This window comes from Danio aesculapii, chromosome 13 (genome assembly GCF_903798145.1).
Source record: "Danio aesculapii chromosome 13, fDanAes4.1, whole genome shotgun sequence".
NCBI classification, from domain to species: domain Eukaryota; kingdom Metazoa; phylum Chordata; class Actinopteri; order Cypriniformes; family Danionidae; genus Danio; species Danio aesculapii.
Window position 1 is genome coordinate 8,076,257 of NC_079447.1, and position 60,000 is coordinate 8,136,256.

The following is a 60,000-nucleotide window of genomic DNA, read 5'->3' on the forward strand; positions in this document are numbered from 1 at the left end:
TTGGCCCTGGCTTTTTTGGCCAGAGTGGCCCACTATACAATCAAAATGCTCCCCATCTGTGCATGCCCTTAAATATGTTTATAAACACTTATTCTAAAATAAAGAGAGTTGACAAATTAAAAACTTAAAAAATGTAATTTATTATTATAATAAAATTGTAATCCACACTGGAAGTCCATCTTGTGTGTGCCTGTGTGTTTTGAGGGAGCCTATATTAAATAATGAACATAAGAAAACTGCCTGCTGACGCACACTGTTAATGTTAATTAACAAAATAAAGTTAAATAATAAAAGCAATGAGTCCGAGACCCTTAAAAAATTAAAATGTTGAACTCAACAGTGAAACATCAAAACATAGCTTAAAGATTTTATATAGTCAATACAATGAATTTAAACGGTTAAAAAATGCAATAAATATTTATTTGAGTCCGAACTACAAAACCAAATAAAAAAGTATTAGTTTTGCTTAAGTTACACATTAGTTTTATCATGTATAAAAATCATTATAACTATAACATTGCTGACAATCAAACACAAAATTACATGTTATCACAGGCAATTGTCTTCTGACATAATGCACCTGAAAAGACATGAATGACACTCCTCATAGAGGTTGACAAGCAAACGGTTCTTTAGGATCTGTATAATTTGTAAAATAAAGAGTTGCAGGTTAAGGAAACAGCATAGGAGGAAGTTGCTGTGGGTTGTGGTGCAGATAAAAAGTAAAAAATAAAGTGTATTTATGTATTCAGTTGAAGTCAGAATTATTAGCCCCCCTGAATTATTAGCTCCCCTGTTTATTTTTTTCCAATTTCTTTTTAACAGAGAGAAGGATTTTTTCAACACATTTCTAAACATAATAGTTTTAATAACTCATTTCTAATAACTGATTTATTTTATCTTTGCCATGATGACAGTAAATAATATTTGACTAGATATTTTTCAAGACACTTCTATACAGCTTAAAGTGACATTTAAAGGCTAAACTAGGTTAATTAGGTTAACTAGGCAGGTTAGGGTTATTAGGCAAGTTATTGTATAACGATGGTTTGTTCTGTTGACTATCGAAAAAATATAGCTTAATGGGGCTAATAATTTTGACCTTAGAATGGCCTTAAAAAATTTAAAACTGCTTTTATTTCAGCTGAAATTAAACAAATAAAACTTTCTCCAGAAGAAAAAATATTATCAGAAATACTGTGAAAATTTCCAACATCATCTGGGAAATATTTAAAAAGAAAAAAAAATGCAAAGGGGGGCTAATAATTCTGACTTCAACTGTAGATAGATAGATAGATAGATAGATAGATAGATAGATAGATAGATAGATAGATAGATAGATAGATAGATAGATAGATAGATAGATAGATAGATAGATAGATAGATAGATAGATAGATAGATAGATAGATAGATAGATAGATAGATAGATAGATAGATAGATAGATAGATAGATAGATAGATAGATAGATAGATAGATAGATAGATAGATAGATAGATAGATAGACAGAGATAGATTGATCTGTGCAAAATCCGCCAATCTGCTGCGCTGCAGACACAGCCGGTGTGAAAGGCAAACACCTGCACACTACTTCTGCTCTATCTGCACTGCGTTACTCTTGACTAATTTGAGAAATACACACCAAGGTTGCGCGCTCACACAGAGCCCAAAATGGGAGTTTGTGATTGGGTCAGCACAATGTTAACAATGAACAGAACCAATGGGCTGCAAATGATGTCACATGGGCCGGTCTGTCCGAAAAAAAAACCCATCTTACTTTCAGAGCATCACAGATCACCGCATGGTCAATTAAATTGACAGAAAAAAACGATAGGCTGTTAAGCACTTTATGGGCTGATCAGATCATAAGAAGATGATCAGCCCGGCCCAAAAATATGTCAGCCCAGTGGGAAACCAGATGGCCAGATAGTCAATCTGTCCCTGCTTCTAACTGCAACCCAGTACTGGGAAACACCCATACACACTCATTCACACATATACACTACGGCCAATTTAGTTTATTCAATTCACCTATAACACATGTGTTTGGACTGTAGGGGAAACCGGAGCACCCGGAGGAAACCCACGCCAACACGGGGAGAACATGCAAACTCCACACAGAAATGCCAACTGACATAGCCGAGACTCAAACCAGCGGCCTTCTTTCTGTGAGGCAACAGTGCTAACCACTGAGCCACCGTGTCGCAATTACCCTAACAAAAGTTATCAAATGTCCTCATTTTTAAAGTGTTAATAGCCTATGTTATTTTTCTTTTGAATTGATTTCTGCACAACTCATTTCATTTATGCTGCTCTATTTTTGTTTAATGTTGATTTTTCACTCATAGCCCGTCATTCTGCCAGAACTATTGGTTCTACTATAGATGATTTTGAGAGATGTAAACATTGGCAATGGTCCTGACCTGACCTTTTTAATTTCTATAGCTTCAGAGAATCCAAAAAGGTCCAGATATTGATAAATATTGTTATGGCAGCTATTTTAACAAGTTTTGACATTTGATATGATTGTATTGCCTCTTGTTACATGGGCCAGTGACATCGCCACTTTGAAATGGTCTATAAATGTATCAATATAACTGATCAAATGGATTTATTTATGGATTATAACTTTGGATTATCGGAAATGGACAAAATTACTAACATCCTCATGTTATCTAAAAAGTACCACATTCACAAAATATATGCTGACTGTAGAAAACTGTAAAGATGTTTTGATGATTCCCTGACTTCAATACAGAGTAATCCTACAGCTCTTAAAACGTCAACAGCTGAAAAAATAGGATTAATATGCTTGAGTTAAATGTATTTAATTTTTGTATTAATTCCCTTGTATACTTGTTTCACTTGTCCCCTGTATATATCAATGATAATACTAATAAAAACAAAGATAGGTAATAAAGTATTTTGTACCACCCTCAGGAGCTATTGCGCACGCCCGGACCAGTAAACCCCACCCACTTGACTGACACCCGCACGGACCAATCATAGCGCGTTATTTACGGCCACGTCACTCGCAAACAACGAATCGCCATTTTCCGACGTCACGGAGACCCAAATCGACCTGCCTTTAGCTTAGCCTCACAAACTCTTCCTATATTCAGTCAGATTTCTCCAGGATCGTGTCTGATCTGCGTTGTAATCAATAGCCAGGCCGATTTGTACGCCGGACCCACCGTTGGAAAAGCTGACCGTTCATCCGACAGCTTTCTAGAGCTCAGTGTTCAGTCATAAGAAGTGTATATCATATGTTAGCTTGAGCTGTCTGGTCTGATCTTCAGCAGTCATGGGCTCCAGAGCTTCATCTTTACTCAGAGAAGAGGACATTGAAGAAATTAAGAAAGAAACTGGATGTGAGTATCACCTTTGTGTCGTTATATAGTGTGTTTGGTTTGTGTGGACGTCACAGAGGTTATAACGTGATGATGACACTTCATGTCGTGATGAAATACTAAGAGTAACCTAAGTAAAAAATATTGAGGTAAAGTTGGTTTTTATATTTCCACATTCCTTCATTTTTGAACACTGACAACTTTATATTGTTTGCCAAGCTACTTTGAATATGTCATAATGATGACACTTCATGCCGTTATGAATTATAAAGCTGTCTGTCTCAAACACATGAAGGACTCTGGAAAGTATTGCATGTCTTATGGCAGTGTTTCCCAACCCTGTTCCTGGAGGCACACCAACAGTACATATTTTGTATGTCTCCCTTATCTGACCCATTCGTGTCAGGTTTTGGGGTCTTTTCTAATGTTCTGCTGAGTTGATTCAGGTGTGTTTGATTAGGGAGAGGTTGAAAATGTGTACTGTTGGTGTGCCTTCAGGAACAGGGTTGAGAAACACTGGTGTTACATATTAGTATACTTCATTCAAAGCTTATTTTAAACCGTTTGTGGTTATTTTTAAGGGTGCTTTTAGTTTCTGTGGCCTCAGAAACAAGAAAATGTTCGGTTGTTTTCTCTTTTTATCACTTTTCTGCCTTCACTAGATTTAAAATGCAATTTCCGACTAGCTTAAGTACAAATATTGAGGTAAATTTGCTTTTATATTCGCAAATTCGTTCATTTCTCAGCACTGACAACTTCTTTATATTGTTTACCAAGCTACTTTGAATATTGGGTCTGAAATTACATACAAGTATGAATTGATACAAAATTAGCACCAGTTTTGGGGAAAGTTACTTTTGAAAGTAATCTATTACAATATTGAGTTACTACCCTAAAAAGCAACTAATTGTTTAACTTAGTTACTTTTTATAGAAAGTAATGCGTTACTTTACTTTTGAGTTACTTTTTTTGTTCCTGTCCGAGTCTTGATCTCTTTTAAAACTTGCAGGGTGTTTTTCCTTTTTTCTTAATAAAGGAGCGCTGCATTTAATGACACACTGTATAACCTCCTATTACCTTTAATAAAAAAAACGAATAAAAAAGAAACTATAATAATGTTTCCCTCTGAGAACTTCCTGACACTACACATGCCGTATATACAGATTAATGAAAGTTGAAAGCAATGTGTTTGCTACTTCTCTTAGTTTGTCTTGTTAGTTCAGTAAAACCACTGTCCATTGAGACTACAATCACCTTTTCTTCCATGTGTTTAAAATAATGACAATATTCTGTCTGTTCCCACGCGGAGCTCATTTTCTCGTTGAGTGTGATTCAACGTTATTACACTCATTTTAATTCAGCAAATTATTTTTAATAGCGAATTAATCTAAAAAGTAACTTGAGTTACATTTTTAAACAAGTAACTCAAATATTAATGTTACTTTACTCATTACTTGGATAAGTAATAATATTACATAATTCGCGTAATAGTAATGCGTTACCCCAACACTGATTAGCACAATTTAATTGACTGTGAACAATGTTGTATTTTGATAGTCGTTTGCTGCAAATATGATTTCCCTGTTTTTACATTTTGTATAGATTACTTTTCTGAAATTATATTATTAACGAAAAGTCTGAATGTGCGAATATAAAAATGACTTTACCTCAATAGTTAAAAATATTTTTGATTAAGATCAACCTTGCAGCCTTTAGTGCTTCAAAGGGTTTATTATTGACTGATTCAGCTCTAGGCTGTTAGTAGAGGTTTAATGCCAGGGTTTGATGACTACTGATCTAAACTGACTGAGTGACCACAGTTTTCTGTATGTGTTGTGATAAGAGTGTGTGTGTGTGTGTGTGTGTGTGTGTGTGTGTGTGTGTGTGTGTGTGTGTGTGTGTGTGTGTGTGTGTGTGTGTTAAATAGATAACACAAAAATTAGTTTCTTTCTTCAGTTGAACACTGATACTGACAGTATTTAAAGAAAGCTGAAGACATGCAACCATTGACTACCATAATATTAATTTTCCCTATTATGGAAGTCATTGGTTGCAGGTTTCAAACATTGTTCGAAATGTCTTAATTTGTGTTCAACGGAAGAGGGAAATTCAGAGAACTTTGAAACAAGTAAAGGGTGAGTAAATCATGACAAATAAATTTTTTGGGTGAACTATCCTTTTAAGGGGCAATAGATGGACATCTGTTGTTTTCAGAAGCTGCTAGTGTATTTGAGTCTTAAAATAGTTTTGTTTTTACAGCTAATTGTGAAAAGGAAGATAGAAAATAATATTGTCCTTGCATGACAGATATAAAAATTAATTCATTAATACTGTTGAATATATAAATCAAAGACGAGCTGTTTTGGGATGATTTAATTTGATAAAGTGAATTTACCTTCATATAAAGTATAATTAATGGCACTAAAATGTCTTAAATTATTTAAAATGTTATATGTGAAAAAAATTGTATGACTTAAATAATGCTTCGTCATTCAGAACAACATTAACACATGTCTATCTATCTATCCATCCATCTGTCCATCCATTTTACATTTTATAATATTTTAAAAGATGATCAACATTTTGCTGAAAAATGGGTAAAACGTTTTTGAAGAGAGTGTCAAAGTATAAACAATCAAAATGACAATTAATTAGGAATTAATTTTTGGTCTGCATAGCGACTGATATATGTCTGAAAAGATTTTTTGGTGTATAAACTGTTGTTGTTCTCAAAGTAAAAATATATTATCTTCAATTTTGGGTTGGAAAATATCGAATTACTCAAATCAAATCACATTTTTGGAAAAAAATATTAACTAATATGAAAAACCAATTATGAAAATGTATTAATTATTAGGGCTGGGAGAATAATTGAAAGTAATCGAAATTGACATTCAGAACCTATAATTGATCAAACTTTTCCTAGTTCTTTTTAATTGTTCTTTTTAGGCAATGTGTGTTTTAATTTCAGTTGTTAAACGTTGATGTTTAATAAATAATCATAGTCGATAGTGTGTTTCTTTTAATTAATTTAAAATCAAGTAATGCACCTTTCATTCACCTAATATTTGAGCATATTTACTGTACAAAACCTGTCACTAATAGAGCAAAAAAATAAATAAATCGTTTAATGAATCGAGATTTAGATTTTAGGCCAAATCGCCCAGCCCTTTAAAAAAACACAATATTATTATTTTATTATTATTATTATATATATATATTTTTGATGAAAATAAAATAAGTCTTTTATTACATATTTGTTTTGATGCTTAAAACCCATTTTCTGTGATGTACTTTTGAGGAGACGTGGTAACAGTTCATGCTTTTCTCTTTGCACAAACATATTGATGTCATGTTGATAAGTATTTTCTAACTCTATGTAAACCATGTATAATTATGCCTTGAGAGTGATTTTTGTTTATGCACAGCATTTCAGTTCTATTATTAAGTTATAATAATACATGTTTATTAAAAGACAGATTTATTTCCTCGTCCCAATATCCATCTCACATATTGACCCAAATGTTGTACAGCATCTCATATGGAAATCATGTTTGGCCTCTACAGTAAATTTTACTTTAAAAATTGCCAAACAAAATAATCATTCCAATTCATTTGAACACATGCAGTTAGAAATACGATAGTGCATACATGGTAGGTTGCAAAAACCTTTTTATTTCAAGGCCCCGTGACATTAAAATACTTTTTTTAGGTAGTATCAGTATGTTAGTTTTAGGGATATTTATAAGCTAGTATGCTTAAAAATGGTGAAAAAAAATCAACATTTAGAAAATATAATCATCAAAAACTTGCGGTTTATTACTTCCACCAATTTTTTTTACACTAACTCATACTTCAGTTTCTCGTCAACCTCTGACCAGCCAAATGCTCTCTAGTATCTGGCATGCCCCACCCCCTTTAAGACGCTATTCATTTGCTTTTCATTTGAAGCCCTTGAGCTCAACCACTCTTACTGCCAGAGCTGTGATAAAACAAAATGCCATTGGCTGTTTTCATAAATTGGGAGGGGCTACTATATGTCCCGCCCCCTCTCTTAATGTTTCAGTGTGATTACATCAAATTTTTTATAATAAATGCAGATTTCAAAGTGCTTAATGGGACCTTTAAATATTGTTAGACGTATGTAATAATATGTTTATGAAGTCAAGGTCAGTGTTTTGCTAGTCTGCATTGCACTGATCCGGATGATTAGATTTTAATAACACCGTTTACACCTGTGCAGCTGTAATTGGAGGTTTACAGACGTTATATAATTGTTGGTGCGAAGGCCAAGAAAAGCAGCATTTTGCAATCTCTCCCGTCTCTGTTGCCTTCGCTTTCAGGACAGATGAACCGCAGGGAGAAACGTCCACCCCCACAAGACCTAGAAATAGTCTGGGGATACGGTTTATTCGTTACTGAAGCTATATATGGGTTACATTTTAGTCTTTATTTTGCAGACCACACTAACCAAACTCAAAGTTCAGTCTTTTGAAATGGTTTTAAATCAACTGAATTTTAAATAGCTGCTAATATTTCCAGATTTCTATACCACAAGGGTTCTGTGCATGTGTTTTCATGACCCCATTTATTGTGTTTGTATCCCCAGATTTTACTACATTCCTTTAAAGCCACACACTTTCTGTCTTGTAAATGCCTGGTGTTGTGCTCTGGTCCAATACTGGATTTCACACTTGTTTCTTTTTCTTTGTGGTTTGTTTTAACTCTTGGTTGAACATCTCTACATGTGCTGCTGTATTATCCTGTGGGATTGCGTTTGTCAGGGCGGGGTGATTGCATTTTCATTTATTTACATCAAAGTTGGAGTTGTTGTGAAAGATGCTCCACTGGTGTGGTCAGTGATTGGCTTTACTGGGGTGAAATGAAAGAAAGCAGTTTGTTTTCGTAACATTTTTTTAAATAACCTTATTGACCTTATTCTTCAATGCGGAAGTGTGCGCGTTTTTGCGATTGTTTTAGAATGTCCGATTCAGTTGCCTATGGGAGATATGACTAGGAATAATAAACAGCAAAAAACGGTCAAACTACTTACTCTACAAACAAGTGTTTGCACGACAAACAGACAAAGTAGAATAATATAATAAGAAAATATTAGTTTGCAACACCAAGCAGCAAAACGAGCTGTTTTACACTTAAAAATGAACGGAAGTGAATGAGACCGGATGTTTTGAGCCAAAATGATTCAAATGGCTGCGCCCACTCGTACGCGGAGAATAAGGTGAATAGGTTTACTCTATTGAACAGATGTCCCAGTTTTCTTATCACACTTACATTTTCATTTAAAAACACATTTTTCTGTCCGCACTGAGACTGTTTTTAGAATATGAAAATGTATCTTTTTTTTAAAATGCTGTCCAAATTGTAGACATAAACCTTCATATAACCTTTAAGTAATGGAAAAATAATAAATAGAAATGAAGTATCCATATATATACAGTAGTCAACATTTGAAGGAGATCAAAAACGGGTATCAAAATTGTACAAGACAAGAGTAGTTGTTGTTCAATCCGCTTGCTAAGTCATGATGCATTAAATACTGTTTCCAGGTCTAAGCCACTACTCATTTGAATTGATAAATTCAAATTGAATTGATATTCGTTTATGAACACTCTTTAGTCATATCACAGATTAAAGTGAATTTTATATATATATTGCAATCGTGATTTTCGAAAGTATTACAGGACTTTGTAAACATTTATTATTACGATTTGTTGTGCCTCATTTTGAAAATTCATATTTTGATCCATTTCTCAGTGAATATAGGCAATATATTTTGGTGCATTTAAACAAAACAGATTTATTTAACAGAAATATTTATTAAAGGGCACATAATTTACCCCTTGTTTATGATTTAATATTAATATTATGGTTCTTCTGACCGTGCCAGTTTAGGTTCAGTTTAAAACACAATTCAGATTTTTTTTATTATAATGTGTTAAAAGTGTCATTTTGAGGACGTGTACACAGCATGCTGTTTTAGGGGTGTGTTGCTTCACGATTTCCCGCCCAACGTAACAAAGGGGCGGAGCCAAGAGCTCCCGCTCTGTGTTTGCAACAGACAGGCAGACAGAGAGAAGCAACATGAGTGAGAGGACAAGCGTTCAGCCGTGCATGTACGACTCGGACACAGACCAAGCAGAGTCCAAAATCATTTGTGTCTTTGTATTGACCTTATTCTTCAATGCGGAAGTGTGCGCGTTTTTGCGATTGTTTTAGAACTTCTGATTCAGTTGCCTATGGGAGAAATGACTAGGAATAATAAATGGCAAAAAACGGTCAAACTACTTACTCTACAAACAAGTGTTTGCATTACAATACAGACAAAGTAAAATAATATAATAAGAAAATATCAGTTTGCAACACCAAGCAGCAAAACGAGCTGTTTTTAACGTTTAAAAATGAATGGAAGTGAATGAGACCGGAAGTTTCGAGCCAAAATGATTCAAATGGCTGCGCTCGCTCGTACGCGGAGAATAAGGTGAATAGTTTTACAGCCAACTGTGTGCTAGTTTAAAGTGCCGAGCTTGTACACTGAGACTAATAACCACGCACACTGAATTAACTTTGACTTAGGCACCAGAGCCGCGACACGGCACTCAAACAGGCACATTCGGATGTTATTTCAAATGAAACTATTCAGATGATGCTCTGTGGCGCGGCAGAAATTCGGTGTCCCGAATCGTGGCTGGGCGCTGCGGACAGCCGCCAACTTAAAGCGCCGTTGTGTGTACCCTGATAGAAACCTATGTTTAGAATTCTAAAATGCACGGCGCTGCGCATCGCAGAGCGGGCACGTGAGGCAATGCGCTCACACTTTCCAGCTGCACCTAGTTAAGATCACAGAAATCTTCTGTGATTGCGAGAAATGCAAACAGCTTACGTTTACGGTAGACGCAATGAAAAGTACACATATTTGCAAACCTACCTAAAGGTACAAACAATAATTCCGATTAGAGCGATAATGTGGTGAATGTTGATCTTGTGTTGAGTCCAATGAGCCTTACGTCTAAAAATAGAGCTAGAATGTTCCTTTAGTGACATTGCTTTGACTCGCACGCTAAAAATGGCGGACGTGAAACAACAAAACTTAGGATATGATGACGCGCCTGTCAATCAATATTGGTGGACAGCGGGACCGCACTCCTACGTAAAGTTGCAGTCGCTCTGAAAACTGCTTCAATTGGTCCACCGGTTTTATATTGTTAAATTGAAAAAAAAGGACTGGGTGTGTTTATATCACCCCAATATGACGCTCTATACACTATACCTACACACATGTCTGTCCAAACAGCTTTAAAAGTAGATTTTTTTCTCCATATGTGCCCTTTAAAATAATATATTACTCCTCAAACATATTAAGGAATTGAAAGATAATGCGTTTTAAATTCAAGCTAAATATTGCAAAAATGTATTACAACCTACAAAATTTTTAATTTTGTATTTAATATTTTCTATAGCATATAACTTTGGGTGTACTAGTTTTTGTACCGTTATCGTAAGTCATTTTGTTAGATAAGCTTCAGATTTGGCTTCAGTACTGACTAATCTAATGTATATGCACAAATATAATATTGTATAGCTTCCTATTAAAAATATGAACTTAAAAGAGAGATTTGTGAGGGGCGTTTAAACTTTAAAATGAGCTGAAACAACACAATTCCTGACTCCTTTTTGGGGACAACTTAATTGTTTTATGTTCAATCCACTCGCATTTTTAAAACTAATGAGCTAATTAAATTCCTTCATATTGTCCCAACACAAATTGATATACCATAAAACTAATACCATATGTGTTACTTTCAATAAAATTCAATTCATGTTCATTTATAGAGCACTTTTTACAATGTAGATTGTGTCAAAGCAGCCTAACATAGTTCTAGTAAAATGTAAGAACTTAAACTTACTTGATGTCAGATGGTTTCCAAGAAAATATTTTATATATATATATATATATATATATATATATATATATATATATATATATATATATATATATATATATATATATATATATATATACACATACATATATACACATACATATACACACACACACACACACACACACACACATCTTTAATGGTATTTTTTGTTTAGTATTTTTTATATGTATAAAAAATATGTGAAAACAATTTAGCCTAATATCATGTGAAAGACTTAAACAAATTCACTAAATTACAAAGTATCAAGACCAGGTTTGTTTCAACATTTAAGCATCTAAAATTGTTTTGCAAATCCTCTCTACACCAACCTCAAATTGTTAAGAACTTTCTTATGTTATACAGTACACCTCTTATTATCTCTAGTTAGGCTTGAGAAATCACTGTGTGTTTGTTCTTTCAGAGAAACATTAAACCAGTTCTGTCAGTCTGATGACCCCATCCGTGACTTTAATGTTCACTGAATTGTGTGTGTGTGTGTGTGTGTGTTTCAGTCTCGCACAGTCAGATCACTCGTCTCTACAGCCGCTTTCACAGTCTGGACAAAGGAGAAAACGGAGGACTAAGGTACAAAAAACACACACGAGTTGAGTAATAATGTACTTTAACAGTGTGATGTTGCAACACCTTTGGCCGGTGAGGAATCAAGTATTACACAAGCAATTCAGTTAGGTCTGTATGTTGGATTTTAATTAAAATGCATCGTATGAATGGGGTTTTTTGTGCTCTGCTAAACATTCACACCAGCCTCAGGTTCTTGAAGTTAATATGTTAAGTAATAACTAGCACAATGTTTGAGTTTTTACTGTGAGGAAAGAGTTTTTTCCTGTTACACTGCTAAAAATAGGACTTTTATTGATAATATCCAGTGTTTAAGAGCTCAGGGACAGTTATAAAGCTTTGTCAGAGTGGTTTGCGTAATGTCCTCTGTGTCTCCTTGCTGCAGCACTGACCTCTGTACACGTCATGATTATTATCAATGAAAGGTTGTTATAAGGAAGATGAATAAAGTAATGAAAACCTGAGCGCAGAGATGGTGGTTAATGTTTACTGGTAAATGTGGCAGTAGTATTTCAATGTGCGCTGTTATATTGGTGGGCTTTGGATGGTAAGAAATATATAATTGATTTTAATTAAAGCGGAAAGATTATATATAAACTACACTCACTTTTTTTGTATTCAACCCAAGATTTTACTAAGAATTTTTTTCTGTCTTATGTTGCATGGGTATATTTTTAGCAATATCCCAAAATACATTATATAAACAAAAAAAAATCAACAATTTTGTCCCATATCAAAAATCATTCAATTGTTAAAGATCATTTTCTGTGAATATTTTTTGTACTGTAAATATATAAACGTAACTTTTAAATAGTAATATCATTGCTAAGAAATAACTTAATGGGATCCTTCACCCAAAAATGAAAATTGTTATTATTTACTCCCCCTTGTTTCAAACTTTTATGAGATTCTTTCTCGTGTTAAACACAAAAGAAGATATTTTGAAAAATGTTGGAAACCTGTAATGCACTGTAAAGACATCGCCATCGTACTTTTCATTTATGCATCATATTACACTTGAAGCATGTTAAATTAATGATTGGTTAATTGACCTATACATTTGCATATCGGAGTATCTTGCAAAACTATAAAAAAAATTATTAGGACTCTATTTATATCTAGGTGCAAAGTCTAAAGCGCATGTCGCAAAAGCATTAAGGGTGTGTCCGAATCCACTTTTTCTACTTTAAGGATGGAAAAATACAGTCTGCGCCCTGGCGCATGGTCTAACAAGGTTGTGCTTATCCTCTTAAAGAGTTCTGGCTGTGTTTTGAGCATAACCTGCATTAAACCAATCAGGGTATCATCTCCCATTCCCTTTAAGAGTCAGTTGTGTAGCACTATGGTGCAATTATATTTACATGGTGGACATAGTAAGTGGGGAAAACCGAACGCTAGCAAGAAAACAGTTAAACAGACCATCTGCAGCGCGAGGATAAAGAACCAGCCTCATCTATTCAGCCTCTTTACGTTCTCTTTAATTTACTCCATTACTTTCGTGGATGAGTAAATGGTGGAAACTCATTCGACTAAATACTGGTCTGAAAATAGCTACAAACCATGCCATTTACATCTTGCAAAAGGAGTGTATTACATGGAAGAATCATAAATTGTATGAAAAGCACTTTGGACTTTCAAACAGGTTTTCAATACCTTTTAAGACTAGATTTGATCCTGATTCTTGTCCTATGGTTTGTCGTATTGGACATACAAGACTGACTTGTGATTTTATTTTATTTTTTTGCTAAAGATAAAGCTCCCACTAAGTGATTTGTAATGCAAACATTTCTCTTACTTTAAACTATCTTTTCTTGGACTGTCACTCTTTAAATGACTTCAGAAGATTTTATTTATGAATCAAACTCGCTTAAAGAGAGATTCAGCAAAGTTTTACCATGAAAAGTTTTCTCATTTTTATTGGACCTAATTTATCTTGTGTTTGTTTGTTAGTGGCTATTATTGCATTTCTATTTAACGAGTTGCTTTTGCCATGAAAATAGCCTTTATTGCTGATATGGCTTTAAATAAAAAATATCTGCCAAAGTCTAGATTGGATACGTGGCCGGCCAGAAGTGCGATTATGTACATCAATTATAGTAGCATTTTTTTATGACACTATATAACAATAATTAATATTTTTACAGTACTGTGAAGGCTGGGGTGAGAGTAGGCGTTAAAAAAATACAATTTATTGAGTAATTTAATAGATAGCATAAATAATACTCTGTACAACTACTGTTTTTATGTTACTTTGACGGTTGGGTTTAGGTTTGGGGTGGGGGTAAAATACAATAAATGGGGAAATTTAATAAATAGTTTAAATTATTCTCGTTAACTTCCGGCCGCAACAATATCCAATCTAGCAACAACCCATATATCTGATATGATATTTAAAAACGTAGATGTTTAAGAAAATATTGGTAAAAAAAAAAAAAATCGTCATGTAATATTATTAGAAATTACTAAAATATCAACCCTATTTGTAAAATGAAATCTAAAAGTGTATTTAAAAATATCATTAACATATTTACCTTCACTGACCCCAAAAATGGGAACAGGTGTGTATTATACACTGTAAAAAAAGCTGAGATCCGCACAATTCCTTCATGTTGTCCCAACACAAATTGGTCAAGTTATCGTAATTATTTTTACAAATGTAAGTAGATTGGACATTAAAACAATTAGGTGTTCCCAAAAACCCTTAAGAATTGTGTTATTTCACCTTATTTTAAGTAAGTAGTTTGAACAAGCAACAATAGTCTTATTTTTGTGTGTAATAACTCAACTGCAACTTGAAAAGGGACACTTATGAAGTATTTCGTGTGATTCCTGTAACTTGTCTTGTAAAACTGAACTCGCTCTGTTTACCATAATACACTGAGTGCTGTCACAGGCTGTTCTTTCTTATTAAAGATTGTTTTTAATGACAACATCCTCTGTGGTGTAAAACCAGCTGACATGATGGTTAGTTCAACAAACATATTCAGCGATATGGTTAGTTGGGAGTTTTTTTTAATACTGTGATGGTGACCTGCTGCATTTGTTATTACCCCAAACATCCGTCAGACCGAGATTAGAGAGAGTTTCTCTTGTGTTTGGACAATAAATAGTGTCAGATATCTGTGTGTATATGTCTGTGTGTTGTGACTGTGAGTAGAGGTTATCAGAGACTACACAACTTTCTTTGTCCCCAAGAAGGTTACTCTCCAAATTAATCCTGCTTTTTCATTATTATAATGGGATTATGGGTCTAATTACACTGCCTCCGCAATAATCACTTTATTATTACTCATAACAGCATTTACTACATGAACAATAAAAGGTTCGACGTCAAGGTATCCTTTTAACAAGCACAAACAAACAGTTTTCTCAGTATCAGGGATGGGCTTCACTGAGAGGCACAGCTTTATTACATACTACTTTACTCAATGTCAATCCAAGAGCACACAGAGAGAGAGAGACTGAAGAATATTCTGCTCAATCTTGGTCTTAGGGGTCAAGAAAGTTACATAAATCATGCAACGAAAAAAATAAGTTATTTTAGGAAGCCTATGCATATTTTTTTATATCGAAGACTTTTATCTTAGAGAGGATCCATGGTAAAATAATAGAAATTATGTCCACTAACTGAATACCAAATGAAACTAAATACAAAACCCCACTGGACACAACATGCTCAAAGAAAGACGCCCTGAAAACAAGCAAAACAGGTCAAGTGTTTTAACAGATGATGTCTGTCTGGATGAAAAGCTTAAAAATGTCTGGATGTCTGCTTGAAAATGAACGGCACTTCTATTGCTCCAAAAATGAGTTCAGTTTTTGGTGAAATATATTGAAAAACTGTTGAAGTAAAGTTGGGTTTGAAAATAAATCATAAATTGGTCTCAATTTTAAGGTACAGTTTTTGCTATTAACAAACTTTTAACTATGAATTTTGCCTCAAACTTCTAATTTGCTGCTTATTAATAGTTATTAATGGTTCGGTGCGCACTTATGTCCGTTTCCACTGTCAAAAGGTACCTTAAAGCGAATCGTACCATACCACTTTTTGGCCCTTTTCCACTGAGTGGTACAGTTCAGTACGCTTTTATGGCCGTTTCAACTGTCAAAAGGTACTTACAAGCGAACCATACTGTACCACTTTTTGAGTACCCTTTTGACCCGTTTCCACTGAGTGGAATAGTTCAGTTCGGTACGCTTTTACGGCCATTTAAAAGTGAACTGTACCGTACCACTTTTTGGACACACTTTGCAAATGGTTCCTAGCATGACAAAAGGGTACCAAAAGGCGGAGCAAGACGCACAACTGAATGCTATCGGTTTACAGAGATACGTCACTAGCGCATACACAAGCAAGAGAATGAAAACAAAGGAACCACCATTTTAAAAAAACACAACCGAGACATTACACCATAATAATATATACATATAATAACAAGACATGGTTGACCCGAGCTGAAACGAACCTTGTCATCGTCTTGACGAACAGCCACAATGCCAAGAACAAAATCTGGTGTGTCCTGTTTTTGTTTTACAAGCCTGTCTGAAGCGCGAGCGGTTTCACTTTCTCCAGAGAGGTCGCAGCGCGTCTGAAATATCTGAAATAACAAACTTCGTGAGCAGATGATAATAACCTGCGCGTGATTATTGAAGTGCTTCTGACATCCGATCCTTTCAGAAACAGACAAACACAAAAGTGAAGCACGAAAAAACAAAGCAGCAAATGATTCCTTCAGCAACCTGAGCAAACTGCCATGTTTAACTATTATCATCACCTTTTGGTCTGTTATGAACTCAGAATGACGGAATTACTTTCTAAAAAACAGGTACATGTGCTGGTGAAGATTAAAGATACAAATGAGAGGTAGTAGTTGGGTTTGGCTATTGGGTACGATTAGATTTGTAGAATAAGATCATGAATATGTACTTTTATAAGTATTAATAAACAACGAGTATCTTAATAATAGGCTAATAATAAGCCACCAGTTAACAGTGAGAATTATTACATAAACTAAAGTGTTACTGATGTGCATTTACCTTAATTCATGTAGTGATGTTTTTGGGTAACACTATATAATAATGTTCCATTAATGTATTTACTATTATCAGCAATATATTCATTCATTCATTCATTTTCTTTTTCGGCTTAGTCCCTTTTATTAATCAGGGGTTGCCACAGTGGAATGACCCACTAATGAATCCAACATACACAGCCGATTCATTTCCAGCTGCAACCCATCATTGGGAAACACCCAAACACTTATTCACACTCATACACTATGGATAATTTAGCTTACCCAATTCATGCCAACTGACCCAGCCGAGGCTCGAACCAGTGACCTTCTTGCTGTAAGGCAACAGCTCTACCCACCGCGCCACCCCTAACAATACATTTATTATAGTATTCATTTATCTTTGTCAACATTAATGAAAATAAAGGTCATAATTCATAAGTTCTTGTTAACTCTGTGTGTTTACTAATTGTTTGTGCATTAACAAGCATAACTATGATATAATAAATGCAATGGACGTTTTGTTCACTCACAAAACTGTTTTAATTAAATACATTGACTAATGGAACATTATTGTGAAGTGTGACCCATTTTTATAAGAAAAACACTTGTTTTTGTTACTATTTTTAGAAATGTGTTCTTTCATACAGAAAATATTGATGAATGTTTTCTGGATGAGATGTTACATTAGACTTGATTTAATATTGAGATGTTTTGTACTCATTTTATGTAACTTATCTAAAACGTAGACAATAACCTCTCTCTCACTAATCGACCTTTATTTGGAGTGGCTTTATTGAAGTGGCAAATGTTTCACTGAAGCATTTAATACTGTGGAATATATGAAAACAAAATAGTAGTGAGTTAAAAAAAAATCATCAGAATCAGTTTTATTGCCAAGTGTGCTTCACACACACAAGGACTTTGTTTTGGCTACAGAAGCTTCCAGTGTACATAAAGTGACATGTGACAACACAAAATAAATCTGAAAAAAATAAAATAATAATAATAAAAAATGATGAACATTAAACGGATGCGGTTAGTGAAGAAACCTGGATGTTGAGTTGTATGTATCATAATCATTTTTTAAGTAATAATACAATAATAATAAACTCTATTTCTCTCTCTGTCTCTTTCTCTTAGCCGTGAAGACTTCCAGAGGATTCCTGAGTTGGCTATAAATCCTCTCGGCGATCGGATAATCAATGCCTTCTTCCCAGAGGGGTGAGAACATCTTAAAGCTAACAGATCTGTTGGTTTTTATTGCACCAGTGTACAGTATCCAGTGTGTATGCTGCGTTTATCTTGTACGTGAAGATTGGGTTCATTCTATTATTATTTTTTGTCTGCTTGTAGGGTTATTTTAATAATGGTGTAATCATCTTACAATACTTTACTAACTGAAGTATTGCGATACCAAACACTATGGCTTGCAGCTATGGAAAACATTAAGAGAGTTTTTTTGGATTCATGATTTACAGTTGTTTTTAAAAGGTTTCCTCTCGCAAATTACGGTTCATTCCTGCAAGTATAACAGTAGTTTTTTTAATATTATAAGCTTAACCTTGCTTTTATGTCATTAAATGGGTCCATGGCTTATAAAACCAGAGTTTTGAGTTTTTTAGTTTGTTTACTGTCTGTTTACCTTGTCACAGACATTTTGTTTTTGTTATTTATTATATTTATTATTTATGATATTTATTATTTATGATTTATGATTTCCAGTATACATACAGTATCCTTTAAATTTAAGTTACAGAACCCAATGTCTTGGTCTAGGAGTAATATATATATATATTACTCCTAGACCAAGACATTGGGTTCTGTAACTTAAAGGATATATATATATATATATAAATAAATAAATAAATAAGACTTATCTGTGGTATCATTTTTTACAGCAAATCAACATAAAAAGCCAGCGAATAGTGCCGGAAGTTTTAAGTATAGCCACAACAAAATTAGTCATTTTAGGCCGCAAAATTCAGAAGAAGTCCTGCGAAATCCGGGAGGGGCTGATTGATAATAGATTGTGTATGTTTCTTTCAATTACGTTAAAATCAAGTAATGCCCCCTTCGTTCAGAAATCTCTCACTTGTCTCTCACTTGGAATAACTCGCTTGTGAGCATATTTACTGTACAATAGCTGCCAGTGAACTCTACAGGGAAAAATATTAATAAAATAATCATTTATTAATCGAGTTATGGTACAATGCTTTGATTTTAGGCTAAATGCCCAGCCCTTATAGTTCCTATAATATTTCTTTTTCTTCAGGAAAGTCTTCTTTCATTTAGTTTGGCTTCATAGCCATACTAGAAATATTTGGCTCTAGAGCCATAAGAAATAGAGCAATAGAGTTTTTGTTATTATATTTTTTCCCCCTGGTCGGTGTGGCCTTCATATTATGATGTGTTGTGCTCCGTCTCTATTAATAATATTAGTAATAATAATATTGTTATATTATTCTGCAATGCAGAGATAATCTGATTTTTGTGATTGTTTTAGAAATTGTAATTCAATTGCCTGTGGGAGAAATAGATGGCACTAATAAAAGGCAGAAAATGATCAAACTACTTGCTTTACATGAAAGTGTGTTCATCAATATACATAAAAAATAAGAGTAATAATAAGAAAAAAAACAATCTGTTTGCAACATCAAGCAGCATAACAAGCTGTTTTTAGAGTGAATGAGACCAGAAGTCTCAAGACAAAAGATTACAAAGGTTGTGTCTGCTCGTATGTGACCAATAAGGTCAAGGGCCTATGTCCATTTTTTAAATTCATAAATACAGTAAAAAAGATGTGCTTACCTAAGATAATAAGAGCAATATTGGGTGAAATTTGTGACAAAGTAGCTAGTTACTGTAACTTTTTTGGCAGAAAAAGCAAAATGGGGGATGACTTTTAATTTTCAGATAATATAATGAGTTACTTATAATGTACTTGATTAAATATCATTCATAAAGTCAACAGTTTTGGATCAATCAATTAAGAAAAGCAGAGCAGTTGATCAAGTAGATTAAACAAGCTTGAGAAACAATGAACTGAGTCAGAAATGCATGTCAATATATGATATGCATGAAATATTGTGTCATTGCTTTGAAATGTTTTGTGTTTTAATATAGATAATGTTTATTATTCTTAGTGTTACATTTTATAATAAAGCTAAAAGGTCCTGTCTGGCTCAAGTTTAATTTCTATCGTCTATCCAGTATTGAGATTTATATGTAGTGCATTTAGGCGTTGAGTCGAGTGATTATGAGTTACTGAGTTACTTTTCCAACATAGTAATTAAAAATGCAATTTAAATACAAGTGAAATTATGTAATTAGTATTTAATTATTATTTTTTTAAGTAACATACCCAACACTGATCAAGAGCAACTGAGGATTTTAAAGTGGTCTCTTAATGTTCCCATAGCTCTCTCTATATGATGCATTTAAAATAGATACTTGTAATTAATATGTTGTCAATGTTTAAATTATTTAAAATAATTGTGTGACAGAAGGTGATTAAATATACTGTCACAATATGTCAATTTGTGGTTTTAGCATCTGAAATATTTTCTTCTTCTTGGTTTCTAAAGGAATTCTTGCATACTATTTGCCTGGATTTCTCAGATGGACACTTTCTGTATCAGTTTATTGACGTTTGTGTGACTTTTTGTATTTTTTTTCTGCGATTATGTCATTGTATTATACAACATGTTTTTAACTTCTGCAAACTATATCATCACTGACTGAAAACACACAGTCTGTGGGTGGTGTCACATGGCCTGCTGGTTTCCTCAGGATTTTTTTGGATCTTGTGTCACTTTCTTGTGGGAATGTCAGTAAAAAACACTGTAAAGCATTCTGTCTAGGACTCAAGCACTTGTCTGGAGCAGCACTGTAGAGAAGTCACAGGTCAATTTCTGGAGTATTACGCAATAATGGAAAAATCCATTCCAGATATTTGAAGTTAGAGACTTTTATACATGTTTTTTTTTTTATTTATTTATTTATTTTTTTTTAAGATTTATTTTTGGCCTTTTTGCCTTTTATTAGATAGGACAGTATTAAGACAGGAAACGGAGTGGGAGAGAGAGAGGTTGGTAGGATTGGGAAATGTCCTCGAGCTGGGATTCGAACTCGGGACGACCTGATGTGCTACTGCACCATATGTCGGCGCACTAACCACTAGGCTATTGCGCTGACGATTTCTTTACATGGTTGAAGGCAAAACTATTAGCCCTCTTGTAAAAATTGTATACTTTTTTTTTTTTTTTTTTTTTTTTTTTTTTTTTCTCTAAAAAATTTCTCAAGTGCTGTTTAATGGAGCTAGGAAATAACACAGTAGTTTCTAGGACATTAAGACTTTTAAGAGCCTATAATCGATCAAATTTTTCCAGGTCAATTTTGTTTTTCCAGGTCGATTTCTTTTCATACTGCGTCACGTGTTCCTGCTGTGTTACGCCTTGATTGATACTTCTGCAGCCACATCTGATCTCTGGTCAAGTAGGATGATGGACCCATTGTTGAGCCTTATTTCGCACCTCATTGACGATGATTGGAAGCTGTGCCTTGAGACGCCGTATTTCCCATTACGTTAAAATTATAAATTTTATATTAAAATATTAGTTTTCAGAAGATGCTAGAAATGCAATGTTTAAAATATTATGTAGAGGATATACAAGAGTTATTTTATTTAGAAGAGATACTGAAGATAATTATTTATATAATTATAATAATTTTGTTTCCAAAGGTGCATGTTACTTTCACTTTTTAAAAGTGACTGTTTGTATTAGGCAATGTGTGTTTTAATTTCTGTTGGTCAACGTTGATGTTTAATAAATAATTGCTGAATGTATCGCGAAATCAAGCAAACTCCACAAAATTTTGTGGATCTCACATTTTTTCTGAAATGCTGCAAAGTTTTTCTGCAAATTCGAGTTCTAGACTTTCTGAGGTCATCACGACACAATCACCCAAAACAAAGGCCATGTGGACGCAAACAACCCTCACTAATCCATGATTTTTCACGCGTTATGATTATAGGTGGCAGTATATACACCTTTACTCTGGTCTGTAACCCAGCATTAAACTATAAGAAGACGACAGCGCACGTTAAATACGAGTAAACATACAAATTCACATTTACCTGAAAATATTACTGCCAAAGAAAAGTGAAATCGGTTAAAGACTTGTTGCAGGCACAGCACAGGCATGGCCTCTTTCATGGCACATTGAATAGCAGAGCAGAAAGCAGCGTGTGCTTTACCTGATTCACGGCTCTTTCACAGATCCTTATTTTTTCAATTCAACCCCCCCCACCCCCAAAACATATCTAAACATGTAGTTCTAATAACTGATTTCTTTTATCTTTGCCATGATGACAGTACACCATATTTTACTTGATATTTTCAAGATACTAGTATTCAGCTTTAAGTGACATTTAAAGGCTTAACTAGGTTAATTAGGCAAGTTAGATGCACTAGGCAAGTCATTGTATAATGATGGTTTGTTATGTAGACAATCGAAAACATTTATTTTGCTTAAAGGGGTTATTAATATTGACTTTAAAATGTTTTTTATGTAAAACTGCTTTTATTCTAGACAAAATAAAAACAAATACATTTAATTAATTTTCTCCAGAAGAAAACATATTATAGGAAATACAAAGAAAAATTATTTGCTCAGTTAAACTAAAAAAAAAATCATTTTGACTTCAACTGTACAGTATGTAAAAACAGCATTTTTTTTTATTTATTACCGGGATGGCCTTCATGAGAGACCACCTGTGCATTGATTCATTGGATTTTGATCTTTGCGCTGTTGTGCACACACAATTTAAATATGAATACAAGATTTTTTTTAAACATACAGTATCCTTAAAATTTAAGTCACAGAATCCAGTGTCTGGGTCTAGAAGTTATAAAAAATATAAATAATAAAGACTTTTGTCTGTGGTATCATTTTTTACAGCAAATCAACATAAAGCCCGCAAATAGTGCTGCAAGTTTTAAATAAAGCCACAACAAAATCAGTAATTCTAGGCCGCAAAATTCTGAAAAAAAGTCCTGCGAAATCCTGGAGGGACTGATTGATGATAGATTGTGTGTGTTTCCTTTAATTACGTTAAAATCAAGTAATGCCCCCTTCATTTAGAAATCTCTACTTGTAATATGTGAGCATATTAACTGTACAAAACCTGTCCGTAAACAATAAGGGCAAAATATTCTAATAAATTAAATAATTATTCATCAATCATAATCGAGTTAAAATGTTCATTTAAACGAGGTTTTAATTTTAGGCTAAATCGCCTAGCCCTTGTATTTCCAGTAGTATTTTTTTTCTTCAAGTCTTTTAGTTTGTCTTCAGAGCCATACTCTGAAATGATAAATATTTAGCTATAGAGCCATTAGAAATAGAGCATTTTAAAAAGTATTTTAATGTAAATATTAGCCCCCTTAAGAACAAATTTTTTTCAATTGGCTACAGAACAAACCACAGTTATCCAATAACTTGCCTACTTAACCAAATCAACGTAATGAAGTCTCTTAATTGCGAATGTTTTATTATTTTTTTTTCTATTGTGGATCAGCCAACATTTTAATAAGCTGTGTGTTTGTGTCTCAGTGAGGATCAGGTGAACTTCAGGGGCTTCATGAGGACTCTGGCTCATTTCCGACCTGTGGAGGACAATGAGAAGAACAAAGACCTGACTTCAGGAGAGCCGCTCAACAGCAGAACCAACAAACTGCTCTGTGAGTTCAGCAAAAACAGCTCTTATATTGATACTGAGTGTTTGTTTAAGCAGTCAAACACACATCCTTTGATTAAAAGGCAATGGAGGTTCAACTTACTAAAATCATATACAGTTTATGTCCAAATTATTACCCCTCTTGTGAAATGTTAATCCTTCATATATTTCCCAAGTGCTGTTTAAAGTAGAAAAGACATTTTTAAACATAATCGTTTAAATAACTTATTTGTTTTGTCCTTGGATTGATGACGGTATATAATATTATGCTAGTTATTTTGCAAGATGCCAGTATTCTTTGTTTAAAGTGTAATTTACAGGGTTCATACGGTCATGAAAACCTGAAAAAGTCATGGAATTTTGACACGGCATTTTCCAGGCCTGGAAAAGTTTTGGAAAAACGGAAAACCCCACAAAGTTTTGGTAAAGTCAAGGAAATTAGTTTACTAAATATCTGTATAATTATTGCGGATGCACATTGCGATATCGATGCTGAAGTGATAGATTGTTCAGCCCTAACTTTAATATAGCTTAGTTGTCTTTACTACTTTTCTGTCCTTGGCCAAAAACTTGCTCTCACATTGTTAGTGCTGTTTAAGCATGATCAAAATCAGTTTTACATAGACAAAATACACAACAAATTTAAACAAAATAGATTGTTACATGATATGCTGTAATAAATTTCAACGTCATTGTTTTTCTTATTATTTACCATGTATATGTAGACACTACATGAAACATTACTCCATGAAAATGTACTTAAATTCTGGAAAAGTCTTGGAATTTTAGTAGTAAAAATGTGTATGAACCCTGCATTTAAAGGCTTCACTAAGTGAACTATTGACATTAAGTAATTATTTCAATAGTTTATATAATTTATAAAGTTATATAGCGCTTTTCTGGGCACTCAAAGCACTTTACACGTTGGGGAGGAATCTCCTCATCCACCACCAGTGTGCAGCATCCACTTGGATGATGCGACAGCAGCCATATTGCGCGAGACTGCACACCACACACCAGCTGATAGGTGGAGAGAAGTCGGAGTGATGAAGCCAGTTCTGATATGGGGAGAGTTTGGAGGCCATGATGGACAGAGGCCAGTGGGCAAATTTTGCCAGGATGCCGGGGTTAAACACCTACTCTTTTTGGTAGGGCATGCTGGGATTTTTCTCAACCTCGGTTTAAGGTCTCATCAGAGAGACTGCACTCACTGAGCAGTATAGAGTTCCCTTCAATATACTGGGGCATTAGAAACAACACAGACCGCAGGTTGAGCGCCCCCTGCTGGCCTCACTAACACCACTTCTGGCAGCAACCTAGCTTTCCTATGTGGTCTCCCATCTGACCAGGCGCAGCCCTGCTTGGCTTCACTGGGAAACCATGTGAGAGTTGTAGAGAGCTAGCTGCCAGCTAGTGTAGGTTAAATATGCAAGTCATTGGACAACAATGGTTTGTTCTGTAGTTAATTTAAGAAAGAAGGTATTTCCTAAGGGGGTTAATAAAGGCCCGTTTCCACTGAGTGGTACGGTTCGGGTTGGTTTGGTACGCTTTTATAGCCGTTTCCACGCTCGCGCGCCTCTAACATTATATCTGAAATAACTAACTTCTTGAGCTGATGATAATAACCTGCGCTTGATTATTGACGTGCTTTTGAAACCCGATCCTGTCAGACACTGACAAACGCGAGAGTGAAGCGTGAAGAAACAAAGGAGAAGCCGAAAAAAAGAGCACATTATTTGTCAGCAAACATGAACAAAATGCCATGTATAACTAACTTATTATCTTCACCTTTGGACTAATATGAACTCAGAATGATGGAATTACTCTCTAACAGAGGCTACATGTGCTGCTGAAGATTACAGACACAGATGAGAGGTTTTCACTGACTGTAGGCTATATTTTGTATTGTTTTGAACTTAAATACGGATGAAATGTCTGCTGTGTGTAGTTCCTCTGTAGTTGGTAACATATCGGAGACTGTAAGGGGCTGTATGTGTTTATATATGTTCACTTATTTATTTATTTAATATAATTACAGACGTTACAGTAGGCTGTTTCGCACTATCATTGATCTGCAGTTATAATCAACTCATGTTCATAGAAAAGTTAGTAATAAACATTTCTACACAAGTATTTATGTGTATGAAGCATCTGTTTTATGAGAAGTGCTTTTCATATGATATGTAAGTGACCCATACAGCTTTATTGTAGACATTTCCTCAAGCGAGAATGACGTCGGCTGAAACTTTCTGTAATACACCACGCCCACCAAAAGGGCACCCTTGTTAGTGGAAACGCAAGCCTGATAAAGGTGACCCGTACCGTACCAGTCAGTGGAAACAAGCCATAATATAGACTCTTAAATTAGTTTTAAAATGTGAAAACTGCTTTTTATCCAGCCAAACTAAAACAAATAAGAATTTCTTTAGAAGGAAAAAAATATTAGTTAAAGAAATGTTAATGTAAAAGAAAGCCTTGATATGATAAACATCACCTAGGAAAATAATATAAATAAATTATAATCAAATTAAAAGTGCACCTTTTTATTTATTATTGTTATTATTATTATTTTTAATACTCACTACCTGACCAGCTTCCAAGAACCAGAACTTTCCATTCCAGCATTTAAAAGTAGGAAGCATGTCATTTCCAGAAAGGAACCTTGAACTAATGCGTATCTTAAAATAATGTTTCTACTGCCCCATCTGTTTTAGTTCAGCCTCATTTAATCTCCACTCTGGAAACCTGTTTCCTGCTGCCAGGCCGTGCAGTTTGTTTGTTGAGTGTTTTGCTAGCATGAAGTTCTGTGATTTCAATCAAAGGTTTGTTTTTCTCCTGTTTCTTTATAGTTGCGTTCCGGTTATACGACCTCGACAGAGACGACAAGATCTCCAGAGATGAGCTGCTCCAGGTAAGAGAATCAGCCAAGCTCGGCTCTATCAGGAAAAACAAACAAGTGTTCTGTACCATCTGAACAATAAAGCTCTGACCTGAAACCAGACACTCCTGTTCACACGTCATTTCAGCCGGATTATATAGGATTGTTTTAAAATTCAGAGAACTTTAGGGAACATGCCTGCACTTCACCATGAAAAAATGTGTTTAAGAAACAGGCCTTATTTATAATCTGCATGTGTGTTTGGTCTGTTGTCACAATGTTTACAATTTGATCTGATTTGTTTTTATATTTATTTATTTAATCTTTTTAGATCAATTTAATGCATCTTTTCTCAATTAAAAACATTTGCTGACCCAAAACACAAGTATGCTTAGTTTATTTTTATTATTATTATTATTAACATTATTATTATTATTATTATTATTATTAGCATTATTCTTATTATTATTATTATTATTATTATTATTAACAATATTATTATTATTATTATTAACATTATTATTATTAACAGTATTATTATTATTATTATTATTATTAACATTATTATTATTATTATTAACATTATTATTATTATTATTATTAATAATATTATTAACATTATTATTGTTGTTATTAGCATTATTTTTATTATTATTTTTATTAACATTATTATTATTATTATTATTAACATTATTATTGTTGTTATTAGCATTATTTTTATTATTATTTTTATTATTATTAACATTATTATTATTATTATTAATATTATTAACATTATTATTATTGTTGTTATTAGCATTATTTTTATTATTATTATTAACATTATTATTATTATTAATATTATTAACATTATTATTATTATTAATATTATTAACATTATTATTATTATTATTATTAACATTATTATTATTATTATTATTATTATTATTATTAACATTATTATTATTATTGTTTACCTTGATATTATTATTATTATTGATATTATTATTGATTATTATCATTTACCTTATTATTATTATTATTATTATTAACATTATTAATATTATTAACATTATTATTATTGTTGTTATTAGCATTATTTTTATTATTATTTTTATTAACATTATTATTATTATTATTATTATTAACATTACTATTATTATTATTAACATTATTATTATTATTATTATTGTTTACCTTGATATTATTATTATTAATATTATTATTATTATTATCATTTACCTTATTATTATTATTATTATTTAACTTGATATTATTATTGTTATTATTATTATTATTATCATTAATATTATTATTATTTACCTTATTATTATTAACCTTATTATTATTATCATTATTATTATTATCATTATTATTATCATTTACCTTATTATTATTATTATTATTATTATTATTATTATTATTATCATTATTTAAAATAGTAATTTATAAAGGGTCTCCATGGAGTCTTAAAATGTATTAAAAGACCCAATCCCAATTCTATCCATTAGCCTTTTCCCTTACCCCACCCCTCGGTTTGTGCGTTTATTAAATTTTTACAACAAACAATCATATGTTTTACATATGAATACATTCATAACATAATATATTTATGCTTAAAAAAACGCTAAAATAAAAGCTGCTAAATTTCGTTATCTATAATGCCTAATAATATCTCCTGTACAGCAGTCCCACAACATACTGACACTCGATGACACTCGAATACCCTGTCAGAAAAGTCTAGTGGCTGGGAATGAGCTTTTTACAGTGTCTGCTATAATGTTAATGTTGTTTTCGTGTGTTTAGATGAATATGGCTACTGTGTAATTGTAGTTATCTTATTGCCAAATTATATCATTATGGTAACATGATGTATACCTTCAGTGATTACCTGAACATAAATACCAAAAAAATAACGCAACTGGAATAACTACAGCGGTCGCCATCGTCTGATCTCATATAAAGCAAGAGATCCCGATGACGTGTGCAGGTGTTGTGGTGCTGTCCCATTTCTTAGGGTTACATTTAGAAATTTTGAATGGGTACAAAACTAGAATTGGGATTGGGTCTAAGTTAGTTAGTTCATCAATTAATTAATTTAGAGAAATTTAAGACCCTTAAAAAGGTCTTAACTACTGTTTTACAAGGTATTAATTTTTGTATCAGTATGCTAAAGCTTACCTGAATATAATCTGCGAATATTGGGTGCTGTGTCGTTTATGAAATCAATTAAAATCTTGCAAGATTTGACATCATGTTGCTTTGTTTACTTCAGTTAGCAAGGAAACACCATCATTCCTCCTGTTGTTGGCGCCACCTGCAGGATATAGCACCTATAGCACCTAACAGTAGCATCTCAAGGCACTTTACAGCCATATAAAAAGTGCAGCAGTAAAAGATACAAATAAAGATGAATGCAAAAAAATTAATAATTAAAATAATTAAAAACACATAGAAATAATAATAGTAATATATATATAAATATTAAATAAAAGCTACCCCAAAAAAGTGAGTTTTCAAAAATTATTTATAAATACTCAGTGATTCTGCATTGTGAAGGGCAGAGGGTAAAGAGTTCCACAATTTAGGTGCCAATGAAGAGAATGGTCTCTCATAGATTTTAGCCACGTTGACTCAGCAGTTAAAGCACGTCTAGGAGTGTATTGGATTAAAAGCTTACATGAATATTGTGTGGATAGACCATTCAAGGCTGTTTATGCAAGTGTGAGGATTTTAAAAGCAATTCGAAAGCTTACAAGAAGCCAGTGCAATATAGGTATACAATGTACAATATACATTTTTGCATTGTTTTAATGACTTCAACTGTAACAGCATTTGAGTTGCACCTTCTTTTGTGTGTGTGTGTGATGCACAAGCAGACTAAATTGTGAGAGATGCTGTTAAAAAATGATTCAATGTGCACCATTTTCCCATAGCACGTATCGCAAACATAGACAGACATCAGCATGTAGGTCTCATGATAATATTGTAGTCATGGTTCTTTCTTTCAGGGGTTTTGGTGTGCATTTCTTAGGCTTCCAACACATTTTGACTTCTGCTGTATTTAAAAATGCAACTGCAATCTGCCATTTAGCCTGTAGAGGACACTAGAGAACGATGTAAAATGCACAAGATTCAAGCTTGTGTGTTTATTCAGGTGCTGAGGATGATGGTAGGAGTGAACATTTCAGATGAGCAGTTGGGAAGCATCGCAGACAGAACTATCCAGGAGGCGGACACTAATGGAGACATGTGCATCTCCTTCAACGAGTTCACCAAGGTAAATCCTGAAGGAATGAAGGCATTCGAGGTATTTGAGTTCATCTTAAAGGGACGGTTCACCTTGGAAGACGTCTTTTATGTTTTTTATTGTAATACTTTGGAAATTTTACATTTAATATGAAATGTATGCATTATTTATATAACAGAAATAGGAACACTGAATAAAACCAGCTTGAAATGTTTGATTTCTATTTATTAGAGTGAAAGGGTTTTACAGATTTTATTTGGATGTCTCTCTTTTTCTATTTTTAACTTCATAAATCAGAAAATACAAACATAATCCATAAATAAATCACAGTTTTGCAACAAGGTTAAACATGTTAGCAAACAAATAATATATTAATAAATAATATATTAATAAATAATATATTATTAATATTAAATAATATTAACAAATAAAATCAAGTGGAGTTTTTTGATTTATTTAACGTTTTACTAATTTTTCCGATACAGTTCTTATGTACGTGTGCACGTATTTTCCAACATTATGGAGCATAAAACACTGAAGGCTTTTTATACAAGTAAAATTATTATGATTTCCTTTAAGAGTTGTCCAGATTAATATTAAATTCTTGTTTAAAATGAATATATAGGATTTAAGCAGTGACTTATCCATTCAAAAGGGTTTAATATAGGTCGTTCTTATATTTTTGTTCTCTTGATAATATATGTATACTATATTAATATGTAGATAAAAAATAATAATGTTAAAAGTGCATTACAAAAAATGGTTGCCACAACCATTGGTTGCAGTTCCTACCCTAACTGCATGGATGGAAATTATAATGGAAATTTGTCAAGTCTAGCAAATTGCCTCATTTGTAAATCAGAAAATGGAACGAATGATTTCATTCTGGGAAAAATTGACCAATTATGCAGCATCCCATAGACCTGAACATTTCTGTTAACCTAAAAGCGGAAGGATCACTCCCTACATGTACATAGTTTTATTGCTGATGAGTATGTATATCTTATATTATGTGTTTATTTATTTATTTATTTATTTATTTATTTATTTATTTTTACTTATTTGTCTCCCTTCTCTTTTTTTTTTCTTTTTTTCTGCCTTTTCTTTTTATTTCATTTTATTTATTTACATTCTTTAAAAATGTATTCTTCTTTTTTTAATATGTAAAACATTAGTGAACATGCACACAAAAAGGACAGCATATTTTGCTGACAGAGGAAGTCGATGTACAGAATTTGTGCTTATTTGTGAGTGTATTCAGATGTGTGATCTCTAAAACCATTTGAGAAAATAAGACAATTAAAGAAAAAAAATGAATGTTTTATACTTCACACACTCAACGGCCGCTGCTTTGCTCATGTAGGGAAAGGGGCAGAGCTTTAGGGCACTGATGTTGGATTACTTTATTTTGGAATCATTGTGAAAGGAAAATTCTCCTACGAGAGTGATTATACCACCTTCCTATGGTGAATGCGGTTATACTCATGGCAGATATTATTTGGTCCTTTTGCTCATTTATTTGGCGACCGTCAAACGTCATCTGGGAAACGGTTGGAATTTCCGCTTGGTAAAGAAATTTTAGTGTTCCATTTGGGATGACACTACATGCGTATACCATGCTGTTGAGTGTGTAAGTACATAGTGTGCCATTTGGGATACAGCTAATGGTTACAGGTTTTTAGCTTTCATTAACATATCTTCCATTGGGTTCAACAAAACAAAGAAACTAGTCAAGTAAATGCGGAGTAAATTATGACAGTTTTATTTTTGCATTAACTATCCCTTTAAATGCACAAATAGTGTCTTCTTTAACCTGAAACAACACATTATGAACATCCAAATGGCACATAATCATGACCAGTGCATGCACAAACAATGTTTTGCCATAAAATCCACTATATATATTTTTTCTTGTCCTCAGGTATTGGAAAAAGTGGATGTCGAGCAAAAGATGAGCATTCGTTTCCTTCACTGAAAACCAAACACATTCTGAACTCTGATTGGAGCCCGTCTTTGACATCATAGATAAGACACGCCCCCTGGTTCTCCTCTGTGAGCTGACTCGCCTTCGATCAACATTTGCTCCAGTCATCTGTCACTCTTGAGTTGCTGGCGCACTAGACGGATGCCACGTCCAGGTGCCTTCACTACTCTCATAAATGACAATTCTCTATTTATTATTAACAGTTTCAATCTTTCCAAATGGGTGAATCTTGTCATTTAAATTGACACCGACAGACTAATGTTGTCATGATTTCATCACCATCCTAAAGGCCAAATGTTTCCTCTTCGCCCATGAAAATATTTAACTTTAAGCCACATTCACTCAAAAAATACCTCATCTTTCTTCTTTTGTTTCCTCATAAGGGAGGATCATTTTTCTGTCTCATAATAAATAATGATTTAGGAGGGAGTGAAATACAGATGAATTCACTCAAAAAAAAACTCACAGGGGTTTTCTTTTTAAACGTCTAATAAATGGAGAACGAGATGAGCTTCAGTGCTTCCCACAGGTTTTAAATATACTTGCGGTGGTAGCCGTCTTGAAATAAACCCACATTTTTTACCCACATCACATAAATAGTTAACTATATGCGACCAACAAAATATAATTAGATATTTAACAATATTTACATTTTATTAAGAAACTGTTATACAAGTTTTTTTTTTCAATGGGTTAACGTCACGAAAAAAAGTCAATCCACTATTTCTCTTACTTTATGCTATTCAGGAGCCATGTCCACTCACTGACAGGTAAAATCTGCTTCTCTCCAACGTTATCTCTCATTTAAGTGTTGGCATGACATTTTGTACAGTATTGCCAAAGCATTTTAGATGTATAACATATGCAATATATTGACATCATCAAATTATTCAAATATACAGCAAATGAGAAAAAAATGACAGAGGAAAAGGAATAAATACAGACTATATCTCTAAAAATTTATAATAATTACAAGAATAAAATGTGTAGATTATTTCAGAAGGCAAATGAGTTGATTAGCCGTTTCTATTGGTGTACAAATATTTTGCAGCCAATTTAGATCCAATTTCATCCTCCCCGACTGTTTAGTAAAGTTTTTCTAAGTCGTTTATAACAAAGAATTAATTTACATTAAGCATTACATATGTTTCTCTCACTCTCGCCGCTGTGCACATACATTTGATGACAGCTTTAGAAAGTGAAAGCAAAAACAAATCCCGCACATTTTAGGAGATTTAAAAACCCCGGCTAGATGCATTTATTTCCACTGAGTGGTAGAGTACGAGTCGGTACAGGTCACCTTTATCAGACTTGCATTTCCACTGCCAAAAGGGTACCCTTTTGGTGGGCATGGTGTACGACAAAGTTTCAGACAATGTCATTTTTACTCGAGGAAATGTCTACAGTAAAACTGTACTGGTAGTTACATATCATATGAGAAGCACTTCTCACAACACAGATGCTTTACACGCATAAATACTTGTGTATAAATGTTCATTACTAACCTTTCTATGAACATGATGTGATTATAACTGCAGATCAATGATATGTATCGAAATAGCCAACCGTAACGTCTGCAATTATGTAAAGTAAATCAATAAATGCGTCATATATGATTACATACAGACCCTTACAGTCTCCGATATGTCACCAATTACAAAAAAACTACACACAGCATACATTAAGTCCTTATTTGGGTTCAAAAACATGCAACATATAACCCAGAGTCAGTGCAAACCTCTCATCTGTGTCTTTAATCTAAGGCGATGATAATAGTTAAACATGGCAGTTTGTTTATGTTTTAGGTTACTGAAAGAATCATTTGCTGCTGTTTTTTTGGCTTCTCCTTTGTTTTTTTTGCGCTTCACTCTCGTGTTTGTCCATTTCTGAGCGGATCGGATGTCAGAAGCACTTCAATAATCACATGCATGTTATTATCATGAGCTCAAGAAGTTTGTTATTACAAATATAGACGGATACGCGAGCTCTCTGGAGAAAGTGAAAACCACTTGCGCTTTTAGATGGCAGGTTTTGTTGTTTTTGGCTTTGTGGCTGTTCATTAAGACAACGACAAGGTTAGTTTGAGCTCGGGTTGACCATGGCTTGTTATTATATGTATATATTATTACGGTGTAATGTCTCGGCTGTGTATTTAAAAATGGGGCTTCCTTCGTTTTCATTCACCGCCTTCTGCGAGGGACGTGTCTCTGTAAATCAATAGCGTTCAGCTGCGTGTCTAGCTCCGCCTTTTGGTACCCTTTTTTTGTGCTAGGTACGCTTTGCAAAGGGTACCCAAATAGTAGTACAGTTCACTTTTAGGTACCCTTTGACAGTGGAAACGACCATAAAAGCATACCGAACCATACCGTAACACTCAGTGGAAACGGGAAATGGGTCCTAAAAAGGCGTGTCTCTTTGTGTCCCTGCAGAGCATGTGAGACTGTCTGTTGGAGTGTTGATATGTCTCAGGCCAACAGTAGCTATGAATTGGAAGATTTTTCACTACTTAATTCATCATGGATGTTTATATTATGCGAATACAAAAGAACTGTAAAAGGATGATAATATTAATAAAAATGTACATTTAAAAGTGTGACTAAATATACTTGGGCGGCTGTTAATATACCTGGGCGGCCCGCCCAAGTAAAGTCTATGTGTGGGAAGCACTGAGCTTGGATAAATATTTATAATCATAAATTTTGATTTCCCAGATGTATTTTTAAAATGTCATGCCGTTATCATCAAATATTTAATTTAATTTTATAACACAAAGTATTAAAAGTGACAAACCACAGATTTTAAACCACCGAATTTGACGTCAGCGACTTTCAAAATGTTAAACCAAAGTATTACACAACATAGACACTAGTAGTTTGTTGAAAAAAAGACGTGACCCATCTAACAATTTAATGTCCATTACAAACTTACACTTTAAAGTTAAAAAGGGACCAGAATTTATTAGAAACATGGGCTGTGTTGTCTTTTTTATTATTTGGACCAGTAATTAAATCTCTAGAACGCAAGAACACAACAAAACACACCATCACAATCACCCACAATGCCTTAGCATCATGACGTCAAGCTTTTCAACACATTTTCTGAGGAAAAATGACGTTAACATAAAATAATAACATAATAATTAACAAAACGATAACATAACCAAATAATGTTTGGCAGTTCTTTTAGGCGGTGCAGAATTGACTCATTTTCACTTGACTCAATTTGTCAGCTTCATTCACTTGGGAACTGTCAGTTTCATGAGACTAAACAGTGATTTAATGTTGTCTTTATTTGTAATGTTCTCATCCAGACGGGTACTAGGAGCCAAAGCAACACTCCCATATTGCATCAATGTTGTTAGCTCTAGATTTAAATGAACTTAAACTTGTTAAGTTGATCAGTCTGTGGCATTTCCAAGCTTTCTGTCCTCGCTTTTGTATGTCAACAAAATCAAAGTTACGTGCCCGTGTGCTTGGTGGATGTAAACACTGATTACTGGATTATCGATTGAATCCACATATTCTTCACAGGTACTTGAATGTCTGCAAAGCTTCATGCAGATTCTTGCTTTATGTACAGATTTCTTTTGAGTTGTAGTGTGAAAGGTGTTTCGGAGCCTTTCCTGCGAACAAAAGTCAAATGATTTTATTTTAATGTGTGTGGTGGAGTAATCATGATGTGCACTTGAGAAGTGTACGCTGTGATTTTTAGTCATGTATGGTTTTGATTCTAATAAATAAAAGTGCCATGATTCCCTGCTGATTTTTGATGTAACTGTATTGTGTTGTACACACCAACATTTATAGTAAGGTTAAATTTTACTCTATCTGTCTGTCTTAAAATATCTATCTTAAGTTATCTTTCTGTCTTAAATCTGTCTTAAGATATCTATCTTAAATATCTCTTAGATAACCTAAGCATATCTTAGACATCTATATAAAATATATCTTAAAATATATATTTTAAACTTAATCTGTCTTAAGATATCTACCTTATCTATTTATTTTAAATTAATCTTAATATACCCATATATCTTATATCTATCTTAAGTTATCTATCTATCTATCTTAAGTTACCTATCTTTATTGTATCTTATCTGTCTATCTAAAATATATCTTAAAATATGTATCTATCTTAAGTAATCTTTCTGTCTTAAATCTATCATAAGCATATCTTAGATATCTTAAGATATGTTTAAGTTATCTTAAGATAGATTTAAGATCTAATTAAGATAGATATCTATCTTATATCTGTCTTAAGTTATCTGTCCAAATCTAAAGTTATATCTTAAATATCATATCTATCTTAAAGCTATCTTAAGATATCTATTTTAAATATATCTTAAGTTATGTATCTATCTTAAGTTTTCTATCTTAAATCTATCTAAAATTATCCATCTTAAATAGATCTTAAGATATCTATCTTAAATGTATCTTGATGTCTATCTTAAGTTGTCTATCTATTTTTATTTTATTTCTAAGATATCTATCTATCTTATATCTATCTTAAGTTATTTGTCTATCTTAAATATATCTTAAGATATCTATCTTAAGTTATATATCTATCATAAAATTATTCTAAAATATCTATCTTAAGTTTTCTAACTATCTTAGATATTTTAAGATATGTTTGTCTTAAATCTATCTTAAGTCTATCTTAAGTTATCTATCTTAAATCTATCTTAAGTTAACTATCCGTCTTAAATCTTAAATCATTTATTTGTAAATCTTATTCTTTTCTTAATTAAAAACATTTACTGTCCCAAAACGCAAGTATGGATTGTTTTTTATTATTTTTCCTTTAAAAAAACAAATGTATATAATAAATAATATTATAACAATTATTTATAAAAGTATTCCTAGTGTTTATTTAGTGAAAACTGAGAAATGTTTAACAATATTTTGTTACATTGTTATATTTTGTCATATGCTACATTTTTGCATTGTTTTAATGACTTTGCTCCACTGTAACAGCATTAGACATACATTTTTTATCTATCTAAACTTAACATTTTCCAACTACAATTGTATGTGATCATCAGCTTTATTAGTGAATGAGAAAACTGTAAAAGTGTTTTTTAGCCGAGTTAATATCACGTTGTTGCGGTCTTTACCCTCTTTATATTAACTAAAATTGCCGTTCTCAAATGCCCTATACAATATACAAGTATTTGTTTTAAAATGTGAAGGAAAGGTGATTTTATTATAAGCACATGATAATTGTAAAACTTTTATTTTATGAAATATTTGCCAAGACTTTATTCATTAGATGCACACAAAGGAAACTCTCACTGATCAACTCCCTTTCTCATGCACAAATACATCTATTGTCCTGTATAGAGATATGTCGTGAACTGCCCCATTTATGCTGCTTTGTCTTTGCCCCGTCTCTCATTCACACTCTCTCTTTTTGTGAAAAACAGCAATATACCCTAATCAATATTCTTTTGTCTTCAGTTTTCACATTTACATGTTAAAACCAATCCGCCCAGCAAAATCAGCCACTAGTTTGCACCTACAGTATGTGTTTGTTTGCATGTGTCTATATGTATATATTTATCTTAATTTATTTAAATAAAATTTCAGATAATAGTTATTCTTTTTATGTTTAGGTCGACAACTATATTGGTTTTAGATTAGCCTACCAGCTTTCCAAAATTAAAACTGATGACTCTTCCCAGATTTGTGCTCATTGAAAGGATGGTTCACACAAAAATAACATTTTACATGCCCTCAAGTGATTTGAAGACTTTATGGGTTGGTTTCTTCTGTTGAACACAAAAGTAACACAGTTGAATACAAACTATTGGCAGTGTGCGAATTATACATTGACTAATAGGGGCAAATAACTTCAGTAGTTTGCGTAAATCAATATGCATGCTTCAGGGAGCCAATTACTAGGGACAGACAGAATCTGCAGACATTTTTTGCTATTTATGCAGAGAATTAAAAAAAATAAATAAAAAAATCTGTGGATTTATGCAGAATTATTTTGGGAGTATCATAACTAAAAACTTAATATATGAAATAAAAACAATAGCGTTTTAACTTTTATTAAATGTATACAATGCAAATCCATCTAGATCCACTTCTTTGGTAAACAAAGCAAGTCTATCATATAATATATTATCTAAAAGACAGAAAGTATTACTTTACAAACTCTATTGTAAATAAATCAAATCAACACTTTCATATTAGTCAGTATTATTAATTAAATTAATTTAAAGACGAAATAAATCTAAATTTACACAAGTAAATAAATAGACTTGATGGACTGAAATCTGCGAATTTCATGTGCGCCTACCAATTACATCTCATTGGTTATCAAACTTGCTTTTTCTGTGTTTTGAAGGATAAAGAGCTGATTCTGACCTATACGATAACCTCTGATGGGTTATTTTACTTTTTCAAAGTCACACTTTTCAAGCACTTTGCATGTACATTTTAAAGTAAATATGAGTTTAGGATATATGTATATTAGCTTAAAGTCGAGTGCTATTTTGGGTTTTCCATCTGGATTTTGCCTACTGAAATAAAAAAGCGTCCCAAATCTACATACAGAGGTGTAAATGCTAAAGTTTGGTGTCATTTTAAAGAAAACCCTTTGAATTTTCATAAAAACACTTTTGGAAGTGATTAAAATAATTGTATATGTGGTCTGTCTTATAATAAACCCCTCCAAAAAAGCTTTTTTTTTTGTAAATTCAAATTTGAAAGTGTACCTTTTAGGCTCTATGTGGTCTAAGTTGCTGTAATTAATTTCGTTGGTTCCTGCCCATCTCAGTAATCATAGGAAAAAAGACAAATGTCTCCGTCATAATCTATGCAAAAGTTATTCTATTCAAACTGATGAGAGAATGAAACCACATATTGGGCCAGTGCGGACCTTTAAAATTAAAAAAATGGGGAAGTAAATGATGTCACGGACCCGGTATTTTAAACACTTAAGGCAGGGGTCCCTGCAGGATTTAGCTCCAACTTGCCTCAACAGACCTGCCTGATTGTTTCAAGTATACCTATTAAGACCTTGATTAGCTTGTTCAGGTGTGTTTGATTAGGGTTGGAGCTAAAATCTGCAGGACACCGGCCCTCCAGGAACAAGTTTGGTGATCCCTGACTTAAGGTATCTGTGGGGCTAGATCTGCTGGTGTTCAGATTCTGGATTGTAGAGTAAGTAAAGGTTTATTTATATAGCACCATTCACAGACATTAAGTCACAGAGTGCTTTACAATAACAGAAAACCAGAAAACAGGTAAAAGAACACAAATCAATAAAGGAAAACATTAAAACAAGCTAAAAATCCGAGTACAGAATACTGTTAATTAAAAGCTTGACCAAAAGGATGTGTCTTTAAATGCTTTTTAAAAAGCTCAACTGATACCAGAGTTCACAGTGCTATAGGGAGAGAGTGCTAGAGCCTTCCCTTCCCTTGTTGGAGCCATTGATGGCACTCATGTTCACATCACTACTCCGATTGTATATAAGGAGGCATATGTCAATAGAAAAGGATTTCACAGCATCAATGTTCAAGTTGAGTTTGATGCCAATTACAAGATCCTGGATCTTGTGTCAAAATGGCCAGGGTTAACACATGATGCTCGGGTTCTTTCAGAGAGTGGCCTCACTGGTTTATTTGAACAAAAGGATGTTCCCCTGGATGTCATCTAGAAGAACACTGTCCTCCTTAGATCAGTTTGGGTTTTTTTATCCATTTTTTAAAGGGTTTTAAACTTTGGTCTCTCTTTTATAAACAGCTAAGAGTGCGATTTACAATTATGTGATTGATCAGCTTAATGACTTAAGTAGCATCACATTTGTCCATGATATCAATTAATTTGTGCAAGATTGAGTAAAATGCCTGTACTTTGTATTTTTTTTCACATAATGCAAAACTACTCAATGATATTTTAAATTATTGAATCATTTTCTTGTATTGATTCATCAGTGAATGGTGCTGCTGTGACTTCATCCTTACAGGCTCCTGATAGGCTGATTTAGAAGTCAACGACAGCCATTTTGTGTTTCAATCACTGTAGTCCTTAATTTACAACACTTTAAAGCTGCGGTCAAACTAGAGTGTGTGTGTGCGAAATTCTGTCATACAGTGCTGCGAAAAGGGGCGGTATTAAACTAGATGATTAGACATCTAAAACGAGTGATTGGTCCATGTTTTAATTTCTGTCTAGAGAGGTCAAGTTTTGATCTTCGATTGGTCTCACGCAATCATGTGATGCGATTTCCCAGGTCAGAGTTCACCAAGCTTGAACTTTCCAATGCAGGGAACTGCGAAACTTGCCGTATGAGCTTGTGTTTCCAGTTTGATGCATTAGCGTGCGCATGAATGGAAGTCTATGGGGAGAAAAGTGCAGTGTGACCGCAGCTTAAGTCAGAACTTAAGAATCAGTCTCAAACTTTACTGAAAGTGGCTTTTAGATTCTTTATTAGTAGTGTTCTTTTTATAAGTAAGATAGTGGACTTCAGGAGAAACCCCCCTGCTCTCCCCCCACTGAGCATCATGGACAGCATTGTGGCAGCAAGAGTCATTCAGGTTCCTGGGCACCACCATCTCTCAGGACCTGAAGTGGGACACTCACATTGACTCCATTGTCAAAAAAGCTGTACTCTCTTCATCAGCTGAGGAAGTTTAACCTCCCAAAGGAGCTGCTGAAACAGTTCTACACCTCCATCATTGAATCAGTCATCTGCACATCAATAACTGTGTGGTTTAGCTCAGCTACTAAATACGATCTCTAAAGACTACGTCGAATAGTTCGGACTGCTGAGCGAATCACTGGTACAACCCTTCCTACTCCCCAAGAACTGTACTTATCCAGAGCGAGCAGAAGGGCTGCCAAAATCACTCTGGACCCCTCACACCCAGCACACTGCCTCTTTGAACTTTTACCTTCTGGTCGGCGCTACAGAGCACTGCGCACCAGAACAGCCCGACACAGAAACAGTTTCTTCCCTCAGGCAATCCATCTCATGAACACTTGATGATAATTATTGCGAAACCAACATCACTACTTGCCATACACATTTATACACATATACACTTATTTAACAACACACTTTACATGCCAATTTGCACAAAACAGCTGCACATATAACGTTGTATATAGTAATAAACATGTACATACACCTGTCAATCTGTATATTTGCACTCACTACTTTATTATCTTTTTTTTGTCCTGTCTCTGTTATCCTGTTGCACTGTAGAAGCTCTGTCACGAAAACAAATTCCTCGTATGTGTAAACATACCTGGCAATAAAGCTCTTTCTGATTCTAATAAAAGTCTCCTACTCATAAAAAAAAGTTCTACTTCTTACTATAAAATTGTTGACACTTAAGTCAAAGTTTAAGACTACTCTTAAGAGCATTTTTATTTTATTTGCTCTTATATTTTTACTCTTAAGAGCAAGTTTTATACATACGGCACTGAATCTTAAAATTTACTCTAAAATTAATAGGAAGCACAGGAGTAATGTGCAACCTCCTACTCTTGTTGCTTAAAAGCCTCGCCGCTGCATTCTGCACAACTTGCAATCGATCCATTGAAGATTTGTTCAGACAAGTGAACAGAGCATTAGCCTACCATGATCCAACCATGAAGAGACAAAGGCATAGACAATGATCTCCATCTCTTCCTTTGAAACAATATTTCTGATTTTTGCAATGTTCCTCAGATGTAAATAGCATGTTCGAAGAACAGTCATAATATGGCTATTAAAAGACAGAGCTCTATCAGAGATTTCTAATGTCAATGGTTACAGGTTTCCAGCTTTCTTAAAAACACCTTCTTTTGTGTTCAACAAGAAAGGGACTTATAAAGGGTTGAAAGTCAACGGTGAGTATATAATGAGAAAGTAGAATTATTGGGTGAACTATGCCTTTAAATATGACTTATTCATGTTATCTATAATGATGTTTGTGCACCAAATCAAACATAGGCACATGCTGTATGTATTTAATACAAGTCCTATACCTAGCAGCTAATACAAAAACAGCTAATCTAACTAAATGAAGACATATAATGAGATATAAATAAAAACATAAAATATTTAGTAATTTCCCACTCATCCAATCATTGCTTGGTTTAAGGCTGTCCTCTACTAATCATTTTACCTTATGGATGTACAGAAAGGCATAAACAGTGCAGTTGGGAAAACGACTGTCAACTAGAAGAGGGTGTCACAGACTGGGAAAGAGTATGGCAGAACATTTTTACTTCATGTAAAAATCACAATCACCAACCCATTCACTAAAACTTTTGTCATAGAACCTACTGGACCCCTCTCAAAAGACATCATATCAATGCCTCCTTTAGTCTTCTGTGATAAATGTCCTGACCAGAAACTTGGAGCTTTTTTCCATATGATTTGGGAATGTGAAAAAGTACATTTTGGAATGAGGTGTGTGTTATCTTATCTAAAATTATTGAATATCCTGTGCCAGTGAATCCTTCCATTCTATTACTGAGCGATGATTCTACGTTAAATCTCACCAAGCTACAAAAAGCTGTTTGGTTGGCTGGCTTAACTTCTGCAAAAAAACTACTAGCCCAACATTGGCTGCCCCCACTTAGTTTGGACACGTACAAGTGGTTGGTACAACTTCAGGACATCATAATGTTGGAATTATCCACAGCTTGAGTGAACTTGGTACAAATGAGTACATTAAAGATCTGGACTTCAGTTGCTGACAAAATCTCGTTGTTTATTGCTCAAAGCAATGATCAGGATCCACAATGATTGCCTTACTTTGCATTACTGATACTGTATTTCGTTTTTCTGTTTACTTCTATTCATTGGATACCTATTCATATATTCATTCATTCTATTCATTGGATTCAAGAGACCGCAGGGGAGGGCGATGGGGGTACTTGAATAAATATATTTCATTATATTGTTATATATATATATATATATATATATATATATATATATATATATATATATATATATATATATATATATATATATGATACCATTTTCATTGTGACAAACAATGAACGTGCTCTTTAGAGAAATTACACGCTTTTAATAGTATTTAAGCTTGTATTTAACAATAGTTTAAACCTAAAATAACGGAAAGCCGTCATATTTTGCCATTTTAACACCTTTTATATCGTAAAATCGAGTGTTCTTATGTAAATGTTAGCTTTTTCCTAATGTAGGCCTCGCGGCGCGCCTAAAGTAATTTCGATTGCGTGACCACGCGGCACATGTTACTTTTCTCAGCGCTGATCAGTGCAGACCAATCACAGTTGGATGTTGCCCCCTCCCTCCGCCTCATCCAATAATAAAACGCAAGCAGATCTCGCCGGATACGTCACTTCCATCTGCGCCATCAGTCTTTGTTAAGAGGAGCACAAAAGCTTCAGGCACGCAATTCCACCATCACTCTCCGGCAAAGGCTGCTTGAAATCTCCGCTCAATCTCCAGTTTTTATTTTAAACAACACCGCTCGACATGGATCCCAACAGCAACAAGAGGAAGAACAACGCCGGCGACGGCAAATATCTGCCGGAGTTATTGGCGGAGAAAGATAGCCTGGACTCTTCATTCACACACGCCATGAAACTCCTATCTGCAGGTCGGTGCTTCTTTATAAAAAAAATTTAAGTACGTAGAAATAATTTATTTGTCAGTAATGTTTAAATGATGAGTATAAGTCTTTTAAAAGCGTGTAAGTGTGTTTTCATTCATTAAATTTCTCACGTGCGTCGATGAAATGCGCGTTTGCAGGCCGCGTGCAGTGATTGTGGTTTGGTAGGCCTCGAGGTGCTGCCTCCTCATTGTCGTCCATTTTACGTTGTGCCGTGTATTCATGTGGTTTTTTTCCTCTTACTGTTTTCATATGTACTTTTTAGTCCTAATATGTTTATCGTTAGTAAATAAATTTGTCGTTTTATTACATATTTTCTTGTGACGTAGTTGCGTTATGAAACAAAGCTGATTTTTAATTCATTTATTCGGTGTCTAACTAGCTGTACATGTCAAACAAAGATTTCGTTTAACGTTATAAAATTAGATGCTATGATAATAACTAGGTCAGATTTAAAATAGCATAAGATATTAATAATTCATAAACTAACCACAAGGGGTGGAAACCGCAGTAGAAAATGTGCAGCATTTATATATTTTATAGTAAGCTTAATTTATATGACCGATAAAAGCATGTGGGAACATTTTTTGGATGTTTAAATTGGTAAATGTACAAGGATCGACCAGACCTAGTGCTAGCAGCATGGCGCACTCTTTGTCTGGGCAAGGGCAATCCCACAATGCACTGCTCAAGGCTACGCGGGAAAGCCAAGGAAATGAAGTGTGTATTTATGATTACTTTTGTGGGGTTTTATGATCAATTATTTTACGCTATTACATTAAAGGAATATATTTTGCTTTATTTTATACCATATTTACCCCCACCACCTAAAACGTCGCTACTCGTGCGTTTTATATTATAAATTCGGTCATTCTGTCACTTTAATAGGAGTCATTTTATTTATTTTGGCAAATAGCACAATACTGTGACAATTTTACTTGTAATAAATTTAGTTAATTATAGGTAATGTGAATCAATTAGTTGTATAAGTCTATTATTTTATTGCCTTTAAACCCAAAGTTGTCTACAGTTAGTGCTCAGTATTTATTTGGCCTACTTTAAGAGTATCAAATCATTTAAATCAATTACTGAAAGCTTGAAAATAAATGGTTTGGAATTTAAATTAGTGACAGGCCCAGAGCAAGCCAAATAATTACTCCTTTTCCTTTGTTACCCATAGTTGCTTCCATTTTACTATTCGCTTATTCTATGTGGTGTTTGTCTTGCAGAGATTGAGAGAGTCCAGAAAGGTGAACCCAAGAAAGACTCTGAGCTGTATCTGGATCTGTTCGCCTCCAAGAGTGTGCGTGTGAAGGAGAGAGTGCTCATTCCTGTGAAGCAGTATCCCCGAGTGAGTTTGGGTTTTGGCTGAATGATGTACGGTTTTGTTGGAGATGTGGTGTTTTAATAATTTCCTAATGTTTCCCCTCAGTTCAACTTTGTGGGAAAGATTCTGGGGCCACAGGGCAGCACCATTAAACGTCTGCAGGAGGACACCGGAGCCAAGATCTCAGTGCTAGGAAAGGGCTCCATGAGGGATAAGAACAAGGTAAAAATAAAAAAATTCATAATAGATATAACTGTTGTCCATAACAGTTCTAAATGTGTATGTTTTAGCCTAATAGATAAATATTTTCACATGTAGTATTACCCACAGCATGCTTAAATACTGACTTTATAAGGCTATTGTATGTTAACGTTTAATTTGACTAATCTCAATGATACTAATAAAGCTAATAAACCTAACTGCTCTAGAAATATGCCAATGTACAATAATTAAATGTATTGTAGTAATGAACATGTACAAAATTGAAATCATGGGCTTTTTCACAACCTGAATATCTATTTCACTTGTTTTTTTGCAGTGTTTAGAACTACGCCACATGCTTAGTCAATTGTATGTTAACATTGCAATAAGGTTACAATAATTAATAATTACACTAGTTTCACAATGAAAACCATGAGCTTTTATTCCATGATTTAAATTGTTAATCCCATTTACATATACACATACCTGATTTTTCTTTATGCCTTAACTTGTTTGACACTTGGCTTAATATTGTGAATCCTGCATACCATTATAGAAGCATTCAACACTTAATCAACAAGATAATTTGATTCCGTCATAAGCTTGTTCTGCTCTAATAATTGCTTTACTTTTAAATGACCTGCATGCTAAAGATTAAATTGCTTTGCCTGCAGGAAGAGGAGCTGAGGAAGGGTGGAGATCCAAAGTATGCACACCTGGGGATGGAGCTGCATGTGCACATTGAGGTCTTTGCACCCATTCCTGATTGTTACCTGCGTATGGCTCATGCCATGGATGAGGTCAAGAAATTCCTGATGCCTGTAAGTGTCAACATTTTCAGTTGACTGCCATCTAGTGGTCTAGATCTGCCTGTGCTTTTATATGCTATTCAAGTGTTAATAATTGGACTATGGAGCATTTTGTTGTGTATATTTATAATAATAATAATAATAATAATAATATTTAAAATAATAATACATTTTTGGCTTCATTCTCATCCTTCATTTCATGTTTCAGGTGGAAGGTATGGATGAGATGCATCCGGATGCTTTCATGGATCCAGGTTTTCTGAACGGCGCTCAGGATATGTCTGGTCATGGCAGAGGCATGCCAGGCAGAGGACGTGGTGGCCCTCCCCCAATGGGTGCTAGGTGAGAAACATTAACAGATGCATGCATTTGAGAGCTATATGGATATGTGTGTGTATATAATATATAATCCCATCGTGTTTTTATTTAAATAGGGGTCGTGGTATGCTTCCTCGTGGAGCACCGCGTGGAGGAGCACCAAGAGGAGGTCCTGGCCGTGGAGCTGCAGCACGCGGAGCCCCAGCTGGGCGAGGAGGTCCTCAACCCCCCACCCCAACCAGAGGAGGAGCAGCATCCCGCTCGAGACCACCAACCCAAGCTTCCAGAATGACACCTGCAGCTGGACTCTCCCACCAACAGGCCAAACCTGAAACTTATGGAGAATATGTGAGTCTATATTCATAGCACCAGCAATTGCCCCACGGCTGTTATTTACACTGACAATTAAGTAGATTGGGGATTATTGTAATTTTGATGTATTAAATATGGTTTATTCAGCCCCAGTGTATTCCGTGCTGTCCATTTCAAATGTTTCAAGATTGTAGTTTATTCATTATTTTCATTCCTCAAAACTTGGTTAAGTTTCCACAAAGCAGCATTAGCATACAGTTTTAGATCAGTTTCCTGATGATCAAATCCTCTTTAAATCATTTTAAGATTTTGTACAATACAGGCTGCTCTATTCAAGTTGAATTAAGATATGTTTTGCAGTTTACTCCGGACTTTTGAATGGTAATATATTGATGTGTAAACTCTGAAAAATGTTTATTTAATGGCATGTTAAGTAACTAATCTTGGATCCAGACAGTAATTTATTAAGACACAATATAAATGTTTGCTCCCCCACATTGATTTATGATCCACTTATCTTGAGGGATCACTTATTGGGCTGCTGTTGCTACCACTAAGTGTGGAAACTTAATACCCTTATAAGTATGGCATTCTGTATTCTGTAAATGATTCAGAAGCGCAACACTTTTTTTTTTTTTTATTATTATTTTTTTTATATATATAAATGCAATGCATGTCCTGGTTACTCTTACAACAACTAACAAAGTAACATGCATTCAAGTTTTATAAGCTCCTGAAATTGTTTTGAGCTCATATGAAATGCATAGGTTTTTTTTCTGTCTGCTTTCAAATACACAAATAAAAATCAAATGTCAAAGAAATCTGACTCCGTAAATGAACACTTCTCAGACTGCCAGAAGTAGTCCAATATATTGGGTTTTTGCTGATGTTTTCATAATGTAACGAAGTTCAGATAAATGCAAAAAAAGGTAATTTAACTACCCATTTAAATAATGATCAAAATATTGTTACCCTAAATAAACGTCAACACATGCATTTCAATGTTGGTCAAATGTACTGAATTCACTATAAATTATTATTTTTAATAATACTTGTAATGTGAATTATAAATTTGTCACCCACCTCTTTCAATGTTGGTCAAAAGTACTAACTTTGGTATTGATCTGTACTGATAATTAGGCTACATTTCCAAATGATCAGCAGATGTGTGTCTTGTATATTTGCTCGTAGGCAGAGCCTCTGATTGACACTACTTTCAAATGCTCCAGTGCCCATATATCAAATCAGTCATGCATTGAGTATGTAAACACCATAACTATCAGCAGTGTTTAAACCTTCTACATTTTAGCAGGAATTAATGCTTCCGTGCAGAATTTGGTACTTTTGACATCCCTAGTCAAGTTTCTGCTGATCTTGCTGGCTATGGTAGCTCACCCACAGCCCCTGACGCAAGTGGTTCTTCTAGACCATGCTTCTAGCAATGTTTATTAGGGAATGCACTGAATTTTTATCAGCCAAAAATTGTTTTTGTCAAAAAAAAAAAATGCAGATGAAAATGAGCCAAAAGTGCATGCCAATTTAATTTTCTAGAATAAGTTATGGCGTTTTAAGTGCATGAGGGATTTTTCGTTTTGGCTCAATTTTTACTTCTGTGCATCCCTAATTATAATTTTGTGCATCCTGGTTCAGAGCCAGTGCTTTTGGGTGTCAAAAGACAACTGATTTGGGCCTAGGCTCCTTCTAAAACCTCAAAAGTGAGCTGTAGAAAGTAATGCCATGCAGTGGGAAAGCACCAAATGGAGGTGTTCACTCATTTTTTTTCAAATTTATTTTAAAATCTTGATGCTCAATCAACAAATTAAACTGTTTAATGTGTAAAAGCGTAATCCCCTTTTAAGAAGTTGTTCAACTTCTGACACATCTACATGTGCTTTCTCAGGCCTATGAAGAACCATATGCTGAGGCTTCCTATGAAGGATATGAGAGCTACTACAGTCAGCAGCCTGCACAGCCGTGAGTGCCTTTTATTTCATCCCGTCGCTTCCATTTTAATCATCCGTTTTTATCAATTAATGCATTCAAAGTTAAACTCGGCTGGGTCATTCTGGGTCAAGTACCATCATATGTTTTTGTTTTGGGATGACTTCATATTTGCTGTTTTGTTTCCACAGAGATACGGAGTATTATGACTACGGCCACGGAGAGGCACAAGAGAGTTACGAGTCTTACAGTAAGCCATGTTTCCATTTCCGCATGAGAGATTTCAGAGGGAATTGTGGCGTCTTAGCTTGTTTTAATGTTAATGTGCTCAAAATAACACCTACTCACTAACGAACTTCCCATGTGTTAGTCATTTACAATGCCTTTTTTTTTTTTGTTTTGTTTTTATATTAGCAGAAGATGACTGGGAAGGTGGTGCTTGGGGTGGTGCTGGTGGAAAAGCCCCTGCAGCTCGCCAAGGAAAATCATTTCGGGAGCACCCTTATGGCCGATACTGAGAGCGCTGTCGGCTCACTGCTGTTGCCTGCGCAGCCTCCTTCCCTCGTAACCTCTTGTTATCATCTAAAGTAATTCTAGTTGTTATTTTTGTATGCTGTTTTGGTTAACACACACTCCTTTTTAAATATTCTGAATCCCAAGTAGGATGATGACCATTCATAAGTTCAGTACGACACGTTTTAGACTTGCGGTTTATATGATGGATGTGCTTAGTCTCTTGGCATTTTGTTTTGCAATTTTATTGTTTTCTTGCCGGTTTTGTTTTTTATTATTATTTTTTTTTTAATGGATAAGTGTTCTTCGGAAAAAAGAAATAAGATACCTGCTAAGACAATTAGCTGATGGCCATGTGTAAATGACTTGCTAAAAAAGGGGAAAAAATGCCTGTTAATGTCACTTATATTCCAAACGCGCTTCAAGGCAAAACAAAAAAAATGAAAAATTGAAGGATGCATAAAAATATTAGTTTTCAATTCAACTTGTTTTAAAATTTGAGGTAATTTCCTGTTTGATTATAGTCGTAAAATTCAAACTACGCTTCTGCTGATTCGTTTTGTTAAATAATAAAATGAGCAAAACAAATAAGGTTGTAGTTTAGCTTTACTTCAAGTCTGAAAATCTTTGTACGTACAATACGCAAATATTCAACTTGTACTTTTGGTGTTTTAGTTTTGCAGTTTCCGAAATATTAGCAGACTTTGTACATTTTTGCCTAACTAGGGATCTAAATATGTCCAAAATGTGTCCCTACCAGTTTGTCAATAAAGCATAGTTTTTCTTTTACAGCCTTCAAAACGTTTGTATTGGACTCTTATTAACATTGTAATGTTCATCCTACAAAAACTGTCAACTGTTGCAAACTGTAAAACTGTCAAAAGTCTGCATGCAATTCATAACTTCTCAATATTTAGATAGAAAACCTGTTTGTTTTTACTCATTTAATGCTGTTCAAAATATGTTGTGTATAAACCGTTGATAAAAAAAACCTGAAATTATTTTAAGCCGATCGTCAAAATGTTATTTATGTTGTGTAAGAACAATTGACTAGAATAGCCTTAATGTCTTTCCTAAATGTGTTACTGTTACTCTCCAACAGATTTCTATTATTTCTGTATTTATTAATTTAAAGGGGTCATTTTTAAAATCAATTGTTATAGGGCTGCACGATTAATCAAAGATCTTTTCGTTCCCCTGCATAATCTTCAGCATTTCTACGATTATGCTTCTCTCCTAACTCTGAAAAATTCAATTGGCTTAAGCGCCGCACAACTCTTCAGTTTTATGTTCGACTTGAACGCTTCTAAAAGGTGTTGAAAGTCACATATTGTATAATTCACCCCAAAATGTAATTTGTCGTCTTGTAATTTCATGGTCACTGAATCACATGAGCTGACTGATTCGTGAGTGCGCAAACCACTTTAGTGAACAGAACCTGCATAGGCTGCGAATATCAAGTAATAAAGTTCTGAAAAAATAGCAATCAGTTTGTCGCAGAGCAATCATTTGGGAGCTGTCAGATATCTGACCACCCCCCCCCCCCCCCCTTTTTTTTTATTTTTATTTTTTTTATAACTTTCTCTGTCCCACGGTCACAGCTGCTCGGACATGAGTCGTGCTCTGCAATAAAAGTACTACCGAAAGCGCGCATGTTTAAATCCATAGTCTTAAACTATTCCTGGAGGACCACAGTTAAGCTCCAACTCACACCTGCTTAGTCTCTAGTAGTCTTAAACATCTTGATTCAGTTGGATCTGCTGTTGATTTTAGGGTTGGAGCAAAACTGCAGAGCTGTGGCCCTCCAGGAATCCAGTTTGAGACCTATGATGTAAATGATCATATCGTATTTTAGAGTTATGATTACGACGAGCATTTTATATCATTTGTATTTTCATAGAGAATGTGTAGTTTATGAAAATAAGTGTAAGTGTTGGTATAACTACAGCCTATATACTGCTGAATATTATGCAGTAGGGAATCTGATAACAAATGTCATTTTACTAGTGGAAAAAATGGTCCAATGTTGACCATTACAAGAATGTCTTGTACATAATTCAACTTAAAAATCTTAGTTTTATGTAAATACTATTACAATGTAATGTAAGTTACAATACAATGTAAGTGTTACTAATGTAACACTTAATTTGCATTAATGACCAGGACAAATTTAAAGTTTGTTCCAGTCCACCATTGCAAGTCTACAAATTTAGCATTTTGATCAACAGTAGACCTACATACACCAAGTCCTCATATTTTGGACTTTTACCATATCTTTCAGAAGTAGTGGTGTTATTATAAATAATGGGTCATTAATACTCGTATTAACCGTTTTCACATGTACAGAATCGGGAGACGATCATGATCTTGTTTTTAAGCAAAAAATTTAATTGTCAATGTCATTTTAGCCGAAATCGTGCAGCCCTAAGTTGTTAGGTTTTTTATCTATATAACGTTAAGAACCTTAATTGTTCACATTATCAACTTCAAAAGGTTTAAGTTGCTACTATAGCTACTTGAAAACTAAGTTTCTTGACACATGACCCCTTTAACCTATAATAGTGAATATGTTCAACCCAAGCAATGATTTATACACAATACAAAGACACTCCTGGAATTCCTAATGTGTTTATACCTGTTTTAAAAGCGATAACTCTCTTTGCAACCTTGCGTCAGAGTCACTAAATCCCTCTGACGTCACAGAGACTCTACGTGTTTCTTCTATTGAAAAGGATCATGAGGTAAGACCTGCAGAGTCCCCTCTAAAAGCGCAAATAGATCCCCCCCCTTTTTAAAAGGTAAAGTATACATGCACAAAACAACTAGCTGTTTAGTGCTCATCTATGGTAATTCTGCGTGCAAAAAAAACAAAACAAAAAGAAACGGCATGATGCATTGTTCAACCAGAGCACTCAACACAAAGCCCAAGATGAAAGTTTTGACCGTGAAGATGTTCAAATGTTCAGTCCTCCGCTGGCTTAATAAACCACAAAATTTGGGAACAAAAGCGTAATGCAAGCTTCAGAAAGGTAATACCAACCCTAAATTTCTCTCTTTTTAGCACAACTTGTTCATTCATTCATTTCTGCACAATCATATTACAAATTGCGTTTTCCAAATTTAAAATGTCAATATTCCTAAACCTGGCTAACATGCATAACATTTAAATCATTAACTTTCTAAAACCAACTTCAGTTTGTTTTTAATGTGCAACTCATTGTTTTAAAACAACCAATAGATTCTAGTTATTTACTTTGTCAAAATGCACTGCTCTTAAAATATAGCTGTACAAAATAATCAAAAGTATCCTCCAATATTAGTGGTTAATGAGATGTAGAGTTTGGCTTGTCTTTTTGTTTGTTTGTTTTTTTGGGGGGTTTTTTTAGTAAGTGAATGTGTTGTCCTGTACTAATTCTTCTTTTGTGTTGCTCAGTGACTGAAGCAGATGGTTCTTTCCAGACTGGTTCACCAGGCAGCTACTACAGGTAAAGTGTATGTTAAAAGGGTTGTCTGTTAAATCCATAAATGGTTCGTTAAGTAGGGGTCTAAGGGATCACAAATCTCATGGTTAGGATCACAAAATGAGTTTGTTTAGTCACAGATTATACCTTTTTTTTTTTTTTTTTTTTTTTTTTTTTTTTTTTTTCTCTGATCTGAGTTTGATCTGAAATTTGCTTTATTACAAAAATCACACTGCAAGCCACTGTTTAATCTAACATTGTGTACAGCCCATATTTTATTTTTAGTCTTTCAAATCGATTCAGTGATTAACTCAAACGTAATGTTCATTGCTAGATGGATGATATCTGAAGAATAATTTACTGGCATATTTTTGATGGCTGATTGTTGCCACCTACTGGTTAAATGTAATTGTTGGCTACAATTTACATTTGAGCGTCAAGTTAAATTCATATGACTGATTTTAATCTCTATCATAAACATCAGTGATTTATATCTAAACTGTTATCCAAGTACCTTCGGTGTTATTCGATAGTGAAAACTAAAGACTGAAAAACGCAAATCAAAAGGTTCAAACACTATGAATGAATCGATTGGAAAGAATAATAAATGTATGCAAATCGCCCTTTCTAATTGTGTGGGTGTTGAGATCCCAATCTTTTGATCAATCATGCATCAATCGAGCAGCTTGCATAATGCAGGCTAAACAAGTGACTGAAAACCCCTTTAACAAACTCATCCCAAATAATCTACCACCACTTCTGTTGACATTTTACAGAAAAGCCTAAATGCTTTTATACATGTAGATTAATCTTAAATTTGTAATGAACGCAGAGATTGCTTTTTCATATCGTTCAAATTACAAGTTAAAGTATTAATCCAAGGGTCATGTGTTTTGCGAACTGGGTTGTGATCCGTACAAACCATGGCTCAACCGTGATCTGTTGCACCTAATTATGATGGCAGGTAAAATAAATGAATAAATCAAACTGCTATGAAATACAATTCATTGTTGAAGTACTTAACACCCTCAACGCAGACATTTGTTTCCTTGTTTGCATTTCAAAATATCAATTAATAATCAAAATAGTTTTTCTAATAAGAAAACTCATGCATAAATGATTAACCCTTGCCAACTTAATTCCAGCATGCACATCAAAGCTTTTCACCACATGATTTAGAGGTGGCGGTATCAAGTGCATGATCTGATGGCATTAATGAACAAACCAGTGGATCTGTTTTGGTCATTCTAAAATCCCTCAGCAAAAGTCTGTTAAAATGGTTCAATATTGCTACCTCCAGAACTTTGAGCTTCTGTGCTGCCAAAGAATGTTTCCACCGCATGTTGTTATCTTTGACTTCTGAGGTGCACGTTATGTATTATACATTAAAAAAGGCCAACAGTGGGGGTTTGTTTCCTAGTAAATTCTACTTTGCTATTACAGTAATGATTTTCTTTGCGAATTGAAGATTTAATTTTTATTTGCTAATATTTATTTGTTTTTGTTTTGCAGAAGTCTGCAAAATGTGCATGTTTGGATTGAAATTAGAGCTTTTATGCCCCAGTCCATTGCTTCAGGTTCTTCTGCTTGTGATCACATAAAGCAGCACTGTTTTATCAGACTACATTTTAGCATTATAATGCTGCTCTTTGCAGTCTAGTAAATCAAAACATGTTAAGATGTCCACTATAAAACCAAAATAGAAATCAAAGGTTTGTCATTAGCATGAACACACTGTGCTTTTTCTGGATTAATATTTTTAAGTTTTTCAGATCATCCATGTCAACAAAATATAACTGTTCTAGGGATTTTTGGTTAATTTTAAGAAAACCCAAGTTAACCACAGCATCAGTTTTACTTGTGCACACTTGATATGATGACTGCCAAATTCAGAACACAACAGAATGATCAAAGTGACCAGATAGTTAATGTCAGCTTTTGAAGGATTTATGAAATCTGCCCATCACTGAAGCCTGTTCATATTTAAAACAGTCCACTTTTATTTTTATTACTGATACAATTTTTCTCAGCGGGAGCGTTTTTCGTCTTCAAATATGACCATTAAATGGTCGATAAATGAAGTGCTCTGCAGTTTCCTCAAATTGATTTACTGAACTATGCTTATTGAGACCATTGCTTTGACATTCATCAACCCCTTTCACAAATTACTGTATACATTTGACAAACCATGTGGTTAGTTATGAAGTTTGCATGAATCCCCTTGTTTACAGCACTTGCCTCATCACACATGCAGTTTTGCCATGTTTATCTGACTTATGATAGATTTCACATGAGCACAGCTGAAGTCTTGACTGCGTTAGTTTCTACACTACACCAAAATAAAAATTAGTTTACAGATTTAAAAGTTCAGGGCAAACTCGGGCTTTAAGATTTCCATGAAACTAGTCTCACGCAGGGTTTGTCCAAACGCTCCAAATGTCTTGTAATACAACATCTAAACCATGTGTTTGAGTGTGGTAACTGTTGCGTAAGTGGAATGATTGACATCTATTGCAAACTGCTGCACATCCAAGGTTTGTGGCGCAAGAGTTTATTACCTCAGCAGAAATGTCTATTGTTTCAGAATATCAAACACAAAATTGTTTCTAGATGCATGAATCTAATGCTCTAATTTAAAGGGGTAGTTCACCCCAAACTGAAAACTTACTTGCCTTTCACTTGTTCCAAACCTGTTTGATGGGGTCAAAGCAAAACTGCAGAGCTGCGGCCCTCCAGGAATTGAGTTTGAGACCTTTGCTCAACCTGTTGGAGAATGTGACTGTACTTTGAGTGGGCTACTGCTGTAGTATGATGGCCCATTACATGTGTTGGAGGAAAATTAGGTTGTGCTTGTCCTTGTTGGAGCTCTTGTGTAACTCCATTAAGAGTCTTAGAGATTTGTGGGCTTGGCATTCACACAGAAATCACAATGTTGCATGCTGGTAAATGAGCTTTTGCTCTTGCACTACAATAAGTCTGTCTACATGATTGCCTTAGTATTACAATTAATGTAGTTTGTGTAGGGTTTTTTTTTTTTTTTTTGCATTTTATGACTTTAATTGCTGTCTAATTGTCTCTCCTGTTTTTTCCAGGGTTTTTGGTGCTATTTTTGTCCTGAAGAGGAAAATGTCAGAGCCTTTTTCTACAGTGTCATGTGACAGAACAATGTTCAACATTATTTTTTGCAAGTTGTTTTTATACTTTTACATGATTTTATACTTTTTAATTAAACTTGGATTTAAAATTGACAAAGTCTGAGAATTCTTATATTTTAAGCTTTAGTTTGTATTGAATTTAATAACTTTGGCTACATATGAATGTAGGCAGTGAGTGTGAAGAGTTTCAGAATTAAACTCTTGTTCCTGTTGGGACTGTGACTGCATGGTTAGACTAGAGCTTTGTGCTGCAGTCAGTCTCATCAAGTAGAAAAAGAATGATTGTATGCACATCTTCAGTGTTTGACCAACACTGCAAATTCAACCAACACAAATTCTATACTTGTACATGTAAACTATTTAAAAAAAGCAAAAGACAAATGATTAAATTTTTTTTAAATGCGACTTAAAAGCACCAATGGAAGATCATGATCTGAGATGCATAGATGGCATACCATTCCAGAGATGAGGGGCTGCAACAGATTAAGCCCTGTCTCCTTTTGATTTTAATCAAGACTTGGAAACAGCTAGTTGGAACTGTTAGGCTGACTGAAGAGGCCTAGATGAAGTTTGCCAGTAAAGAACCTCCGCAATGCAAGTAGTTGCCAGACCATTCAAACAAAGAACAACAACAACAACTTGTATTGAATCTTAAATTGGACTGGGAGCCAATGAAGGGATGATAAAATAAATAAATCTGATAGTATTTCACCAGTTTTAAGTCTGTTAAAAGCCTAGCAGCTGTATTTGAACCATCTACAGGGGTACAATGGAAGCATGAGAAACTCCTGAATACAGAGAATTGCAATAGTCTGATCTGGACATGAAGACGTAATGAGGGTTTCCAAATCCTTAGTAGACGGAAAAGGCTTCAATGTCCTTAATTGATAGAAACTACTGCTGGCTACAGAATTAATTTGCTTGTAAACCTTTAACTTGGTATTAAAAACTGCATGATTCTGGGCCTCTGATTAGTTGATTGATTGTAGATTCACGAACACTAGCACTTCATCCTTTGATTCATTCAGGTCTAAAAAAAAGATTCCTGCCAGCAATTCCTTATTGTTAAAGCACTGTAAAATTGAGTTTTCTCCCATTTTTATAGGCGTATAAAGCTGAGAACTTGCATCATGCTTCTAGCAGCCAGGGGGCATATAGACCATTTTTTAAAGGATGTAAACGATAACATTGCTCCTAACATATTTCTGGTTCTTCACAATTTCTAGAGCTTCTGAGAATCAAAAAATGTCCACATATTATTAACATTGACAAGTTCTGTTTAAACGTCAAGTTACAATTGAATTCACTCGTTACTGTTAGGAAATAGTTTACAACTAAGAAACGTTCATAGGCCACTGACATCACTGCATTGAGATGGTCTATAGATGGGGCAAGAATTGATCCTTGGGGGAGACCACATTCCATACTGGCAGATCTACCCCTATAACAGTTCATGCGATTGAGTGCACATTTCATGCCTTGCAGTTTAGACAGAAAATATTCAGCAGCAGTAATCAAGCAGATCTGGGGCCTGTTTCAGTAAGGAGGTTCAACCAACTCAGAGTTTTAACTTGAGAGATTTTTCGGGTTTTCTGTTTCAGAATAGCTGATTTGAGTTGGGGTTGGTCTACTCAAAGTTGATTGATCCGAGTTAAGCGCGCACACCGTGACTATAAAAAGGCATTATCAATGGAGCGGAGATATTACAAGTGACTATGGCAACATCTCAAAGAAATCTGCATTTTATTTTCTCCAGCTGAACTTGATGTGCAAAGTTACAACAAATATGAGTATATATTTTAAAACGCAACACCACTGCATCAGTGAAACAGACAGTTAGCGTGGAAAAACAGCTGCTCAAATTAATGCGTAATTTTACATTTAAAGTGTTAAAATATTTAAGTATAATAAAAACAAGTAATGACTTAAACTTTTACACACGTTTACTTATACACGTAGATCAGTTTTAATAGATGTAAAAGTGCACCTGTGTCAGCCTCTTATTGATCAGATAAAGGTTATGACATGCAGAATGTAAAGCAGCGTTTACATCCAACGAGTCAAGGAGAACAAAATCATCACTTCCTAATTACTGTTATTTGGAAGTGATGATTATGTTCTCCTTGAAACGACGCTTTACATTCTGCTTACATTCTAAATGTCATATCAAGCTTGTTGATCAAGCCTCTATCTGATCAAGCGTTTAAAAGTGCAAGTGCATGCGTGGTGGTGTTTGAACCCATGAGACGCGGAGAACAGATGCTATTGGCACGCTCCAGATGCTCTGGAGGTCATTAATAACAATAATACTGAAACGGTTAAGGTTATTTGGAATAACCAAGACAACATTTAAGATGTGTTAGTGTGCTCAGCCTGCTTGTTTGTCAAGTCACACACATTTTCATCATAACAAACCTTTTTTTAATGCACATACTGGAATGTGTTCAGTAAAAGTGTTTCCATCCCACTTTATGCGCATCTTTTCTTATTGAATAAAGGTTTATGCTACTCAGTTATCAAGTGTTTTTATGTGTATTTTCAAAAGTTATGCATAATGACATTTCCATTAAGTGTTTTTATGCGCATCTGCAAAATGAGCATTAAAATAGGTGAGTGAAAACGTAAGGCTAAGGCGAGAAATACCGCTTCATCTTTAAAAAACGGGAGGAGACCAACAGAAACTCTGAGTTTAGAGAATGTGAACTTAACCTGGTCAGGAGCAGGTTTTAGAGCAAGTTACAATGGTAACTGACTGAGCTAAAGTTACCCCTCTTTCAGAAACAGGCTTGACGTACCCTGCTTTAAGTTTGACAAACCTGCCATTTTGAAACGGAAAACCCAGAGTTTCTCTCACTTCAGGGTTAAAATACTCATGAGTTTTCACTTAACCTCCTTTCTGAAATGGGCCCCTGGAGCAGTGTTTCCCAACACTCTTCCTAAAGGTACACCAACAGTACACATTTTCAAGCTCTAATCAAACACACCTGAATCTTGAGGAAACGTCAAAATACAGAGATTGTAATGATCATGAAAATGTGAATGAGGTATTGGATTTACCTTTTAATATTGATGAATTAAATTATGCATTAATGAACAACAGAGTGTCTGCACCAGGGAAAGATCAGGATTGCTATATAATAATGTCTAATTTAAGTGAGATATCTAAAGATAATTTACTGGATTTTTATAATGGGGTATGGGAGAGTGGTAAATTAACTAGAATATGGAAAGAGGCAGTAATCATCCCAATACGTAAAGCAGGGAAGGGAGGTAATAGGCCGATTGATTATAGACCAATTGCATTAACCTCTCATATATGTAAAATTTTGGAGATAATGATTGATAAAAGGTTAACATATGTGGAAACTAAAGGATATTCTGTCAATTATCAATATGAATTCAGGAATGGGAGAAGTACTATAGATTCTACAGTGTGTTTAGAGTATGAAGTAAGGAGAGCACAGATTAATAAAGGAAAGGTAGTAGCGATTTTTCTGGATATCGAGAAGGCTTATGACATGATGTGGAGAGAGGGGTTGATAATTAAATTAAAGAAAGCAGGTATTGATGGTAAAATGGATTAAAGACTTTTTATTTGGAAGGACTATACAAGTTAAGATTGGGGAAAGTGTCTCTAGAAACAAGTGTGTGGAAAATGGGACTCAAGGAAGCATTATTAGCCCTTATGTTATTTTCATTCATGATTAATGGTGTATTTGATTTATATCAGATATTTAGAGAGGAATAGGTTGTTCTTTGTTTGCAGTGAATGGTGCAATCTGGAAACGTGGAAGGAATGTAGATTTTGTGGTAAGGAAAGCTATAGCAGTGGTCGGAAAATGGTCATATAAGTGGGGGTTTAGATTCTCTGTTGAAAAAACAAAGACAGTCATTTTTTCAAAGTATAACAAGGAGGTAATTCTGAAATTATATGGACAAGATATAGAAAGTTTTAAGTTTTTAGGGGTAATTGTATGATGAGAAGCTCAATTTTAAAGTACACATTAAGAAAATTACAGAAATGTAATGAGATGTTTGCTGGGTAAAGACTGGGGGGCTGAAAGGGTTGCATTGAAAAAAATGTATAATGGTTTGATAAGATCAGTACTGGATTATGGTTGTATTGTATTTCAATCTGCTAATGTAAGTATGTTAAGGGAACTAGATAACATTCAGTATAAGGCATTACGATTAATAACAGGGGCTAATAAGGTCTACCCTATACAGCAGCTCTTCAGATTGAAACTGGGGAAACTTAGGAGAGTTCAAATGACAATGAACTATTGGGTCATTATACAGGGACATAACTTTGATCATCCAGTTAGGGAAGTGTTAAAACCTTGTTGGGAAAAAGAAGAGAGAGAAATCAAGAGTTTTGGGTGGATTGTATGAGGCGGAAGAAATGGAGCTAAACAAGATAAGTCCAACAGTACCATGGTCAGTTACTCCTGAATGGTTACTACCAAAACCCATTGTTGATACATCACTGGTAAAGAGAATAGATAAGAGTGCAGAGGGCAATTTTAATATTCAAATGATGCAAACATATCTTAAAGACAAGTATTTTAATCATGTTTCAATATATACAAATGCATTTAAAGATAGTGGAAGCAGAGTGGGGGTAGCATACACAGTAATA

General features: G+C 34.2%; 2 protein-coding genes across 6 annotated transcripts; both read left to right on the top strand.

Annotated features, from left to right (window-relative positions):
- Window positions 1-3,070: 3,070 nt before the first annotated feature.
- Window positions 3,071-35,478, top strand: chp1 (calcineurin-like EF-hand protein 1). Its single transcript, XM_056470707.1, has 7 exons — window positions 3,071-3,370; window positions 11,805-11,877; window positions 18,027-18,107; window positions 23,502-23,629; window positions 26,475-26,536; window positions 29,640-29,762; window positions 31,654-35,478. The coding sequence occupies exons 1-7, from the start codon at window positions 3,304-3,306 to the stop codon at window positions 31,705-31,707; spliced, it is 588 nt and encodes a 195-aa protein (XP_056326682.1). The 5' UTR covers window positions 3,071-3,303; the 3' UTR covers window positions 31,708-35,478.
- A 7,574-nt stretch (window positions 35,479-43,052) lies between these two features.
- khdrbs1a (KH domain containing, RNA binding, signal transduction associated 1a) lies at window positions 43,053-55,458 on the top strand. 5 transcript variants are annotated; one of them, XR_008838675.1, is made up of 11 exons: window positions 43,053-43,312; window positions 44,554-44,675; window positions 44,757-44,873; window positions 45,527-45,673; window positions 45,870-46,003; window positions 46,096-46,327; window positions 48,192-48,265; window positions 48,424-48,482; window positions 48,647-48,819; window positions 52,179-52,230; window positions 55,299-55,458. XR_008838675.1 is itself a non-coding variant. In XM_056470243.1 (9 exons), the coding sequence occupies exons 1-9, from the start codon at window positions 43,189-43,191 to the stop codon at window positions 48,748-48,750; spliced, it is 1,113 nt and encodes a 370-aa protein (XP_056326218.1). In that variant the 5' UTR covers window positions 43,053-43,188; the 3' UTR covers window positions 48,751-49,546. The 5 variants fall into 5 exon arrangements, 4 of the variants coding, with proteins under 4 accessions (XP_056326218.1, XP_056326219.1, XP_056326220.1 ...); XM_056470243.1 differs by lacking the exons at window positions 52,179-52,230; window positions 55,299-55,458 and having other exon boundaries at window positions 48,647-49,546; XM_056470244.1 differs by lacking the exons at window positions 52,179-52,230; window positions 55,299-55,458 and having other exon boundaries at window positions 48,650-49,546.
- Window positions 55,459-60,000: the final 4,542 nt, after the last annotated feature.

What these genes read in the sequence shown, in the direction of transcription:
- chp1 (XM_056470707.1), top strand. Translation starts at nt 3,304, where the DNA reads ATGGGCTCCAGAGCTTCATCTTTACTCAGAGAAGAGGACATTGAAGAA. An exon ending in CCAGAGATGAGCTGCTCCAG is followed by an intron (nt 26,537 to 29,639) that starts GTAAGAGAATCA and finishes GTGTTTATTCAG; the next exon opens with GTGCTGAGGATGATGGTAGG. An exon ending in CCTTCAACGAGTTCACCAAG is followed by an intron (nt 29,763 to 31,653) that starts GTAAATCCTGAA and finishes TCTTGTCCTCAG; the next exon opens with GTATTGGAAAAAGTGGATGT.
- khdrbs1a (XM_056470243.1), top strand. Translation starts at nt 43,189, where the DNA reads ATGGATCCCAACAGCAACAAGAGGAAGAACAACGCCGGCGACGGCAAA. An exon ending in TCAAGAAATTCCTGATGCCT is followed by an intron (nt 45,674 to 45,869) that starts GTAAGTGTCAAC and finishes TTCATGTTTCAG; the next exon opens with GTGGAAGGTATGGATGAGAT. An exon ending in AGAGAGTTACGAGTCTTACA is followed by an intron (nt 48,483 to 48,646) that starts GTAAGCCATGTT and finishes TTTTTATATTAG; the next exon opens with CAGAAGATGACTGGGAAGGT.